The 72,089-nt window shown below is 37.3% G+C and overlaps 1 protein-coding gene and 5 pseudogenes across 1 annotated transcript; 4 read left to right on the forward strand and 2 right to left on the reverse strand.

Moving 5' to 3' along the window:
- The first annotated feature begins 14,765 nt into the window (after positions 1–14,765).
- LOC148588172 (uncharacterized) lies at positions 14,766–15,428 on the forward strand. Its single transcript, XM_088514492.1, has one exon. The coding sequence runs from the start codon at positions 14,766–14,768 to the stop codon at positions 15,426–15,428; it is 663 nt and encodes a 220-aa protein (XP_088370618.1).
- Positions 15,429–18,587: 3,159 nt separating this feature from the next.
- Positions 18,588–20,207, forward strand: LOC132172182 (tetrahydroberberine oxidase pseudogene; annotated as a pseudogene).
- A 12,177-nt stretch (positions 20,208–32,384) lies between these two features.
- On the reverse strand, positions 32,385–33,051 carry LOC148588173 (receptor-like protein EIX2; annotated as a pseudogene).
- Positions 33,052–33,898: 847 nt separating this feature from the next.
- LOC132169555 (uncharacterized) lies at positions 33,899–34,856 on the reverse strand (annotated as a pseudogene).
- Positions 34,857–34,885: 29 nt separating this feature from the next.
- On the forward strand, positions 34,886–42,861 carry LOC148588174 (tetrahydroberberine oxidase pseudogene; annotated as a pseudogene).
- Positions 42,862–59,880: 17,019 nt separating this feature from the next.
- LOC132172228 (berberine bridge enzyme-like 28) lies at positions 59,881–62,123 on the forward strand (annotated as a pseudogene).
- Positions 62,124–72,089: the final 9,966 nt, after the last annotated feature.

The raw sequence follows: 72,089 nt of genomic DNA on the forward strand, positions 1-72,089 counted from the left end.
AAAAACAACTCCACCACCATTAGTTCAAAAAACTCGATTCCAGAACCACAGTAAAGACCTATAAAAATATGAATGGTAGGCAAACATCTTCTATTATAAAGAATCCTAACAAATTCATGGAAGCATGTAATCTTGGACACCGAAGTGCTCTTGTTAGTAATGTCTACAATGATCTCAATTATTACAGAAAAGGCAGAGCTGGAAACATGTAAAATAAGGAAGCACAGCTGGAAACATGTAAATTTAGAAAGCAAAACACAATCAAGATTTATATTATATGCTCATTATTTCCAATCATATACTAGACCCATCCATGTAAGATTAATAGTTTTGCATGAAAGGATCTGATTATATCCCACCGCAAAAATGATAGTGACTATCTCCCATACAAGGTACTTAAACAAGGAATAAATGGAAGCTCTCAGGGCAAATTCTGCAGGGTCACAAAAGTTTTGACAAATCAATTGAGGTATTGAACCTCTGAAGCATCTGCTTTTTCTTAGCATTTACTGATTTAATACTAAAATTAGGAAATTCTGGCAATAATAGTTGGGAGTTGCAAAATCAAATTTTTACAGAGACTGCTTTTAGTTTAGGTAAAAATAGCACAATCAGAACTTAATTTAAGCACATTCGAACAATACATGAATTCAGAAACTTCTTAAGGATTTTATGGTAAAATAATTATATGGATCATGCACCATAGATGCACCCTGCAAATCATATAGAAGAAGTAAATAAATGCAAACGCTAGAAGTCTATTTCCACCACACATGCACCATGTAAATTATATAACTATATTAAGGAATTTAACAGATTCAACATTTTAAAGCAACACGGTTGACCATCACATAAATGTAATCAGTTGGGAATAGAATGTTGCTGCAACAATTTCCATCAGGTATGAGTAGCAGCCTAAGTTGGCCCCCCACCTCCCCAAAGATACAGCAGGCAACTATTGTAGACAAAAAAAAATAGTTTAAAAAGAGCTAAGCGTGCATTAAAAATGCATCAGGATGGTAGAAGCAGAAATACCAAGACTCAAACTGTTAATCCTTCCTTCCTTCAATGTTTGACTATGCTTCTACCAAAAACAGCAGCAGCTCAAGCTACAGAAATATGCCAGAAGCATCGATTCTACGCAATGTTTTCTCAATCAGAAATTCCAAATCCAAAATTTTTGCACATATCAGAATCAAAAACCTAAACCCCCAGTACAAAAATTGCCCAAAATCTCAATACAAAATGAAATATGCATATACAGAGAGCCAACCAAAACAAAAAAAAAAAAAAAACAAACAGAAATGCCTAAAAACGAGAGAATGAATGATTTTTTTGTTAATCAGGCGACACCCAGATTTGAACTGGGGAAAGAGGATTTGAAGTCCCCCGCCTTACCACTCGGCCATGTCGCCAAAATTTTAGAAGAAAAATCAAATTTTCATTTTTGTAAAGGAAATGAAAAAAAAAAAAAAAAAAAAAAAAAAAACGAAAATCTCTATTAGTTTGGGGGTGTAAATCATGCAAAAAAAAAAAAAAACAGAAATAAAAGAATAAATGAAAAGAAATTAAAAAGAAAAAAAAAAAAAAGAAACAGAAAAACCAAAAGAAAAAGGGGGGGAAAAAACAAAAGAAAAAAAAAAAAGAAACAAGGAAAAAGAAAAATGTAAAAAGAAACAGAAATAGAAACAAAAAGAAAAAAGAATCAAAAAGAAAAACTCAAAGGAAAAAAGAATCAAAAAGAAAAACCCAAAAGAAAGAAAGAAACAAAAAGGAAAACAAAGACAAAAACCTAAAAATGAGATGATGAATCATTGATCACCGAAACCTTATATCGGCACCACGTATCGTGGTCCATAACCAGCAATAGAATTCTTGGCCCTGCAGATCTTAAACCTTCTCACTCTTGCTTGAGCAGGCATGGGTTTATTCAGATCAAAGTATCGGGATTCAATCGGTGAAGAAGAAACCTGGATAGCTTTGAAAGGTTTTGGAAGTGGGTTTGATCTCTTTCTCCGAACGCCCCAATTAACACTGAAACAAGTGCGGCAAAATTCAAATTCAGAGAACAAAGCAGGAAGTTGGAGCAGTATGTCAGACACGTAAGCCTCATCAGCGTTGCATTCCAGAGTGCACGTTCTCCTTCTCCGGACGCCCCAGTTAACTCCGAAACAGGAGCGACCAGACTCTGATTCAGTGTCTAAACCACGAAGTTCGATCAGAGCGTGAGCTACAGTAATCTCATCCGAGCTCGACGAGAGAGTATCCCCTTCCATGCTTTATCTGATCAAATCTGGAAATTCCAATGACACTGATATATTTTAGTAATCCGCAAAAATATTGAAAACCCTAAAAATAGAGCATAAATTTCAATCAGTCTCTAAATCTAAGCCCTATATCTTTCGGAATTTCGAAATTAGGGTTTCATTGCGCTGGATTCCAATCAAACCCCAGATCTGAATTTCTTTCAAGAGTTTCCAATGTCGGATCAAACTGTTGTTGAAATTTAATCGCCCAGGAAATCGAAAAAAAAAAAAGTTGAAAAAAAAAGAAAAAAAGACGTTGAAGTTCATTCGCAGACCATTAACGGCGGACAGGGCATAAGGTTAGGGTTTTGATCCAAACCCTAAATCAAGTCAAAAATTTCCCAAATTTTTTCGCGAAAAGAAATCTCGAAGAAGAAGAAAAGCCTAAGTATAGAAAATCCCAAATAAATCTAGGAGTTGTCGGAAAAACATACCTGAGACGGAGAGAGCGGCTGAGCGCAGATCAAACACGAGGAGAGAGAGAGGCTGAGAGCAAATCAAAAACCCAGAAGAGAGAGAGGCTGAGAGCAGATCAAATCAGAGCCCCTAATCGATCGATTTCACCGAGAAGAGCGAGAGCGGGAGTGAGAGCGGGAGAGAAAGAGACTGAAAAGAGTGACAATAGTCTTTTGGACCGGGAATTTGGAATTTAGACGGATATTTGGATGGGTTGGGTGGGTTGGGCCCAGACCTGCCCGGCCCGTATGGACCGATTATAACGTTCGTCACATGAACGAAAAAATTGCAAGTATTATTTGTTTGTATTCCGATTCAATGCTTAAGGTTTGACATGTTAAAAGTGTTTTTTACTTTTGCAAATCTAAATCAAGGCCGGCTTAGTATAGATTTCTTTAATTTCTTAATTAGTTACTTTAGTAGTTTGAATTAACAATATATTATGAAATATGAACATTGTTTCTCATTTAAATTAAAAAATTTGAAGTTTTATATTAAAGAAAAAAAAATGATGAAATTATTTATGAAAAATGTTAATAACTGGTTTATAACCGGTTTTCAATAACTACATAACTGCCAGTTGCGGTTGTGGTTATTTAAAATAGAATAACCGCCTAAACCGGTTGTCATTATGGTTATGAGGAAATAACCACTATCGCAGTTATTTCTACTACCTTACTCAGGGACAGCGCCGATCCTACTAAGAAGATGTTAAAGGCTTAGATACACTATGTGGAAGATAGGTATAATTTGCTATCTACTTATATAATATGATTATTCTAAATCAAATGATTGTTACTGGAACTGTCCCCTTCTTTAAAATAAACTACATTTCTATAGCAAAATAATGGAGACTATACACGTTATATTTGTGAAAACCCACATTTATCATTTCAAGATACAAATTGTCCCTTATCAGCTCATTACATATTCAATTGGTAATATTTTCTAATTAAGTCATGTGCTTGCTGTAGTGACTCAAATAATTAACTAAGCTTAGATAGCTTAGTTATAGGGTTAATTTGGGCTTTGGGTCACTAGGAACAGTTAGGACAGCATTTTGAGAATTTTAGATTTTCTGACCATACGTACGCATGGGGGAGCACGCGGACGTACGCCTGCAAATAGTACACAGACGTATGCATGGAAGACCACTCAAACGTACGCTGACTTTTGGTTGACCACTTGATAATGCCTATACGTACGATGTAACCTTTGATCCATTGGGTAAACAATACGCAAACGTAGCATCATCAAACATTTTCTAAGCACATACGATTTTCTCACATTTTGCAAACATGTCAACCATGAAGTTTGCCATTAAAAAACAATAAAAGCATATCATTTCACAAAACATATGGTGTTTAACGATTGACCAAAAATGTTTTTCAAGTTGAACAAGTTTTTGAAACACAATCAAACACCCAAAGATATTGAAAATGTTTTACGTCAAAACAAACAAATATTAAGTTTCATCAATCTTCCCTTTTTTTTCCTAATAAATGTTCGCTCTTTGTCATGGCAGCAAAAATTAATATCGAATGAAATAATAAATGAAATTATTTAATGAAAATTTTTACTGATGCATCAAGAAGTGCACACTTAAGAGTATGTGTTGCATTTCTCTATTATATATAAGTACTCATTCAATAATAAGTTAGACAAGCTGGATTAGAATTGGCTTAAATTCCCAAGCCTAAGCTTGAAGCAAAAACTAGGACATGCAAACAAACAGGCTTGAAAAATCCCAGGCTTGGTGCTAGGGCTGTTAAGTGAGCGAAGCGTCTCGCGAGCAAGTTCAGGCTCGGCTCGTGCTCGACTCGAATATTAAATGAAATGCCTTATGAACACAAATCCTAATTCGAATATTAAACGAAGCAAGTTCGGCTCGACTTGGCTAAGCTCGTGAGCAAGCTCGTATAAGCTCGTCTGTGTGTATATATATAAACTAAGTAATACATAGTTAATTATAAATCTCATAATTATTAAAATCTTAAAATTGCATTTATATTTAAGCGTTAGAGAATGAAAAATTCTAAACCCTTCGTAATCAAAGAGAGAAAGAGAGCAATCATTAAAAGGACCTCGATTCAATTAGAGTAGACACAAACGAAAGGAAGAAGAATCAAGCAGAAACTATTGAGGGAGATTGCAAAAGGCATAAATTATTGAAGAATCATACAGACCCAAACACTATCACTACCTGTTTGATGAGCGAGAGTGAGAGAGTGAAAAATGAGAGTTCAGGTGTAAGATGCGTTGTGACTAGTGAGGGGGATTGAGAGAGAGATGTTGAAAAAATAGTTTTTTGTAGGGGGCGTTGTCCCAATGCAGTCTGAATGCAACCTGTTAACTTGTCCCACATTGTTAAGAAAACATTAATCTCCAAATTTGCTTATCTATAAAAGGATGCATATCCTCTCTCTTTGAAACCAAATGCCTTGCTGTATTGACTCAGGCTCCATACTCGTCTAGCCAGGTTAAGCAAATACTCATATGCAAACTAACTTCTTAAGCCTTTTAAAAGTACTTGAAGTTAAATTTTTTTTTTTTTAAACAAAAAATTAAATATAAGAGCTAGCTCGCGAGCTGGCTCGGCTCGACTTATTATTAGCTCGAGCTCGATTTTTTTGGCTCACTCTTGAACTCGACTCAAGCTCGAGCTCGAGTAAAATTTAAATGAGTCAAGCCTGAACAAGGGAAGCTCGCTCAAGCTCAGCTCGTTGACACCCCTAGTTGGTGCAAAACATTGAAGGACAAGTTATGTAATACATGCTAGAGGCCTTTTTTGCCTCCCAATTTCTTTATGTATCAAACTCATAACTTTAAACAAACTTATGTTTCTACAATCTGCAAAACGGAATACAAGTGTTTTATACTTCTTTTCATCCCCTCTTGGTGATAAAAGCTCACAAGCAATCTAATGACAAAACGTCAAATTCGTTAAATTAATTCAATGACCAAGTGAAAATGTATATTTCACTTCTTCCCACCCCCAGAAACATTAAACTTGAAAAATATAATGTCTCCATCTTGAACCACATAAGTTTTCCCCTCCTGTCTATACTTTCCGGCTGCCTGTGAAAAAAGATAAAGAAAAAGAAAAAAGCATTAGGAGTTTAATTCCAAACTAGAAACAAACAAGGAATTCAGACAATCCTGAAAAAGTTTGGACCAATTGAACAATAAGACAAATAAGAACAATTGTAGAAAAATTAACTTCTGGTTGAAAACAACGGCATTTCAGTTGCAATTGGGAGGTAAACGCCATGCGATTAAGGATCATTCCGAGATAACACTAAGTGAAAACCAGTAAGATATTTATAGTTCTACCATCTCATGAATGGTCTTCTTTGTTGTCCATTCTACATAATCGCAAGATTATCATATGTTACTGTTTGCCACACTCCAGTGAAATCTCTAGCTCCAGGGATGCTAGGCCACAATCACTCTCACACCACACTTAATCTAGAGTTGCTTAGCCCATTGAAACCCCTAGAACCCTAAATCTGTAGTATGAGGTCCAAACTTTCAATTATAATAACCAATTTTGTTAAAAGAAAAAGAGGGGGATGCTCTTAAATATCTATCTGTGCTTTAAGGGATTGGAAAAAGCTAAACTCCTATTTATGTTGCGCATAGAACGAATAGACCTACAATGGACCCCCCATCCCCACCCAAAGAAACAAAGGAAAGAAAAAAGGAGCTGCATATTCACTTGTGTAGCACTGCAAGGTAGAAATACTCGTTCACAACCATATAAGATATCTACCTTTACAGCCGATTCACTACCAAGTTCCTTTAGATCTTCAAATTTCATTACCTAAACATCATCAGAAAACCAAGTCAGTAAATTTGAAGGACTTACCGGATACATCAATAACATAGAAAACAATTAGAATCAAATGTCTACCAGAACTATTGGGCGACGTTTGGACCATGATAAGAAGTTTCTCCTCCTGGTTATGCTTTTTGAAGTATTTTGACAACTTGAAAACCAGTGCATTTGCTTTTTGCAATTATCCGCATGGTAACATTAAATAACTTGTTTGATGAAACTCCAACATCAACATTTTACTGAAAATATGGTAACATCTCATGGTGGTAAAAACCATGCTGATTCTAGGAATAGGTCAGATTCTGACCTATTCCTAGAAGCGGTTGTACTCGTCTAAAGGGGGTAGGATCACCTCAATCAAAAGCAGTTTGTCTAACTTGCCAACCTACTTCTTCTTGTTTCCTCTCCAGGCTAGCATTGCCAATATTTAATTTCATTATCGACTGCGAACAACTCAATATTTAAGACTACTAGCTTAGAACCCGCGCTACGCGCCGGGTTTTTTATTTTTTTATAATTAAGTCAAAAAGTCTTTAAAAGATTATCAACAACAAATTTTATTTTCTTCTCTTAATTAACAAATTCGCTACAAAAAATGACAAATGTTCATAAGATCATTTCAAACCACAGTTTTATTTAATAGCATAAACCCACGTATCTAATAAATTTAAAAATTCATAAATTTTAGTTCTTATAAATTGAAACGTGTTAAATATTTGTTCCCATATATGCAGTTTAAAATGAAATATAAAGGAAAAAAAATTCATAATAAAAACCTAGATTAATCAATTATAGAAAATGATTGATTAATCATTATATTCCAACAAAGATACCACTTCTCAAAAAAATTGTTTGTGAAGAGAAAGTTCAACTCCTGAAAGTTCATTATATTCCAACAATGATATGACTGACAAAAATAAAAAAGTGTTCTAAAATAAATGAGCATGTTGATATATGATTACAATTATGTTTACTAATTTTGTAAACAAAAGAATGTTGGTAGTTTTATTTTTCTTTTAAAAAAGAAAAAGATAAAAAAACAGTGGCAAGAATATTGAAACACCCAAAAACAAAAATGAACAACAAAAGTCAATTAAATTTTCAAAAGAAAATTTGTAACTTGTATTAAATAAATTAATAAAATTTGAATGAAAAATAATATATAAATTAGAATAGAAATTAAGGACAAAAAAAAAAAATGTAAACAAATGAAAAATACTAATATAATAAAAAAGAACTCTTTTTTCTATATTTTTCTCAAGTCCAATGAAATCCACAAATATTAGAAAGGTTTTGTCAAATAGATTTTTTTTTTTTTCAACCATCCTTCACTTATATAAAAGTAAATGAAACTAATTTTAAGACATAGGAAAACAAAGACAAAAAAAATCTAGGATCGGAAAATTGAGTGTGAAATATATTGAAAAATTTGAGTTTCTATGAAAAGAAACTCTCTCACTATTATTTCCTGAATTCAATGTAAAATTTACAAAAGAAAGTAATCATTTGAATAAAAAATAATATATAAATTAGAAAAAAAAATAAGGGTAAAAAAAAAAGAAGGAAGAACATAAGCACCGGAAATAAAGATAAAAAGGACGAAAAATATTAATATAATTGAAAATAGCTATTCTAGCAAAAAAAAAAAAAAACTGTCGTATAATTTTTCATTGAGAAACAATGAATAGAAATTCTCATAGAATCTCTCTCTCTCCCTCTCTCTTCTTTTTCTGGAATTGATCGATATAAATAGAAAGTAAAAGAAGAAAAAAAATAGAAAAAAAAAATATAAGGGACGAAAACAAAATGGAAGAACATAAGCATGAAAATAAAGATAAATATATATATATATATATATATATATATATATATATATATATATATATTTATCTTTATTTTCATGCTTATGTTCTTCCATTTTGTTTATATGTTTATATATATATATTGGAAAATTTGAGTTTATACAAAAAGAAAATCTCTCACTATTAATATTTCCAGAATTCAATTAAAATTTACAAAAGAAAAGTAATCATTTGAATAAAAATAATATATAAATTAGAAAAAAAAAATAAGGATCAAAAACAAAAAATGGAAGAACATAAGCACCGGAAATAAAGATAAAAAAAAAGGAAAATATAAAAATATTAATATTTTTGATAATAACTATTCTAGCAAAACAAAACAAAAAAACAAAGAAAAAAGTATAATTTTTCATTAAGAAATAACGATTGGAAAATTGAAAAAAACTTTTATAGGAAAAAAAAAAATAAAGAAAGAAAATATATGTAGTATAATTTTTCATTAAGAAAAAAATAATAGAAATTCTCTCTCTCTCTCTTGTCTTTTTCCGAAATTGATTGATATAAATAGAAAGTAAAAGCAGGAAAAATAGAAAATATATATATATATATATATATATATATATATATATAGGGGACAAAAACAAAAATGGAAGAACATAAGCACCGAAAATAAACATATAAAATGGCAATACTAATGTAATGGAAAATAAATGTTCTAGCCAAAAAAATTAATAATAATAAAGAAATAAAAGAACTGTAGTATAATTTTTCATTGAGAAACAACTATTGGAAACTCTCACTCTCCCTCCCTCTCGTCTTTTTTATGAATTGAGTGTGAAATTTACAAAGGAACATTAGGATATAAATAGAAAGCTAGAGAAGAAAAGAGAAAAATAAACAGAGAGAAAGACAGAATTTGAGAACTTTTTTGTTTTCTCCATTAAGATATCAATTAAATGCATTCAAAATAAAACTCTTACATTTTAATTGTCTCACATTGAGATATAAAGAGAAAGTAAGAGAAGATAAAAATAAAAATAGAGAGAGAGAATTTGTGAACCTTTTGTTTTATTTATTAAGATAATTAAATATATTACAAATAAAACCTATACATTTTAATTGTCTCACATTGAGATATAAACATAAAGTAAGAGAAGTCTTTTTGTTTTTATGAGTTATGTAGAAAGTCTCTCTCTAGGCTTCTCTCCTCTGAGTGAACTCTAGGAGAGAGGACCCAGTCCCTTCGTGGTCAGTAGGGGTGTTGAACTGTTCTGTGAAACTATTTCTCTTTTGGTCCTTTTCGGCACATGGCTGACGAATTGGAGAAACTCTGTGGGAAGATCTCCCTCATTGCAGGGGAGAAACAAGGTCTAAAAATCACGGAAGGAGAAGTTGCTGTTACTCGTGAAAAGGGCAGACGATGCTTAATTGGTCGGCTCTGGGCTGGAAAACGAACAAACAAAGAAGCCTTCACGTCAGTTTTGTCAAAGATCTGGAGAACACGTGGGGGAGTGGTCTTTAAGGAGTTACAGGAACACCTCTGGCTCTTTGAATTCGAAGAAGAGGATGATATGCGGAGGGTGAAAGAAGGAAGGCCATGGTCATTTGATCGGCAAATTTTAGTCCTCAATGATTTCGACGGGAGTATTCCACCGTCAAAAATGGATTTCTCGAAATCTCCATTTTGGATTCAGATTCATGACATGCCGTTATTATGCATGACAAAAGGAGTGGGGGAGCGGATCGGGGAATCACTGGGAGAACTGGAGGATGTAGATATTGCTGGAGACGGGGCAGGATGGGGAAGGTGCCTCCGTATAAGAGTGGTGCTCAATGTCATGAAGCCACTAGAACGAGGGAGAGTTCTGAAGGTGGAGGGGAAATCGTCTTGGGTCTTGTTTAGATATGAAAAGCTACCCCAATTCTGTTTCAACTGTGGTCGCCTGGTGCACGATGAGAAGGGATGCCCGGTAGCTAGACCAATCAAACCCCACTCGGTGGGGGAACCGAAGCAATGGAGATCGTGGTTACGTGCGGATGAGCCAAAACGAAAGGTACCTGGTGATTGGTCCCAGCGATCGTGGGATAACGACGGGCAGTACCGAGAGGAAAGCCAAGCTCAGGCCGACGACGGCTGGCATAACGCACAACCTCCCTGGAAGGAAAACAGCGCGAATCCCGGAAACCCTAACCCAAGTCCCGCGTGTGGATCAGCGTCTTTCTCGAAAGGGGCTTTTAATGCCCCAAATCGATTGATGAGGGGAGTTACACAAAACGAGAAAGAAATTAATAAGGAAACAGCAGGCGATTCTATCCAGGAAAGGGAAGTAGGAAGCCAGGAGATGGTAGGGGAAAATCAGGTCCACGAATCTGGGAGTGATTGGCATCTACTAATAAATGCTGGTGCGGGAAACAGGGGAAAGCAATCTACAGGGACAGAGTTTCTAGATGTGGGAGTGGAGAACGGAGGTGGGCCATTAAACTATGGGCCAATGCAGGATGAGGAAGATATTCAGATGGGCTGGGGTCACAAGGAGCAAACTGGGCCTCAAAGCCCTTTGAATTGCAACCCAACACCACAACAGCTTTCCATGGAGAAAGACAGGCCCCTTCGGGAACCTCTCACGGGGGAGGCCCGCTCTGCTACCTTTATTAATTCACCTGAGGAGTTTATACCCAGGACGTTGAAGGGTACTAACTTACGTACCTGGAAAAGAAGAGCTAGAGAAGACGCTGAGGTATACCGAATGGAAGAGGGATCCCACGTACGAACAACAAAGCGCAAGCTCCCCTCTGATGATAAGGAAATGGAGGATTCTATCCTCGTTTAAAAACCGCGAAATAAGGAGGAAGTGAAACAACACTCAGAAAGCATATTGGCGGCGGCTGTCTCACAGCCCCGCCATGCACAATGAAAATTCTAAGTTGGAACTGCCGGGGGCTTGGGAACCCCCGGACAGTTCGGAGCCTTTGCCGAATGGTAAAGGAGAAGCGTCCCGGAGTTGTGTTTCTCATGGAAACTAAATGTGGGAATAAAAAGATGGAGCAGGTCAGAATAAAACTTGGTTTTGAGGGGCTGTTGGTGGTGGAACCTGTTGGTAGGAGTGGTGGTTTAGCTTTGATCTGGAAGGAAGAAAACATGCTGGAGATCCAAAATTATACAAAGTGGCACATTAATGCGGTCATGAAGATGCCTGAAGCGGATGTGTTCTGGAAACTAACCGGTTTCTATGGTCATCCAGACTATACAAAGCGGAAGGAATCCTGGGCATTATTGCGGCATCTACATGACTTTCAGCCTGATCCCTGGCTGTGCTGCGGGGACTTCAACGAGATTGTGGCTCTCCATGAAAAGGTGGGAGGTGCTAGGCGAAAGGAGGAACAGATGGCAGATTTCAGATTAGCATTAGAACTTTGCACTCTCAGTGATATAGGCTTCAAAGGTGGAAAATTTACGTGGAACAACCGGCAAAATGATGGGAGCTTCATAAAGGAGAGGTTGGATAGGGCTGTCTGCAATAATGAATGGCGAGGCCTCTATCCTAATACTGTGGTGCAGGTGTTATCAACAACTGTATCAGACCATAAACCCCTCCTGGTCATGGCCTGCAACGATAAGCCAGCTGGTTGTTTATTGCCTAGAAGTTTCAAGTTCGAAGCATCCTGGCTCCTTGACGATGACTACAACGATGTGGTGCATGGGGCGTGGAACGCTAAAGCTGAAGGGTCTACGGCAGCCGAGATAGCTCAGGGGAAGCTCACAACGTGCCAAACACGACTTAAGCAGTGGAGTAAACGAAAGTTTGGTCAGACTGAAAAGGTTCTCAAAGAAAAGACGAAGGAGTTGGAATTTTTGCAGAGAAATGAAGGACCCGATAATGCTGACACTATCAAAAATCTGCAGGGAGAGATTGAATATATTTTGGAGCAGGAGGATGTGAAGTGGAAGCAAAGGGGGAAGCAGAACTGGTTTAGAGAAGGTGATCGGAACACAGCCTTTTTCCATGCTTGGGCATCCCACCGACGGAAAATAAATACAATCACAAAAGTCACAGATGAAGAGGGGCGAGTATGGAAACAGAATGACCTTGGCACTGTCTTCACCAATTTCTACCAGGATTTGTTCACGGCAGGCGGGGTAGAAGGGGTCGAGCACTGTTTGGAGGGTATGACTACACGGGTGACCGACGATATGAATGCCATGTTGCTGGCAAAATTTACTGAAGCAGAGGTGGAAGCAGCTTTAGGTCAAATGCATCCCCTCAAATCCCCAGGTCCGGATGGGTTCTCAGCATGTTTTTACCAAGCTTCTTGGTTGACGGTACGGGTGGAGGTATGTAGAGTAGTGCTGGATTTTTTGAATCATGATTGTTTTGACGATTCTATTAATATGACGAACATTGTTCTTATTCCTAAAAAGAAAAAATCGACTAGGATCACTGATTATCGGCCTATAAGCCTCTGCAATGTAATTTACAAATTAATTGCTAAAGTTTTAGCTAACAGATTGAAGCAGGTGTTAGTGCATATTATCTCTCTTACGCAGAGTGCATTTGTGCCTGGGAGGCTTATTTCCAACAATGTTTTGGTGGCTTTTGAGGCGCAACATACAATGGATGCCCGGATGCAAGGCCGACAAGGTTTTATGGCTCTGAAACTGGATATGAGCAAAGCCTACGACAGAGTGGAATGGGACTTTTTGGAGGAAATAATGAGGAAGATGGGCTTTGGCAATCGATGGGTTAGTTTATTGATGCGTTGTGTTAAATCGGTCTCTTATTCCATTTTGATCAACGGGCAACCTCATGGAAGAATCTTACCATCCAGGGGTATCCGACAGGGTGACCCTCTATCCCCATACCTATTCATTTTATGTGCCGAAGGTCTCAGTCACATGCTGAACAAGGCGGAAAAGGAACAGAAGACTACCGGTCTCCCAGTTGTCCGGGGTGGAATAAGGATCAACCATCTTTTCTTTGCAGATGACAGCCTGTTATTTTGTAAGGCAAACGTGGACGAGTGGACTCGCATTCAAGAGATCCTGGGCGTTTACGAGAAGGCCTCGGGACAAAAATTGAATCGGGAAAAGACTTCTATTTTCTTCAGCCGGAACACAAAGCCAGAAACCAAGGCATTCATACTATCTACAGCAGGGGTTCGATCTTCCACTAGTTATGAGAGGTACCTGGGGCTTCCCCCTCTTGTTGGGCACTCTAAGGTGAGCACTTTCTCAAGTATTCAAGGGAAAATATGGGAGCGTATAAATGGATGGACGGAAAAATTTCTGACCCAAGCCGGAAAAGAAGTTCTTTTGAAGGCGATCATTCAAGCGATTCCAACTTACACCATGAGTGTGTTCCTTCTCCCTAAGAAACTTTGTCATGATATCACTTCGATGATGGCCAGGTTTTGGTGGGGCCATAAACAAAATCAAAGTCGAATGGCGTGGATGAGTTGGAAAAAGATGGGGAGATCGAAGGATAAATGAGGTTTGGGGTTCCGGGACCTTGAGTTATTCAATTTAGCAATGCTTGCCAAGCAAGGGTGGCGGCTGATCCAGAATCCTGAGACACTAGTGGCAAGAGTCATGAGGGACAAATATTTCCCTAATGGCAATTTCCTAGAGGCTGGACTTGGTAGGAATCCCTAATACGCTTGGAGAAGTATTTGGAGTTCAAAGAAACTCTTACAAGAGGGGCTGATCTGGAGAGTAGGAGATGGAGAAATGATCAAAATTTGGGAGGATCCATGGCTGCCTAGGCCAAGGCCCCATCTAGCAAGGTCGCCGGTAAACATCCTAGACAGCCAAGCTAGAGTCTCGGAACTTATAGACACGGATTCTAACTGGTGGAACCCCACCCTTATTAATGAAATTTTCTCGGAGGAGGAGGCCCGCATGATTCTAAATTTGGGAGTTTGCCCCTACCAAGGATCGGACTTACTCGCATGGGAGTTTACAAAAAATGGCAATTTCACTGTTAGGAGTGCTTATCACTGGGCTGTGGAGAAGCTGGAGGCTGGGGAAGCTAGCAGTTCGAATACCCAACCCTCCCGTGAACTATGGAAGGGTATATGGGCACTCAAGGGCTCTCGCGTGGTCAAGTTCTTTCTCTGGAAAGCATGTAACGATATCTTACCAACAAAGGAAAAGCTACATAAGAGGAGGGTGGTCCAGGATCCTCTATGCCCTATCTGTCTAGCAGAACCGGAAACAATAGGCCACATAATATGGTCATGCCCATCTGCTCAGGATGTATGGGCAGAATGCAAAGGGAAACTTCAGAAAAGTGCATGGTTGGAGGGAGATTTCACGGAACTCCTGTTCAAAATTGGTCAGGGCTGGGGGAAGAAGAAAGACATCTTATGATCATTGTGGCTAGAGGAATATGGCTGCGGCGGAACAAGTTTGTCTTTGAGGGCGATTTTCAAGCTCCAAAAACTGTGTTGCGCATTGCAAAAGAGCAGGTGGCGGCTTTTGATGAGGCAGCTCGCCGACAAGCACAGCCCAGGGACGGGCTTACTCCAGGGAAAATTGATATTTGGCGAAAACCCCCTCATGGTATGGTGAAGATTAACTGGGATGCAGCTGTTGCAAAAGAGCCAGACAGAATCGGGGTGGGAGTCATAATCCGGGATTCTGGTGGTGAGCCTATTGCCATGCACTGCGATTCCAAAATATCCATCACGGACCCCTCGTTGGCAGAAGCAATAGCGGCGCGTACAGCTATAGAGTTCGGGATATCTTTTGGTCTCCGGCACGGGCTTCTGGAGGGAGATGCTTTAGAAGTGGCGAATGCTATTAACCAACCTGAGCCTTGTAGGGGGATTCATGGACCGATAATCAATGATATAAAACGTTTGCTGATGCAGAGCGGAAGTTGGCAAGTGAAGCATGTCCGAAGAGTGGCCAACGGAGCAGCACACCTGCTGGCTAAAATGGCTTTGCGTACTCCTGGTCCTAGTAGCTGGAATAGCGAGTTTCCTGTTTGTATGGAAGAGATTGTAAAGAAGGACAAAAGCAGTTGATTTTATAATGAAATCCCACTTAAAAAAAAAAAAAAAAAAAAAACATAAAGTAAGAGAAGATGAAAAGAGAGAATTTGAAAAGCTTTTGTTTTCTTCATTTAAACCATTCAATGCATTACAAATAAAACCCTTATGTTTTAATTGTTTCACTAAAATGCTAACATCTAAAACGCCACATGTCTCAATTCTAGGCAAGAGAATTTGTGAACTTTTTGTTTTCTTCATTAACACAATTAAATATATTACAAATAAAATCTATACGTTTTAATTGTCTCATATTAAGATATAAACATAAAGCAAGAGAAGATGAAAATAAAATTAGATAAAGAGAGAGAAAGAGAGAATTTGAAAACCTTTTGTTTTCTTCATTTAGACAATTCAATGCATTACAAATAAAACCCATATATTTTAATTGTCTCACTAAAAAGCTAACATCTAAAACGCCACATGTCGCAATTTTTGGTACTTTCTAATAAGACCGGTTGAGGACATGTGTCACAATTCTACGCACTCTTTAAGCCAAAACTTGGCTTTTATATATAGAGAATTTATGAACCTTTTGTTTTCTTCATTAAGACAATTAAATATATTACAAATAAAACCTATACGTTTTAATTGTCTCAAATTGAGATATAAACATAAAGTAAGAAAATATGAAAATAAAATTAGATAAAGAGAGAGAAAGAGAGAATTTGAAAACCTTTTGTTTTCTTAATTTAGACAATTCAATGCATTACAAATAAAACCTCCATGTTTTAATTGTCTCACTAAAAGGCTAACATCTAAAACGCACGTGTCGCAATTCTAGATCCTTTCTAATAGGACCGGTTGATGACACGTGTCACAATTCTACGCACTCTCTAAACCAAAACTTGACTTTTATATTCGATTGAAGAGAATTTGTGAACCTTTTGTTTTTTTCATTAAGACAACTATGTCTCATATTAAGATATAAACATAAAGCAAGAGAAGATAAAAATAAAATTAGATAAAGAGAGAGAAAAAGTGAATTTGAAAACCTTTTGTTTAATTTTCTTCATTTAGACAATTCAATGCATTACAAATAAAACCCATATGTTTTAATTGTCTTACTAAAAAGCTAACATCTAAAACGCCACATGTCGCAATTTTAGGTACTTTCTAATAAGACCGGTTGAGGACACGTGTCGCAATTCTACGCACTCTTTAAGCCAAAACTCGGCTTTTATATATATAGAGAATTTGTGAACCTTTTGTTTTTTTTCATTAAGACAATTAAATATATTACAAATAAAACCTATACGTTTTAATTGTCTCAAATTGAGATATAAACATAAAGTAAGAAAAGATGAAAATAAAATTAGATACAGAGAGAGAAATAGAGAATTTGAAAACCTTTCGTTTTCTTAATTTAGACAATTCAATGCATTACAAATAAAACCTCCATGTTTTAATTGTCTCACTCAAGGGCTAACATCTAAAACGCACGTGTTGCAATTCTAGATCCTTTCTAATAGGACCGGTTGAGGACACGTGTCACAATTCTACGCACTCTCTAAGCCAAAACTTGGCTTTTATATTCGATTGAAGATAATTTGTGAACCTTTTGTTTTTTTCATTAAGACAATTATGTCTCATATTGAGATATAAACATAAAGCAAAAGAAGATAAAAATAAAATTAGATAAAGAGAGAGAAAAAGAGGATTTAAAAACCTTTTGTTTAATTTTCTTCATTTAGACAATTCAATGCATTACAAATAAAACTCATATGTTTTAATTGTCTCACTAAAAGGCTAACATCTAAAACGCCACGTGTCGCAATTTTAGGTACTTTCTAATAGGACCAGTTGAGAACACGTGTCGCAATTCTACGTACTCTCTAAGCCAAAACTTGGCTTTTATATATATATATATGATGACAAGGTTTATGGACTAAGACTTTGTTTGATAACCCCATTACTCACATATAGATCATATTCTTTGTAGTCTAAAGATCTTTCATATGCACAATATATATAATCGCAATTATACTTAAGCATGTAAAAAATCATATGTCATATGATCAAATAATTTAATTAATGAGTAACAACTTCTATTAATTATATACTATTTAATGTCAACATAAATCATTCAAATCTAGGATATAATCCCCAACAGTTTCATGCTCGGAGTTAGCACATTGGATATGATTGTGTTGTTGCTAAAATCCTTAATTGTCAAGTTCGTGTCCCGTAAGGAACATCTAGCTGATATTCTAACAAAACCACTGGTGTATAATCGATTTCAGCAGATAATCGTCGCATGCAGCTGAAGCTGATCCTCGTCCAAAAGACAAATTCAAAGTAATCAAAGCTCATGGGACAAGAACGATTCAAATGGAAGATAATATACGTTGGCATTTGAAATACTCTCTGTTATAGCAATGCCGTGTATATTGATAACTTTCCTGATGTAAATTCAAAATAATTATTAACATGCATTGTCAAAAACAGATCACACAAGGAGAATATATAGCCGCATTGATTGAATAGCAAACAGGAGACATTTCAACACAGTGACACGACTAGAGAAAAATTTTCCTTTGGGGCTTTTTAAGGAAGCTACAAACACAAAAAGTCCAACAACTTAAAATTAGTAAATATGTAGATTGATAAAATTATGCATTACTATTATGAAAACTGAGAGTTTCATCAACAGGATAATCTGAACGTTGGTTTAAGTCTGGCTTTCTCCTTGTTTCTTTAAGCAAATTAGGATTCTTGAATTTTTTTTTTTAAACAATTCTAAGATGAAGTTCTTGAAATTCTAACGTTTATTTGGAAAACCCAATAGGTTTTTAATTGGTAGATTGAAATCTGACTACGAGGCCCTTCTTTTTTATTTATTTATTTAAATCACAATGTAAATAAATGTTTGAGAAAAAAAAAAAAAATGTACTGTCATCAAAGTTCTAATGTCAATTGCCACCCAAATTGGGTTGTTGAATTTTCTGTGTATACTTGCTAATCCTTTTCCTCCTTCCTTATTCCTTTCTACCCAAAAAAGTCAAAAACTTCCTTTTTCCTTTCCCACAAACAAGTAGAATCTTTTACCACCCCCAACGTTCAATTTTTCGGTCTATTTAACAAGCTATCTCCAAAACATTACAAACAAGGAAACTCTCATAAACACAAACGAAAATGAAGCATGTTGGCTCATCTGTGTTTCCATTTGCCTTGGCTCTCCTTCTCTCATTTTCATGGGCAACTTCTGCTCACACTCACGAAAACTTTCTTCAGTGCATGACCCTTCGTTCTGAAAACTCGAGCTCAACTTCTAAAGTCATTTACACCCCATCCAACTCCTCATATTCATCCATCTTACAATTCTCCATACAAAACTCCAGATTCTCAACACCCGCAACCCCAAAACCTCTTGTCATTGTTACACCAACGCATGTCTCCCACATCCAAGCAGCCATCAATTGTTCACAAACACATGGCATGCAAATAAGAGTTCGAAGTGGTGGTCACGATTATGAGGGTCTTTCTTATGTTTCAGATGTGCCCTTTGTCTTAATTGATCTGATTGATTTTCGATCAATTAGTGTTGATGCAGAGAATAGCACGGCGTGGGTTGAAGCTGGTGCAACAACCGGTGAAGTTTATTACAGGATCGCCGAGAAAAGTAGAACTCTCAGCTTTCCGGGAGGACTTGCCACAACTCTGGGCGTTGGTGGACACTTCAGCGGCGGAGGGTACGGCGCATTGATGCGCAAATATGGGCTTGCTGCTGACAATATTATCGACGCACAATTGATTGATGCTAAGGGTAGAATCCTTGACAGAGAATCTATGGGAGAGGATCTGTTTTGGGCGATTCGAGGAGGAGGAGGGGCGAGCTTTGGAATCATTGTTGCCTGGAAAATCAAGCTAGTTCCTGTTCCATCAACTGTGACAGTTTTCACAGTTAATCGGAACTTGGAACAAAATGCCACCATGCTTGTTCATCGTTGGCAATATGTTGCAGCCAAGCTTCATGAAGACTTGTTCATCCGCATCAGCTTAACAAGTGTCAATTCCAGCCAAGAAGGGAAGAGGACCATCCAAGCTTCATTCATTTCCTTGTATCTTGGAGTGATTGACAAACTCCTTCCAATGATGCAAGAGAGCTTCCCTGAGCTGGGTTTGATGAGAGAAGATTGCATTGAAAAAAGTTGGATTGAATCTATCCTCTACTTGGCAGGATTCCCAAGTGACGAATCCTTGGATGTTTTGCTCAACAGAACTTCTCCCACAAGATCCCGTTTCAAAGCAAAATCTGACTATGTCCAGGAACCAATTCCAGAACTTGGGTTGGAAGGCATCTGGCAAAGGTTTTACGAGAAAGAGGGAGAAACAGCTTTAATGATCCTGACTCCGTATGGGGGCAGAATGAGTGAAATTTCAGAATCCGAAATTCCTTTCCCACATAGAGCTGGTAATATCTACAAAATCTTTTATGTGGTGTTTTGGGAAGAAGAGGGAACAGCGGCATCAGAAAGGCATATAAGTTGGATGAGAAGGCTTTACAGCTACATGGCTCCCTACGTTTCGAAATCTCCAAGAGGTGCATATGTGAATTACAGGGACCTTGACATTGGAACAAATGGTAAAGGCAACACAAGCTATGAACGGGCGAGAATATGGGGTAATAAATATTTCAAGAGCAACTTTGACAGGCTAGTGCAGGTGAAGACTACAGTTGATCCTGCTAATTTCTTCAAAAATGAACAAAGCATCCCCCTCTTTTCTTCCGGGTGGAAGAAGGGCGGTGATTAGCGGTATTTAGATAGAACAAATTATAAGGAATAAAGGCCTCGTTGTTTTTTTGTTTTTCCTTTTCCTCGTTTCTGTATAAGTAAGCATAAATAAATATATTGGGTTTCATACGCGTGAATCTTCATGCATATTATAAAGTTTCCCGGTAATCTTCATGCTTATAACCAATATGAACGATGCATCCAAACAGCTAGACATTTCTATAATGTTTACAACTATCATCTATCTAAGCAAACCGAACAATTTGAGCCATTCGCTTGACATCTTCATCCTACCGAATTTCTCACTTCACAAGCTAGCAAACTGCAAGATCTGCAAAACACCGAGGTATTTTACCCTAGAAAAGAAATAAGTGTGTAAGTCCACAACTTATTAAGTAAATTGTTATGAAACTAATTTATGTAATGTGCCTTGAGAAAGAATTTGTATCCTACAACTATTAAACGGTGAATTTTCACGAAAGAATTTGTAACCTACAACTATTAAACAGTGAATTTTCACGAAAATGATAGGTGTTGTCTCCATTATTTTACCATATGAAGATGTGTTTTAATTGAAAAGGGTTTAATCAATTTGTTAAAATAATCATCGCTAATTTAAAGCAAATCTTACTATGTTTAATCATTAGGCTCATAACATAAATCAATAGGTTTAATCAAGTAACAAACATTTGGGGAATATCACATTTACATAATTTATAGAATTTACTCATACCGTAAGTAACACTCCAAATCACATGCTAACATTAGTTACGTAATACTCTACAAAGTCTAATCCTATGCGCTAAACCCTAATCAAATAGCTAGAATCGTAATTAAACCATTACGGTCTCTATCAATCGTTTCTGTTTTCGAAGACCGAACGTTCAACCCTCGATAAAACATAGGTCAAACTATAAAATCCTAATCTCATGCAATAATCTAACTCTTAATCGGTACAAAATCTTAAAACAAATCATCTAACATACATGCATATTTAAACAAAGGATATTCAATCATATAACTCCGATTCGTATCTTTAAAACGTTCAAATATGATAGATCTATATTTCCAATATAAATTCCATTGTAAATCAATTATGTAATGGAAATCAAGTTACTGCAATAGAGATATTTATATGTTGTTTTGATTCTAAAAAACAAGATGCATAATTTAAAGCTTGTGCGAAAAAATAATAACTTTTGAAAGATAACTATAACTTAACTCATAGTTATGGAAATAGATAAACATAGTTGGATATGGTATTAAACAACATATGATCATGGAAAACAGAAAGTAATTAAGGGTCTAGATTTAAATGATTACCTAGAGGTAGAAGCTTTGAGGTTTGAGGATCAATTCCTCCAAGTACATGTCCTCTCTCACTCCTCTTTTCTTTTTTCTCTCTCACTCTACGATTTCTAGAGGTTAGAGACGACCAACATGAAGGTTGTGGGCGAAATGATGGTTATATGGTCATACCATGCATGAGCAACAGAGTAGAAAGGTCTAATTTTAATTACTTGTAACTACCTATCAATAGTAAATTACTCAAATCGAACATTCGTCTCTAGAAACATTGCCTCACTACAAAAATTAGGATGTTTAGTGACATGGCAACTGTTCACAACTTTTTGCCAAGTCATCATATTGTGACGTGTTAGTTTCCAACACGTTACTATAATCTTTAGTAACGTGTCAGTTTCAACACGTCACCGTTTGGTGACGTGTTGAAACTACCACGTTACAAAAAGATGACGTGTTAAATTGTTTGGTGACGTGTTGAAACTGACACGTTACAAAAAGATGACGTGTTAAATTGACATGTCATCTTTTGGTAATATGTCAGTTGCACACATTACCATTCTATAACGTGTCATCTTGACACATTATAATGTGTTAACATGTCAAGTTGACACGTTAACATTTTGGTAACATGTTAAGTTCACACGTTACTAAATTGTAACGTTAACTTGATGCGTTACAAATGGTAACGTGTTAAGTTCACTCGTTACTAAATTGTAACGTTAACTTGACACGTTACAATTTTGTAACGCGTCAAGAAAACACGTTACCAAATGGTAACATGTCAATTTGAAACGTTACCAAAAATTTTATTCACAGCGCTTGCGCTCAATCGCAGTAACAGAGACTCGACTTGCGCTCGGTCGCAATACCGGAGACTCAATCGCAATACTACCAATATAGTAACGTGCCACTGTGGCACGTTACAAAATTAGTAACGTGCCACTATGGCACGTTACCAAATTAATAGCGTACCATTGTGGCATGTTACCAAATTAGTAACATGCCACACACTACAAAAATTATGGTCATAATGAGCAAAAAGTTGCCATTATTTACAAATACCGGCGACACGCAGCCGTTATTTGGTGGTTGGTAGTAAGCCGACGGTAATGCTAAATACTGGCGACTTTCAAGGTGGCCACTAATGACAACTCATTAGCGGCCACTCTAGGTTGCCGCTAATATTTTTTTTTTTGCCAGAACAAAAGGTTCAAAATGGTTCAACGGTCGCCGCTATTAGTATATCATAATCCAATCTCCACTGTTCATAATGTAGATTCATGTGTTATGAACGTCCCTGAAAAATTTCAGCTCAATCGGACCACAAACGCCCATCGATCGGAGCTGTTGATCAAGGCTAGACAGCATTTCCAGAATGTTGTTTCACCCATTGCATGCCCTGTCCGGACAGGCCTTCCCCGGGTCCGGACCGCATTTCCAGAAACTTTGTTTCTGCTCCGCAAAGCCCTGTCCGGACAACCCATTAACCTGTCCGGACACCCCGTAAGTTTTAGGCTCAAAAACGTGATTTTAAGTGGGTTAGGTCTAGGGTTTTGTCAGGAGTATAAATACATCATTATAGAAGAGAGATGAACGGATTTTTCACCCCTAGAGAGTTCGTCGGAAGCTGTGCTAAGAGAGATCATATGTGGTGAGCGTTAAATTGAATCTCTTAGAGTTTTAGTCATTCCTTTGATAAATCTGCGGTTGATAAGTCTATCGGAGTTTCGATAAAAGGAAATCATATAGAAGAATTGTGCCAGATGTTCAGGAAAGGGCTACTGCGGTAGAAGTCAAGTGGGTCGCTTGTCGTGTGCAAGGACGTGTCAATTGCAAAGGTTTTGTAATCTTTCTTGTATTCCTTATTCTTCTTATAGTGGATTGATTTCCTGGGTTTGGCTACCCCGGAGAGGTTTTACATTTAGAGAGTTCTCAAAATGGTTTCCTCTTCGTAACCAAATATCTGTGTACTTGAATGTTCATTACATATCTGTATTTGGTTCAATATTAACTATTAGGTTAGATCTTATTCCGCATAATCTTTGTGAAACACCTAAACATTTGAATAGGTGCCTTTTGGAGTCGTATTTAGGTTTTTCAATTGGTATCAGAGCGGGTTCACTCTGTTAAAGGATTAAATTCCTGAATTTGATCCTATATACTTTCTAGATGTCCCGAACTCTTGATTGTTTCGAAACTGTTGATAATACTTTTTGTGAAACTATTATGTCTTCTGATAAACAATATTATTCTGCTTATGATTCTGATAATGAAATTGATCTTCAGGAGACTTATAATTTGTTGTTTGTGAAATTTTCTGAGCTACAAGTTATTAATTCTAAGAATCTAAAAAAACTCAGAGAGGCTGAACATGATAAAGATGAACTAATTGATGAATTGAGTGATTCTCTTGATTTGTGTAAAACATTGAAATCTGAAAATCATGATCTTGCTAATAAAGTTGAGTCATTAGAGAATGAATTAAAGGAGTCCAAAACTCTATTGGAAAAATTCTCTAATGATAATCTTGACAAAATTTTGCATACCAAAAAATCTACCTGTGATAAACTTGGGATTGATTTTGACAAGATTATTGCTCCTTCCTCTAACCTTGCTTCTTCTTCCAAGAAAGTTTTTGTTGAAACAGAAAACTTGGAAGAGCCATTAGATAAAGATAAGCTAGTTGATGTTCACTCCTCAAGAAGAAGAGGAAAAGAAACAGAAAACTTGGAAGAGCCATTAGATAAAGATAAGCTAGTTGATGTTCACTCCTCAAGAAGAAGAGGAAAAGAAGTCTTAAAGAAAAAGAAGAAAACAGCTACTACGACCTCAAGAGGTAAGAAACGTAAGAAACGTAAGTACTCTCGTGTTGAGCACTTTTTACCTAGAAGCAACTCCAACTTTGTTTACCTTGCAAAGAACAAACCTTCTCAAAGGTTCATTCCTACATGTCATCACTGTGGTAAGATTGGGCATATTCGCCCTAATTGTTTTCAGTTGAATAATCATGAGTCAAAAAGAGATTATTTTCGTTCTAGGAATAGTCATAAGGAATTATTCAACATGCTAAGGGGTGTTATCACCCAATTAAATGATTTGGACAAGAGTCGCACATTTGTCCCCAATATGAAGAAAGTTTGGATTAAGAAGGTTGATACCATTCACCCATTGAGGGAGAGTGGTAATGATCTCACCTAAATTTAGATGAGTAAATAACATGTCTAGGAATTGTTGTTTTGCTTATTTTTGAAAATCCTAGAGCATGTTGTTTTTCTTTGCTTTGCATTTTTTTTTTTTTTTTTTGCTTTCTAGTTTATGCATTGCAATTTTTTTTTTTTGTTACACTTTTTGTGTGAAGAGTGTATACATGTTTGTTTGGAGATTCTTGTTATGAGACATATTCATAAAGGACTCTTCAAGAAATTCATATGTTATGATCTTTGAAAGGCTTATAGATGAGATGTTACATGCGGACCACCAAGATTTTTGTCTACTTGCTAATCAAGTGTTCATGAATGTGTAATGTCTTGTGAAGACCTAGAAGTAGTTATTAAACCAAATCATTATTTTGTAGTGGGACTTATAAGATGTGATGAAAGTTTAATGCTAAAAGACATTCATGTATTGCCTGTTGTAATCTCAATTCAAGCATGTTGTTTTTTTCTTTTTGCATTGCATTTTTGTTTGTTTTGCATTTGTTTTTCGTTTGCGTGCATTTCTTTTGTGAAAATTTTCAAAAAGACAAAAATATGTTACTTTGATTGTTTTTCTTTTCTTTCTTTTGTCTTATGCACCTAGATAGTCCATTAATTTCTCATGTTACTTTTATGGATTTAATTCCTTGCGTCTTGGAATGTTCTTAATATGCATAAGATGAAAATTTGTATCAATGGACTTGTTTTGGTGGTTACCTAAAGCCTGAGCTTATGCGATACATTTTGCCTATGCTTTACCCCTTGTGCACATTTAAGCTTAAATTGAGGTTTTGTTTCACTTTATTTGTGGGGTCTGTTAGGTAACCATATGAGCTTTTTGACTAGTCATATTTTTCAAATTGACCATATGCTAGTTGAACCTAGGGCTTAAAAATTCATGCTTTCTCTTTTGTGATAAGCACCAAAAGTTTAAGGACATTTTCTCAAAGAGAAAAATAAACAAAATAGTGAAACAAATAAAATCAAAAGATCATATTCCAAAAGGAATTTATTTCACTGTGTTAAACTTGTGCAAAATGTTTTACAAAGAGAAATGTATATGATGAGAGTAGCTAGGCCCTAGTATGATAAGGTTTGACTTTTGATTTGATATACTTGTCAAAACCTCATGGTGGTGAAACTTTCTCCTCATTTTGTAAGTTGAAAATTTTTCTCTTTGGATGGCTTACACACACACACCATACAAGCATGGGTTGAATGAAACATTTTTCTTTGCTTGGGTTAAGCAATATGAGTTTCTTGCCATTTCTAGTCTCATGTATATTTTGCATATTTGAAGCATGTTTGAGATATTCATTGTGCAATACATGAGTCATTGATGTGTATATCATGTGTGTTCATTTGACTTTTGAGGGGGAGAAACATGGTTTGAATTTCCAGTTTCTTGTTGTTAATTGAGTCATACATTGAGGGGGAGTTTTGCTGATGTTTCTTTATGATCTTGCATTCTACGTCATTTTTTTTTTTTTTTTTTTTTGAGTTTTATTTATGTATTCTTGTTCCACATATACCTTAATGTATTTTGTGAAGTGTTTCAGAAAACATGAAGACCTTTTGCCATTCTGTGACAAAAAAGGGGAGTAAATATGGGGAGATGATGGGATTGGCTCAGCATTTTGGTTTTGTCACCTAATTGCCAAAGGGGGAGTTTGTTAGTTCTTGTGTTGGCTTAATTCAGTTCTAAAATGCATAGGTTACTGTTCACGGGCTCAAACACTGATATAAAATGCTTAGAATCCAATCTCCACCGTTATAATGTAGATTCATGTGTTATGAACGTTTCTGCAAAATTTCAGCTCAATCGGACCACAAACGCCCATCGATCGGAGCTATTGATCAAGGCTGGACAGCATTTCCAGAATGCTGTTTCACCCATTGCATGCCATGTCTGGACAGGCCTTCCCCAGGTCTGGACCGCATTTCCAAAAACTCTGTTTCTGCTCCGCAAAGTCCTATCCGAACAGCCCATTAACTTGTCCGGACATCCCATAAGTTTTTGGCCCAAAAACGTGATTTTAAGTGGGTTAGGTCTAGGGTTTTGTCAGGGTATATATACGTCATTATAGAAGAGAGAAGGACGAATTTTTCACCCCCAGAGAGTTCGTCAGAGGCGGTGCTAAGAAAGATCATATGTGGTGAGCATTAAATTGAATCTCTTAGAGTTTTAGTTATTCCTTTGATAAATCTACGGTTGAAAAGTCTATCAGAGTTCCGGTAAAAGGAAATCATATAGAAGAATTGTGCCAGATGTTCTGGAAAGGGCTACTGCAGTAGAAGTCAAGTGGGTTGCTTGTCGTGTGCAAGGAAGTGTCAATTGCTAAGGTTTTGTAATCCTTCTTGTATTCCTGATTCTTCTTATAGTGGATTGATTTCCTGGGTTTGGTTGCCCCGGAGAGGTTTTACATTTAGAGAGTTCTCTAAATGGTTTCCTCTTCATAACCAAATATTTGTGTTCTTGAATGTTCATTACATATTTGTATTTGGTTGAATATTAACTGTCAGGTTAGATCTTATTCCGCATAATCTTTGTGAAACACTTAGACATTTGAATAGGTGTCTTTTGGAGTCATATTTAGGTTTTTCAACAACAACATGAAAAACTTACAAAACATAAATAATGCATATTAAGAAAAGCACCAACGCCCATAGCCTCAACTTCTCTCCAACTTGACCTTCTTTCGCAAGCGAACAATTTTGACGTTAACGAACACAACAATCGTGTCTTTCAAATTATCAAAGCTTCGAAAGTAAGCTTGTCTACATGATGTTTTGGCGTTACCCTAGATTTAGTTTTATCCTCTGAACACTTGGTTGAAAGAGGAGGCCCGCAGAGTAAAGAGTTACCTTCGTAGATAGAAGAGTCATTAAGTGTTTGAAGTTGATTCCCGCTTGGAATTTTTCCAGACAAGTTGTTGAATGACAAATTCAAGTGACTTAAGAAGGTCAACGAAGACATGCTTTTAGTGATATGACCATAAAGCTCATTCATTGAGAGGTCAAGTGATTCTAACATGTGTAAATTCCCAATTTTTTCATGAATACTTCCAGACAAATGATTCATTGATAAATTCATGTTGATCAATTTTGAGATGGTTGTAATATTATTAGGTATTTCTTCTGATAAATTGTTACTCGAAAGGTCTGAAGAATAGACTAGACCAATAATAGAACCACCATATAGATTTTCTCTTCCTTTAAGTAGCAATTGTTCTTCATAGTCCGCTTCGCCATTGTCATCTCTGCTCAAGTTCCCTAAACATTGAGGGATTGCTCCTAAAAAATGATTGTGTACAAGGTCTAGGATCTGAAGTTGTGAAATGAGACATAATTGTTGAGGTATGTTCCCGTGAAACAAGTTGGACCTTAGGCTTAACCTCAATAAATATGGTAGGCTTTCTCCTATTTGTGCTGGAAGTTTTCTAGAGAATTTGTTTCGTCCAAGATCAAGGTTTTGCAAGTTTCTATAGTTTCTAAAGAAAGGGGAAAGCTCTCCCTCAAGTTGATTTTGGCGCAATGATAATACCTTTAATGAACAAAGATGCCACATTGAACTTGGAACATTGTCTGATATATTGTTATCTGCTAAGTCCAATATCTTTAACTGCTGTAAATCCTTCCAATGAAGGGATAGTTTCCCGGATAGAGAATTGTTTCCCAACACAAGAACTCCCAATTCCTTTAGCATTCCAATAGAATGGGGAATCCTACCAGTAATTGAATTTGAAGAGAGGTCCAACCAAGATAACTTGGGCAATAACTCACCTATGTTTTTTTGGAATAGGTCCAGAAAACATATTATTCTTGAGATGTATATTGATTAGATTGCTAGGAAAAAATGGGAGTGGACCCTTTAAGTTGTTGGAACTCAAATCAAAATAATATGTCATGTGTTGTTGTCACAGCTAACACCTATCCAAGTGCAGCAATCATCACCAACCCAAGAAGAGACACGACTCGATGGACCTGTAAGACTTTCTGTGAAGCTAATTAAGAAGTGATTTTCTCTCCATCTCTGAGCATCTGGAAATAGGGCTTTTGGTGTATAAAACAAGTTTAATAACTTGTAGGTAGGATGCAGTTCCAAGCAGAGAGAAGAAAAAAATCAGATGGAGAGGAATAACAGACATAAAGAAGTGGGTTCTACCCATTTTGCTAGTAAAATAGTTAGATATCTAAATGCATGTGATTGGGGTTGGGGTTCGACTATTTATTCTTGTCAATAATTATGTGGCATTAAATAAATAATAAACACAGGGGCGGACCTACAGATAGTGTTGGGGGGACGAATGTCCCCCCAAAATCTTTCAAAATTTTCTTAATTGCCTTAAAAATCTACCCATTTTATAAATTTGTCCCTCCAAAATGATATTTTGTCCCCCCAAAATAATATTTGTATCTCCTTTTAATTTTTTCTCTTACTTTTGCTCCCCCAAAATAATATATGTGTCCATTTTAATTATTTTTTATAGTTTTGCTCCCCCCCAAAAAATAATATTTGTTTTCCCTTCATTTCTTTTTTTTTTTTATTATTTATTTTTTAAAAAACCTTGCACCCTCCTTCAATATAAAAAACCTAAAATACCCAATTCATTTAGTTTCCCTCTATATTCTAGTTCGCTTCTAATTAAAAACTCAATTGGATTTAGGACTTTGATTGAATATGTGAATGAAAAAAGTTAAATGATTTGGGATCTTTGAGTAGCTTCTAACCAACAATCAAAAAAAAAAATAATAAAAAAAAAATAAAAACCCAACAATCAGTTTTTTGAATAGTTATTTTGACATCATTTAGGTTTATAATATTTGTTTTGACATCACAAATTAAATGGTTTAATCATTTATGATTGCACTATTGTTTGACTCAACTTTTAGCATTTCTCTTCTTGTTATTTGGGGCTTGTGGGGATTGTTACGAAAAATAGTTAACGCTCAAAGGTACTTTTTTTCTTAGACCCTATAAATCGTGTTTGATTTATTTTGCTAATTTTTTTTTTTAAAAAATTTATTTTTTATTCTACGCTATTTTGCTAGTTTTTTATATTATTATGTATTTGTGATGCCATGAGATTAGATGTAACACTTTTATACTTTTATTTTATACAAACATACATATAAAGAGATTATGTGTATCTATATGCTTTTGTATTTATACGAGTCCGTCCATTTTCTCAACCCAAAAAAAAAAAAAAATTCCGTCCCCCCATACCTCAAATCCTAGTTCCGCCCCTGAATAAACACAACATTTATTCAATTCAAAACCATTAACTTCAGCTTTCAATACATAATTGTATCTCAACTTGTTAAGTGGTTGTAAGAGTCCACATATTTTATTTAACATTTTGATGTGATGAAACTAGGGCTGTTAAGTGAGCGAAGCGTCTCGTGAGCAAGCTCGGGCTCGGCTCGCATAAGCTCGGCTCGTGCTCGACTCGAATATTAAATGAAGCACTTCATGAACACAAATCCTAGCTCGAATATTAAACGAAGCAAGCTCGGCTCGACTCGGCTAAGCTCGTGAACAGCTCGTATAAGCTCGAGTGTGTGTATATATATATATATATATATATATATATATATATAAACTAACTAATACATAATTAATTATAAATCTCATAATTATTAAAACCTTAAAATTGCATTTATATTTTAAGCGTTAGAGAATGGAAAATTCTACACCCTTCGTGATCAAAGAGAGAGAGAGCAATCATTAAAAAGACCTCGATTCAATTAGAGCATATCCAAACGAAAGGAAGAATAATCAAGCAGAAACTATTGAGGGAGATTGCGAAAGGCATAAACTATTGAAGAATCAAACAGACCCAAATACTATCACTACCTGGCTGGTGAGTGAGAGTGAGAGAGTGAGAAATGAGAATTTAGGTGGAAGATCCGTTGTGACTGGTGAGGGGGATTGAGAGAGAAACGTTAAAAAAATATTTTTTTGTAGGGGGCGTTGTCCCAATGCAATTTGAATGCAACATGTTAACTTGTCCCACATTGTTAAGAAAACATCAATCTTCAACTTTGCTTATTTATAAAATGATGCATATCCTCTCTCTTTGAAACCAAATGCCTTGCTGTATTGACTCAGGCTCCATACTTGACTAGTCAGGCTAAGCAAATGTTCAAAAACATTAAATATAAGAGCCAGCTCGCGAGCTGGCTCGGCTCGACTTATTATTAGCTCGAGCTCGATTTTTTTGGCTCGCCTTTAAGCTCGACTCGAGCTCGAGCTCGAGTAAAATTTAAACGAGCCAAGCCTGAACAAGGGAAGCTCGCTCAAGCTCGGCTCGTTTACACCCCTAGATGAAACCACTAAGGACTTTCTAAGTATCCAGTAACTTGACTTATAAGTCCACTCTCTTGATTCTCTGAGAATAAAGCCAAAAATAAAAAATAAAAAATAAAAAATTGAAAAATAAGATGTAATTGCCGTCCTCTTTGAGTTTAAAAGTTAATATCAGGACAAAGACTCTGCGCTTGGGTCTTCTATAATGCAAAAAATAAATAATAAAAAGTAAATTATAATTATGGTACATTTAAGCTTATGAATTTAAGTTATTCAATTAAACTAAGATTTTGGGCCCAACATTTTTAATTTCATCATACATCATGAATAGACTATTTTATATCTAAATTGGTTGCGTGTTTGTGGCTATTCTTTGATACTCTTTTTTGGTACAACTTGTGAAAGGGGGAATATTCATATACTCATTGCGATTTTGACCAACTTCTCTCAATAAAATCATTTTAATTATTTTTTTTTACTGTTAAAATATTAATTGAATAATTAAATCCATCGATCATTTTCTATCACTTAAACTTTTATGAGAATTAGAGATTTAATGCATACGCCCTTCACTAACTAAAAATAAATCCAAAGAAACATCCTCCTCTTTGGGTTGTGAAGTTTTCCTGATTGTGCAAATTAAGACCATAGACCATCAGAAATAAAAAGAAATAGTTCCATATGGGCCCGTGATGTTTGCAAGTGATAATCAATGAAATAGACATATATATGGCTTTCTGTATTCATTTGTTGAGCGTAAAATCCTCCAATAATATATAGTGGATGGAGTCAATTATATATTTCTACTTAAATTTGTAAACTATGTGAACTATTTATTAAGTTTTTGAGAAATATTCCCAACTAAAAACCTTTGTGGGTTTAATTAATTATGTGAGTTTTTTTCTCAAAATTGGGACTCCCTATAATTTTAGAAACTCCCAATCCCATGGACTTGTTTTGCTCCATTTCTGTTTAAAATTAGAGCAAAACGTCAATTAAAAAGATGATATTTTTACTATAGAAGAATCATTTGAATGATTGAAAAAGAAGGAAATGAAACGATTTTTTACAAATGTTCATGCATTCATAGATTTCATTTCGTTTTTTGAAAGACAATATTAATTAGCGTCGGTAATGCAATATCAAGAATGATGGTTAAAATTGTAAATTAAGGCCTTGTCTTTTCTTTAGCCAACCGTTCGCTCACCATTTTATTGCAGCACCATTAAATAAAGAATGAAAATATAATAGTAAGTGATGAGAAATAGATTTTGGAAAATGAGATACAATAAAAGAAATAATGACTTTGACAAGTGAAGATTGAAGCATTTTGGATCACACATTATTCCAACAACCTGAAAAACTTACAATACATAAATTATACATATTAAGAAAAGCTCCTAAGCCCACAGACCTTCCTTAGTAAGCAAACAATTTTGACCATAACGAAAACAGCAATCTTGTCTTTCAAATTATCAAAGCTACGAAAGTAAGCTTGTCTCCATGATGTTTTGATAATCAATGTACCACAAACTCCCCAAAATGCAACAATAAACCCAACTACCATGCTAATCTAGAACGAGAATGACTCAACTCCCATTCCCTTTTGGTTACCACCATTTGGTGTTACTTTAGAATTAGTTTCATCCTTGGAACACTTGGTCGAAAGAGGAGGTCCGCAGAGTAAGGAGTTACCTCCGTAAATAGATGAGTCATCAAGAGTTTGAAGTTGATTCCCAGTTGAAATTTTCCTAGACAAGTTGTTGAACGACAAATTCAAGTAACTTAAGAAGGTCAAATTAGACAAGCTCTCAGGGATAGGACCATAAAGCTCATTCATTGAGAGATCAAGTGATTGTAACTTGTGTAAATTTCAAATTTTTTTAGGAATTCTTCCAGTGAGATGATTCATTGATAAATTCATGATGACCAATTATGAGATGCCTGTTATATTATCAGGTATTTCTCCTGATAAATTGTTACTCGAAAGGTCTATAGAATATACAAGATCAAAAAAAGTATAACCATATCCATATTCTATTCCTTTGGTAACCAAAAAGATTTGGTAATTATAGTCTAAAAAAAGAAGTCCATTCTCATTACTACGCAAGCTTCCTGAACATTGAGGGATTACTCCTAAAAAATCATTGTGTGCAAGGCCTAGGATTTGGAGATTTGAAAGAAGACATAATTGTTGAGGTATCACTACCAAAAAATAGATGTTTTTTGACGTGACAAACAGTAACTTATGTTTGCCACGTCAAAAGCACGTCAAAAAAAAAAAATTGTTGACGTGTTGTATTTTAACACGTCAAAAGTTTTTGACATGTTATCCTAACACGTCAAAAACTTTTGACGTGTTAATTAGACACGTCAAAAACTTTTGACGTGTCAAATTAACACGTCAAAAAAAATAAATTGTTTAGTTGTAAATAATTTGGTAATAATTGATATAAAAAATATGTATTAAAAAACAATTAATTTTAATTGGCATAAAAAATTAAATTTGATTGGATAGGAAAATTAAATTTATCATATTAATTAGTATAAATTACTTGGTATATATGTATACGTACGTATATATATATCACATGCATGCCAATTAATATCACATGTATATATATATATATATATATATATATATATGTGTGTGTGTGTGTGTGTGTGTGTGTGTGTGTGTTTTTGTTGTATATATGCATGCTCATTTTATATATTGTATGCCAATTAATATAATTATCACATGCATGCATCTAATTCAATCATTTCATTAATATTAATTTGAACATAATATTATCATGCATATATCAGTCTAGTTATAATATTAATATGATAGCTGGCCATATTAATTTCTTAAAAATATATATTAAAACTACTCAATACATTTATTTTATATATGTCCCCCTAAAACAAGTTGGGCCTTAGTCTCAACCTCAATAAAGATGGTAGACTTTCTCCTAACCATGTTGGAGGTTTTCCAGAGAATTTGTTCCTTCCAAGATCAAGGCTTTGCAAGTTTTTATAGTTTCTAAAGAAAGAAGGAAACTCTCCATCAAGATGATTTTGGCTCAATGATAATACCTCAAGTGATCTCAAATATCGCATTGAACTTGGAACATTGCCAGATATATTGTTCTCTGCTAAGTCCAATATCTTTAACTTCTATAAATCCTTCGAAAGAGGTGGGAGTTTCCCAGACAGGAAATTATTTCTCAAAATAAGAAAGCCTCATTCGTTTAGCATTCCAATAGAATGGGGAATTCTGCCAATAATTGAATTTGAAGAGAGGTCCAACCATTGCAAGTTGGGCAATAACTCACCTAGATTTTTTGAAATAGGTCCAGAAAACATATTATTACCAAGGAATATATCGCTTAGATTAAATTTGAAAAAGTGGAAGTGGACCCTCTAACTTGTTGGACCTCAAATCAACACTAGAAACGAAAGGTTGAAATTTAAAGTACGGTACCTGCCCGCGTAGTTTGTTATGAGATAGATTCCAATCGGTGACATTTGGGTAAGACTTCCAAAGGCCCTGTGGAATGGTGTCAGAAATGCCAGCATTCTCGAGCGCAAGAACATTGAGTTCTTTTTGGGTTTTAAGCCAAGTTGGAAAGGTTGGGCCGATCCGCACGTTTGTTAATTGAAGGTCTATCAGCTTAAAAGGAGGAACCCAGTCCTGTTTGACTTTTAAAACCAACGTTGAATTTGTAGAAACTTCCGTAGACAACCAAAGAGATTTTAATCGGGTGAGGTTTTGAAAATGAGCTTCAGTTAGGACACCTTCCCAAGAATTCCAATCAAGGTCCAGTGAAACAAGCATTGCCAGCTTCCCGATGCTTTCTGGAATGGTTCCGTTCATTTGATTACCAAAGAGGACAAGTTCTAGCAATGACGATTAGTTCCTACTATCTTCAGAGCTACTGTTGGAACATTGAAGTTTATTATAGGATCGCCGAGAAAAGTAGAACTCTTGGCTTTCCGGCAGGAATTTCCTCAACTGTGGGAGTTGGTGGACACTTCAGCGCGATGGAGGGTACGGCACATTGTTGCGCAAATATGGCCTTGCTGCTGACAATATTATCGACGCCCAATTGGGAGAGGATCTGTTTTGGGCGATTCGAGGAGAGGAGGGGTGAACTTTTGAATCGTTCTTTCATGGAAAATCAAGTTAGTTCACGTTCCGTCAACTGTGACTGTTTTCACTGTTAATCGGAACTTGGAACAAAATGCAACGAAGCTTGTCCACCGGTGGCAATATGTTACAGCCAAGCTTCACGAAGACTTGTTAGTTCGCGTTAGCTTAACAAGTGTCAATTCCAGCCAAGAAGGGAAGAGGACCATCCAAGCTTCATTCGAGTCCTTGTATCTTGGAGGGATTGATAAGCTCCTTCCAATGATGAAACAGAGCTTTCCTGAGCTGGGTTTGGTGAGAGAAGATTGCATTGAAATGAGTTGGATTGAATCTATCCTCTACTTTGCTGATTTCAGAAGTGGCGAATCCTTGGATGTTTTGCTCAACAGGACTCCACCCACAAGATACCATTTTAAAGCAAAATCTGACTATGTCCAGGAACCAATTCCAGAACTTGGGTTGGAAGGCATCTGGCAAAGGTTTTACGAGAAAGAGGGGGGAGAAACAGGTTTAATGGTTCTGACTCCGTATGGGGGCAGAATGAGTGAAATTTCGGAATCTGCAACTCCTTTCCCACATAGAGCTGGTAATATCAACTAAATCTTTTACGCAGTGTTCTGGTAAGAAGAAGAAACTGCGGCATCCGAAAGGTATATAAGTTGGATAAGAAGGCTTTACAGCTACATGGCTCCCTACGTTTCGAAATCTCCAAGAGCTGCATATGTTAATTACAGGGACCTTGACATTGGAACAAATGGTAAAGGCAACACAAGCTATAGACGGGCGAGCATATGGGGTAATAAATATTTCAAGAACAACTTTAACAGGTTGGTACATGTGAAGACTAAAGTTGATCCTGCTAATGGCTTTCAAAATGAACAAAGCTTCCCTCCCTTTTCATCAGGGTGGAAGGAGCGAGGTGATTGGAGGTACTTAGATAGAAAAAATTATAGTAAGGAATAAAACCCTTTCTCTTTTTTCCTTTTTCTACTCCTACTTTAAGAATAGATAAATGGATTTGGTTTCATAGGCGTGAATCTTCTGTAGTATTTATTAAACTGAAACTTAGTTGTGTAATTTTTCTTTGTTCTTTTTTTTTTTCACTTTGTCTAAGCTTATAACCAATATGAATGCATCTAAACTATCAATGACTACAAAATTGTTGTCACTAATATGGTATCTAAAATAAGTATACAACACATGTCATCAATATGTTGACGACAACATAGTGGTCACTGGTAATAGTTTTAGTAAAGTAATATATATATTACTATTTTTTACGGAACAACAAATACAAGATCTTTAATACAAATTAATAAGTCATTGAAACTAATTTTTAAGTTCAAAAATTGTTTTGTAATGTTCTGAACAATCATTTTAAAACCTTGCAAATTACTTGTAATGTCCCAGAAAATTAACTAACTAAATTAACTTATTGGTTCGCCTCGCAGCCCTATTTCTTATGGAATAAGGCTCGAGAATCTCACACTCTCTGAAAAAAGTCTACAACGAAATACTTAGCACTATTACCAACAGTTTTTAGAGCATAATGCACATATAACATATTTGTAATGTCTCCAAATTAAAGTAATTAATTTTGATTAACTTAGATTGTTATTGAAAATTTTCTAAGACCAATTAACTGATAATTGACTTGTGCAACTACTTTAAAATCATTTAACTTATTAGAATATGAACATGTAGAAAGCAAAAATAAATGACCTGAGGCAACAAAAATAAATCATTTATGTAACGCCCTCAAAATTGGCCTTGATCATTTTAGTAGGGTTACTAACAATCACTCAAGTTCAGTTCACTGCTAACTGTCCGAAGGTATCCTCCATCAAGCATACTTAGAGTAATTGTAACGGAAAGTGAAAATGACAGATCTGAGATATCTAAATTAAGTCACTAGGCATGCATATACTATCACTAATCACAAATCGGGAGTTACTAATTGAATTATCATTATTCTAACCAAACCTAATATAAATACAATAGTCTTCAGGCTTCTTTTCTTTAAAAGTCTTCTTAAAACAAATTATCTGACAAGCCACAAATACTGTGTTAGTCTAAGACTTAATAAATCTTACAGTCGAGTATGATATGAGCTCTTGATATGTATTTGTTGTAATCCCAGTCGAGTATAATATGAGTAAATCTTACTAAGACTTAGTAAGTAAACATGTATTTGTTGTAGCAAGCAAATGAGATGTTGCCTTTGTTATTGCACCAGAAAATATAGTTTTGGTTTTTGAGATGTATAGGTGCAATCCTAGCGACAATTTCCTACAAGTTTTAATGCAGAAAACTAATGTGCTAATAAGTCATAACTATCATGTATGGTCTATCCGAGATATTACCCATTCTTAACAGGGTTGGCGCTTTCCCGAAGAACCTGTAATACAATACAAATATGATGCCCCAAAATATCCAAAAAAGATTTATTAAAAACAACCATTCACTTTAACTTATAAAACACCCCTTAAACCTTTTAAAGAAGTGTCAATCCTTTTGACTAAGCTCTCACTACAATATAGCCCTAAAAATCCAACTTCAGCTCTCTAGCCGAACATTCAACAAGGACCACCGACCATTAGATCATGACCTTAGTGCGAACGTTCGACAGGGGACCATCCCGAACGTTCGTTTACCCAATTGAAACCATTGAGTATTGACCAAAGGTTCGACCTGCAACCCTAAAACTACTGTGTAATAGAACACTAAATGCTCGCACCTTAGTATTGAATGTTCGGTGACAGTCTGAAAAGCAATTTTAACCCATTCTCCACATTTTCAGACACCAGCATGCCTCCCACTCCTATAAATACCCCCTCCCTCTCGCCCCTAAACCCACCCCTACACCAGAAACACTAATCTTAGAGTGAAAGGATATTTTTGGGAGAGAATGAAAAGATTTTGGGTTGGTTTGCCACTTTCAAGGTAAACTCCTATGCATTAACTTAGTTTTCATGTTATTCTTGTTATTTTCATGTTCCTTGCAAGTTTTAAAGATACCATGATGAGTTTGTGTATCATTTTTCTTAAAAGAGAAGGATTTTCAAATGTTTTAAAAACACTTCTTGTTTTCCCCAACTTTTATAATATCATGGTTTACTATGCATGCATGCACTCATTTAGAGCCTATGATATGGTTTATTACGTAGTGATTTGAGGATGAGAGCTTAACATCCATTTTGGCCTCTGACCGAAAGTTTTCTATATCCTGTCCGAACATTCGTCATCGAGCTCGAAAGTTCGGTTCATTGGCAGAACGTTCGACTAGTGTTCAAAATGTGTAGAATTAGGGTTTTGTGATCTTCTAACTAGTTGTTCTCGATTAGGACCTTATGTGTCTCTAGTAAGTTCTTTATTACTACGTATAACGATGAATCATGTTTCGTTATAACAGTGATTCAAAATGTCAAAGGATTCAAGCTAGTGTATGAGGTAAGTAAATACTTATGACTGCTTTCCTTAAAAACGTGCGATATATCAGCTGACTGAGCACGTGTATGTTATGAGCATGTTTACCATTATGCAACTTAGTAATTGTCTTAATAATTGATAATGAGATGCAGTGTATGACATGGTACACCGGTACACGTGGTATAATGATCATGGGCTTACTATATATATATATATATATATATATATATATATATATATATAATTTCATTCTACGGTCAAATGTGTGTGTGTGTGTGTGTTATATTGGCCTTGGAGTCAATGGTTGTTTGGTGACCGGCGTAGCCATGTTTGATTAGTAAGTCACTACAGGACTGTCAAGACGTACACATGCGATCAGACTTGGTCAGGCGGCTAGTTATGAACAGTAGAGTACAATGGTCGGGGCACTCACATTGTATTACAGGTTTCTCGGGACAGCGCTAACCCTGCTAAGAATGGGTAATATCTCAGGTAGACCATACATGATAGTTATGAACTATTGAAGCACTAGTTTTTCTGCATTAAATTTATAGGCGGTTGTTGCTGGGATTACACCTATGTCTTGCCAAAACAAAACTATGCTTCTTTTACTTACTAAGTATTAGATGTATGCAGTATTTGCGGCTTATTAGGTTGTTTAAAAGGACCTTAAGAAGAGAAGACAATGTCCATTTTGCTTGATCCATGTTAGATTAGGATAAGTGTACTTCAATTAATAGCTCTCAGTCTTGATTGATGATAGTATATGCACACTTGCTGACTTATTTTAGTTAACTCGGATTTGTCATTGTCACCTTCCATTATAATTACTCTGAGTACAAACATGGGAAACACCTTCAGACAGTTACTAGTTAATTGGATTGGATGGGTTACCAGTGTCCCTACCAAAATGGTCAAGGGCAGTTTTGGGGTCATAACAATTGGTGCCCCAAATATTGCATACGGCTGTCCATAACTAGTAGTCCGACCGAATTCGACCTCGGGTGGCTCACGCTACTAATAATATACTTCCTATAGTAACCCGCCAATTAAACATGGCTGCGCCTGTCACGAAACAATCATTAGATCTAAGGCCCATATAACACGCACACATTTGATCATAAAATCACGGGAAATTACCTTTTGCCCCCATGAACTACAACGCCTTGGCACTTTCGCCCCATGAACTACCAACTGTACTACTTTGCCCCCATGAACTCCAACGCCTTGGCACTTTCCCCCAATGAGTTGCCAACTGTACTACTTTGCTCCCATGAACTACCATTTTGTGCCCAAAACCCCATTCCGTTAGTCAAAGCCGTTAACTCAGATGGTCGAAGTGACAATGCATTGTAGTTCATGGGGGCAATGTGACGCAAAGTGACGGGCTAACCATCTGAGTTAACGGCTTTGACTGACGGAAATGGGTTTTGGGCACAAACTAGTAGTTCATGGGGGCAAAGTAGTACAATTGACAGTCCATGGGGGGAAAGTGCCAAGGCGTTATAGTTCATGGGGCAAAAGGTAGTTTCCCCTAAAATAAAGTATATATAGTAAACCCATATCCGTTATACCGCACGTACCGGTATAAAATGTCATACAATGCATCTCATTAATCAGTTATTAAGACAATTACCAAATTGCATAAAAATTAATTATGCTTATAACATATGTGTGCTCAATCAACTAACATATCACACGTTTTTAAAGAAAGCAGTCGTAAGTATTTACTTACCTCGTACGCTCGCTAGTTTCCTCAAACATTCGAACCACTGCTATAACGAAACATAGCATATCGTTAAGAAAAATTTTGTTTTTATAGTGATTTTTTTATTGGAATAATAGTAAAAAGTAAATGATGTGATATAAAAAGGAGGAAAAACTTCACCTTAGATCCCTAAACTACCATGTGATTTGACATACCCCCCCCCCCTGGGAACTTTGAAACCTCTCAATTTGGACCCCTAAAATTTCAATTGCAGTCAATTTGAACCCCTCTGTCAGATTTAAAACGTTAAAAACGAGATAATGACGTTTATACCCCTGACTTTTTAAAAAAAGGAAAATCCAAATTTACCCTTTCTTCCAAATTAAAAAAAAAAAAAAATCTAGCTATCACCCACGGTGCGTCTCTGGCCGAGACCCAGCATGGGTCAGGCAAGACCCACGCGGGTCTTGCCATGACCCAAGTTGGGTGGCTAGACTTGCATGGGTCTCGGCCAGAGACCCACGGCTGGGTCTCCCGAGACCCAGCATGGTTAGGCAAGATCCACACGGGTCTTGCCATGACCCGGGTTGGGTGGCCAGACTCGTATGGGTCTTTGGCCGAGAGCTACACGGGTCTCTGGCTAGACCTGCGTGGGTCACTGCCAGACCCACGGGTTTTTTTTTCTTTTTTCTTTTTCTTTTTTTTTTTTTAAAAAAAATGAAAATCAGGGGTATTTTTTGTCTTTTTAGGTATTGTCGTTAGAAGTTAACGGTTACATCTGACAAAGGGGTTTAAATTGACTTCATTTGAAAGTTTAGGGTCCAAATGGAGAGGTTTCAAAGTTCGGGAGGATGGAGGGATATGTCAAATCACGTGGTACTTTACGGGTCTAAAGTGAAGTTTCCCCTAAAGAATGTTTTGATGTTAATTTTTTTGAAAAAAAGAAGTGAATAATATTGAGGCGAGCGGAGGGAAGATTGTTAACAAACAACCCCTCAAACCATTTTCAAAATCTGATTTCTCCTTAACAGATCACGCAAGGAGAATATGGCTTAGTTTGGCAAGCTTTTCTTTTCCTTTGTTATTATTCATGCACAATTTTTCAAAAAAATCATCAAAATATTTTAACTTTTTTCACTTTTTATATCACATCATTCACTTTTTTATTACTATTCAATTAAAAAAATCACTATAAAACAAAATTTTTTTACTTTTCCATACCACTTTTTTATTTTTTATACCAAACATGCTTACTCTTTTTTTTTTTTTTTTTTTTTTTTTTTTTTTTCACTTCAATCTACATCAACTACGGTGCGTAAAAGAAAAGGCTTGCCAATCAAAGCCTATATAGCCACCTTGATTAAACAACAGACATAAAATTTACATATATGTAATGAAATTTCAAAACAGTGACCGTTGACTAAAGAAAAATTTCCACAAGCTTCTTAAAGAAGCTTCAAAGACAAAAAGGAAATACGTAGATTTATAAAATTATGCATTATTATAAGGGTACATAAATTATAAATCCCTGAGCCAACTCGTCAAAATTGTAAAATCCATAAGGTTTTTTTTTTTTTTTTTTTTATATGTTTTTTTACTCCCTAGGTTAATCGAAATGCCAAATAAATCCCTATCGTTAAATTTTCTCAAATTTGTGTAACGCCCATTAGTCCCAATCAAAACGCACTGTTTTGCCATGTCAGCATAATAATTTTTTATTAATTTAATTTAAAAATTAAATCTAAAAAGAAAATTTGAAAAGGTGGCTAGAAAGCCACCCCTAACCCCCTCGGGGTGGCTGGAAGCCACCCCCAAACCGCAAGCAACCCCATAGGGGTTGCGGGTGGCTTACGACCACCCCCAGGGGGGGTAGTTGGGCTAGTGTTTGGACCGGTGATGGCTTGGATGGTAGAGATAGACGATGATGAAGAGGCCAAGGTGTAGAGATGATGTTCAATGAAAGGCTTCAAAGAGAAAATCTAAAAAAAAAAGGCATTTTATTAATCCCAAGTAATAACAGCAACATGTTAATATATATTTTGGGCTTTGGCCAACAGCCATGTCTAGTTGTGGTGTGATTGTGTCTTGAATTCTACCCTTTTAGAAAATTGATCCATCAAATCAATTAAACTATGATTAAAGTACTTTTTCTTATTCCTTATTCTTGCCCCAAAAGGAGACTAGATTTTTCAGATCATATCATGGTAAAGGCTGAACCATTGGAGTTGCTTTGTGTTTGCTTGTGATTGCTTTTTTGTGTATGATATGTCATTGCCCTTGAAACCCTAGATCTGGGGCCTTGTTGCAATGCATTGGTAACTCTTTTAGTCTTATGTAGTCAAACCATGCATTGGCGCCTAGACCATTAATCAGGACAAGGTAGTTAGTGCAATGGTAGTATTTATTTAGGCTGTGTTTAGGGTTGTGTGTAGGGTGACTACCAACCTTGGGAAATATTTGTATATGGTGATGAATTGGTTTTTCTTGCTGGTGACTCCAGGAGCAATTGCTTTGATCCAGCTGCAGGATGATATGAAAAAGCAACTCAGTGCAGAAGAAAACTATACTGAGGTAGGGCTCGAAGGATACCTGTAATCACACAAAAAATTGATGGTCGATTCCCTATGGAAGCTTAACGTATTACAAGTCCCTTGGGACAGCGCCAACCTTGCTAAGAATGGGTAATATCTCGGGTAGACTATACAATTTGAACTATAACTTGATTCTCATAATTACAGTATATATATATATATATATATATATATACATGATAAACTGTCACCTCACAACAACTGTGTTCATCATTCAAATGACATGTACATCGTGTGCATTTCTATTTTCTAACTCGTCGGCCTTACCCTTGTATTATTTCCCCTCCATTATGTATAATTATGTTGTTTAGCTAGCTTAGTTGAGGATGGATCCAGGAAGCCACCTAGTCATTGTGAATGATTTGCTCATGATCATTTTTGATGACTTGGACCCTATATGGCTCAAGTCGATGTGGGATGCTGACGGATCTATTCGGCTGGAAATGCTCGAGATCATCTTTATGCTTTGTTTAGTTAAACAGTTTATTCAGAACAGTAGGTAGCGATATGTATATATTTTGATAACCGGTCTCTAGTCGATACATTTGGAGATCTATCTATATTGTGATGCTTTTAGTTTTACTCTCGTTATTATGATTGTGGTTTTAAATTATTGTTATCTCTATCTCTTAGTCATATTCTTTCACTGTAGTCTCTCTTCAGAGACAATGAGATCCCTGAGTCTTGTTCTTTGAGTAAAAAAGGCTAGAAAGTGAACCATGGAGTCAATTACCAGTTAATTGATTTCAATACGGTGTTACAATTACTATCAGGGCCTTTTGCTTTGAAAACTATGGGATGTAGGAGAGATAGCCTAGGTAATGATCATACTAGAAGATAAGCTAATTAGTTAGAAGGATCAAGTCTTTAAGTTTGGTTGCTTGATTATATCTGAGTTGGTTCTAACTTTGCTGCCTTTACAAAGAATGCCTTCCCAACGGAATCCGGCCATTGGACCTAATCCGCTTGAGTTAGGAAATGCTGAGAAGAACATCCACCTTGACCCCATGGATATCCCAATCCATGAGGCGATTAACCTAGGAATGACTCATTTGATGGATATGTGTAATACCCCAACTTTTTAAATCGTTTTAAAAAGAGTTTTAATTCCTCACTCAACAAATTATTAGCCTTCTAAACCAGCCCTAAACAAAAAACCCTAAGCCACCTCAGCACAATTAAGCCCTAAGCAACTTTTAGAAGCAAAAAGCCCAAAACACCCTCACTGGGCGACCGCTCGCCCTGGGGACCACACGATCGCTCGCCTGACATCACGCCACCCTCGTGAGATCATACTTCTGAGCATTTTTTTACATTTTGTGAACAGTACACAAGTGCTCGCATGAACAGTACACGAGTGCTCACATCTTTTCAGAACTTTTTTTGCTAGGCCTGAAAAGCATTTTTAACTCGTAGTGAACAGTACACGAGTACTCGCCTAGAAAGCGGGATTTTCCTAAAACAACCCCAGGTTCTTTTCCCCTATAAATACCCCCACATCCTATTCGACCCAGCCCTCAATTTTGCCCATGAAGCCTTAAGAAAACCCTGCTACTTTGTTGATTGAGTGTGTGTGAGTTTTGTGAGTAACCTTGGAGAAGGGAGAAGCACACTTGGGAGACCTACTTCTTAAGGTAATCACTACACCCACTTTCTGTCTTGCTGTTAAGCTTCTTGATTTACAATGGCATAGATATTAATACCTAGGAGTAATACGTTTTCTTAAAGTTATGATCACCCATTTCAATGTTTCAAGCCTTTAAACATTATAGCAAGCCTTTGCACTATTTCCTCGTTTAACAAGACTTATTTCGAAAAATGTTTTCAAAACCACCATTAAAGACACTTGTAATATGCTTTGTGCTTAGAACGAACCTATTTCTTATAAGCAAAGAAGTGTTTTCAAAAGCTTTTAACGCCTCTTGAATTCTTGTGTTCTACTTGCAGAGCTTAGGAAGTAGGAACTAACTCATAGCTTTAGATAGGAGCCTAGAATGCATTTTTGGGGCTCCTGGCCAAACCCTAGGTCAGTAGCCGAACACTCGCCCTAAGGAACGAGCGCTCGACCAAAGAGCGGGTTACATGTCCCTTAGCCTCGTAAATGAGTACAGTGGTCCTAGCAGCCCTTTTTAGTTAGATGGAGCATTGTAAAGTTCTATAGTACTGCTTATAACGATGAGTCGTGTTTCGTTATAGCAGGGATTCGTGATGTCGGAGGACCTAAGCGAGCATACGAGGTAAGTAAACACTTACACGCACTTTACTTAAAAACGTGGGATATGTCAGCTGACTAACCACGCGTATAATATGAGCATGTCTATTTTTTTTGTAATAACTTAGTAACTGCTTTAATAATTAGTTGATAAGATGCATCGTATAACATGGTACACCGGTATGTGCAATATAATGGCCATGGGCTTACTATATATACTTGATTCTATATTTAAATGTGTGTGTGTTAAAGGGGCCTTGGATCCAATGGTTGTTTTGTGATCGACGCAGCCTTAACGGGCGGTCACTACAGGACGTACACCATTCGTAGCGTGTACCACCCAAGGTCAAACTTGGTCGGGCTGCTAGTGTTATGGACGGTGGCGTACAATGATCGGGGGCACCGGCATTGTATTACAGGTCCCTTGGGACAGCGACAACCCTACTGAGAATGGGTAATATCTCGGGTAGACCATTCATGATTGTTACGACCTATAAAGTACTAGTTTTTCTGCATTAAAATACTTAGGCGATTGCCGCCAGAAATACACCACTCTCTTCTTAACTAAACAATACTTTTATGGTGTATTAACGGAGACAACACCTCTTTTAAATGTTTATCAAAATTGCACGTTTATTTCTGCTTGATAGCAATGAGCTCATGTCATACCCAATTGTGAGGTTTACTTACTAAGTCGTTAGACATACGCGGTTATTATTCTTATAGGAAGCTTGTTTATAGAACCCAAGAGTGGTATGTCTGCCACTGCAGACTTTGCTTTAAGATCTTCATACTATTATCATGTTTGTCTTATGATATTAGTTGCTCCATGTCTTTAATTTCGAGGATTGTACTTGTACCATGATGACTTATAGATTACTCAGATTTATTTCACCTTCCTATGCATTAACTTTGATAATGCTTAGCGGGGCAGTTCCCCATATAGCCACTAGTTGGTTAAGCTGGAGTAATTGCCAGTAACCCTGTCAGGCTAGCCAAGGCTAGTTTTGGGGGCGTTACAATGCGATCGCTCAGTTGGTCTCAAACTTAACTCACAATCGAGAATCAAGGCAGCCAGCAGTGGAACCCAGCAGCTCTATTAAGAATTTTTGCAGTCATAGCTTCGATAGCTTTGATAGGATGGGTGATCATGTCAGCGCCGAGAACTAGCTTAATGACATGGAGGAGTTGTTGGATACCATTGGATGCACTGAAAAGCAGAAGGTGGCTTACACTATTTTCAAGTTCTAGGAGGCCAAGCATTGGCGCGTGGACCATTAATCAGGACAGGGTAGTTGGTGCAAGGTAGTATTTATTTAGGCTGTGTGCCTGTGCTCTCTCAAGGTTATGTGTAGGGTGACTACCAACCTTGGGAAATATTTGTATATGGTGATGAATTGGTTTTTCTTGCTGGTGACTCTAGGCACAATTGCTTTCATCCAGCTGCAGGAGGATATGAAAAAGCAACTTAGTGCATAAGGAAACTATACTGAGGTAGAGCTCGAAGGATACCTGCAATCACACACAAAATTGATGGTCGATTCCCTGTGGAAGGTTAACGTAGCTCATATTGAGGCTACTCTATCCCAAGTTTGTCAAATGGTAGACAATGATGAAGAGGCCAAGGGTGTCGCAGGGGTGGCTTTTCGGCCTACTTTGCCACCCAACACCCACTACCATCCCTTTCTTTTTCTCGATGAAGCCTTTCATCGAACATCATCTCTGCACCCTTGACCTCTTCATCATCGTCCACCTTTACCATCCAAGCCATCATCGATCCAAACACCTGCCCAACTACCCCCCGAGGGTGGTCGCAAGCCACCCCCAGCCCTTATGGGGTGGCTTGCGGCCACCCATTGAATTTTTTGTTTTGTTTTTTTAGATTTAATTTTTAAATTAAATTAATAAAAAATTATTATGCTAACGTGGCAAAACGGTGCGTTTTGGGAAAATTTAATGATAGGGATTTATTTGGCATTTCAATTAACCTAGGGAGTAAATTTTTTTTTTTTTTTTTTTTTTTTAAAAAAAAAGCTTAGGGATTTTACAATTTTGACGGGTTGACTCAGGAATTTATAATACATGTACCCTTATTATAATGAAAACTGAGAGCCACTTCATCAACGGACTAATCCAGTAACTGAGAGTTAATATGAATGTTGGTTTATTTCTCCTTGTTTCTTTAACCAAATTAGGATTATTGAAATTTTTTAAAACAATTATAGGATGGAGTTCTTGAAATCCTAACGTTTATTTTTAAAAACGGGCATTGAAATTTAACTACGAGGTCCTTTTTTATTTAGAAATCACAATCTAAATTACTGTTGAGGAAAATAATGAAATATATGAAGGCTTGAGAAAAAAAAAAATTGTTATCATTATTGACTTTTTAGTAGTTTAGCAGGTGAGTATTATTTTCCCTTTCTTTCGACCAGTATAGTAGTTTAGGCTTTGTCTGTTTCGACGTAAAATGTTCTTTGTCAAAAAATATTTTCATGAAAACAATTTTTAGTGTTTGGCGAGTACCATTTTATATATATATATATGTTGAAGTATGACTTGAATTGTCAAGGCACTTTTGAGTGGGCCTAACAATATTCCTTTTGTCTCTTGGATAATTTGTTGTGCTTTAGTCCAACTTGGTTTGGAATACCCAATGGGTTTGGAGTTCTTGTTTTAGTAGACTTATGTTTCACTCCCACAAGGTTTTGTTTTTCCTCCTATTGTTGGGAAACTTTTTGGCCGACTATAGCATCTATAAAAGGGACATAGCTTCAGCCTTTGTAGAGCAGCACAATAACGAAGAGCTGGTAATATCTACCAAATCTATTACCGGGTGTACTGGTTAGAAGAAGGAACTGCGGCATCAGAGAGGCATATAAGTTGGATGAGAAGGCTTTACAGCTACATGGCTCCCTACGTTTCGAAATCTCCAAGAGCTGCATATGTGAATTACAGGGACCTTGACATTGGAACAAATAGTAAAGGCAACGCAAGCTATAGACGGGAGAGGATATGGGGTAATAAATATTTCAAGAGCAACTTTGACAGGTTAGTGCATGTGAAGACTGTAGTTGATCCTGTTAATTTCTTTAAAAATGAACAAAGCATCCCTCCTTTTTCATTCGGGCGGAAGAAGGGAGGTGATTAGAGGTATTTAGATAGAAAAAAATTGGATTCAGGAATAAGGCCTTTATGTTTTTACCTTTTCCTCCTTATACTATAAATTAAGCATAGATAAATGGTAGGCCCTCGCTGTTTTTCATTCGTCTTCTTCCTCACTCCCATTCCCATTTCGTGGTTCTGATACTTTCAATCAGATATGGGTCTTCCAAATCCAGCATTCACTTTAAAAGCCAGCCAACATTGATTTTGGTTTGTGTTTGGAGTTGTGAAACTCTGACTATGAAAGCAGACCAGAAGGATTGGAGAAAGGGATTTCGGATCAAATGAGAAGCCCCTTTGTAGGTACTAGGTATACCCATGGCCGGGTCAGGACAGTAGAATCGGGTCTTGCCGAAGATCCTGGTCTGGCTCATCATCTCCGCCTGCGACGTCAAGTCCTTCTCCAATCCCCGCCACCGACTCTCTTCTTCTTTGTCCTCGGCGCTGAACATCACCGAATCATCATCGCCATCGTTGAAGGGCCACCGGAGAACAAATTAAGATCCAGAACAGGGTGTTTGGAATCGTGGCCTCGACGAAGCTATGGGGAGAAGAGGAAGAACTATATCAAGCTTTGCTTCAAGTGATAGATGGTTTTTTTTTTTTTTTTTTTTTTTTATGGGAAAATTATATTTTACCCCTAAGTTTGAGACGATTTGCAATTCGACCTCCAAAGTTTCAATTTTGGCAATCTACCCCCAAAGTTCCAAATTTTTGTAATTTCACAATTATATCCAAAACTTTTCATATTGCCCATAATTTTTAATTTTTTTAGTTTTTATAAAAAAAATTTTAAAAAAAAATCAGGGTGGCCATAGCCACCACCCCTTTGGCCATCTAGTCATTTTTTCACCCCCAAATTTGTTTTTTTTTTATAAAAAATAAAAAATTAGGGGCAAACCCGAACCAGACAGACTACTAGCACCTCAGTGAACTGGAAGAATATCAGAACGGTTGAAGTCACTTGTGAATGCAACTGATGAAAGCTGTGGCGCATTAGGATCGATAAAACCATTTAGAGTATGAAATCCCCTAAAAACATTAATATATACAAGTTGCCAAGGAAACTGTACAGATTCAGTACAAAGAACAAGAAAAAAATGGTTCCCTTTACAAACACAAAGTCTGAAGCCCAATTGGTTCAGGTTATTTTTAAAAACCTAATCCAGACAGACCACTAGCACCTCAATGAAATAGAAGGAGACTAGAAAATTGGAAAAAAAGATTCCTACATAGACAGAGTCTAAAGCCCAACCGGTTCAGGTAAAATAGAAAGCAACACATACACACACACACACACACACACACACCAATAAAACATAAAAGAAATACTTAATTAAAAGCAGAATAAAATCTCCAAATCCAAAAATCAGCAACACTAGAGGCAGAGATGACGGAGACGTGGAGACTTGTGAGTTCCACGCTCCAGCGCGTGAGATCCACGCACTGGCACGTGATAGCCGAAAGGATGAGCGGGTGGCAACGGCGGGAGGAGATGATGCCAGAGACAACGGTGGAGAGGCGCATTAGATGTCGGGGCTGCCGGGGGATGACAAATCGAGCATCAAAGAAGCCGGATCGAAGACCCATGACAAATTTGAACGAATAGGCCGTCAGCGTGTCTTGGAGGAGGCAGTGGAGCATCAAAGAAGGGGTTGGAGTTGTGAATTCTGGAGAAGATTGGATACATTGCGCAAGGCGATGGATAATGCCTCATAAGAGGTGAAAAGAGCTTGAGAAAAGATATATCGGTGAGAAGAAACATAGTGAAAGAGGAAGAGGGATAGATGAGGGGAGCAGGAGGAGTGGCCCCCTCACGCTTTTTCTCTTCTTGACGGCTAGAGAGAAAAGGTTGAAACCCTAATCGAGAGAGCCTTCATCACTAGTTACTGGCTGGCTTGCAATTGATAGATGGGTTGTTTTCTAGTGTTTTCATCTCAATTCTATATATTGGTTTATGCTAATGTGTTAAATTTTTATTAGAAGCGGTAAAAGTGGTGTTTTACAGCTTGACCGGGTATTTATATATGTAGTATCTAAAATAACTATAAACGAATTAATTCTACATTAGCGACAACATACTTCATCCCTCATAGAAATTTATTGGCAACAATTTTTTTTGACATGTCTGTTGTGACAAATGCAAATTCCAAGATCACCAAAGAAGTAGAAAAGTGCAGAATAAAAAAAATAACACAACCACACAAGACACCAAGATCTAAGTGGTTCGGCTTAACAAGCCTACATCCACTGGCGGAGACGATCCAGGAGAAATTCACTAACAAAATAGTGGAGTACAAAGAGTAGTACAAACAAAATCACTCAAACCCAAAAGCCCCAATACACCCCAATCTCACTCAAAAGAGAATTAGATACAAAAGAGAAAATATTCTCTAAAATTCTCTAAGTATTTCAGAACTCCAAAAGTGAGATCAAAATGAAGAAAAATGGTGTATCTCTTCTTCTCTTTGCAACACAAGTCTCTCTCTCTCGGCAACTCTTTCTTTTCTTCTTTCTCTCTTTTTCTTGCTAAAGTTGCTGCCTCTCCTTGTGACATCCCACATCACCTGGGTATGGAGATGGGAATGCGCTTAAATGTATACTACACCCTTAATGACAACAACGCGTTTTAAAACCGTGATGGTCATGATCCCATCAGAACTCCGCAGTTAAGCGTGCTTCTGCTGGAGTAGTACCAGGATGGGTGACCTCCTGGGAAGTCTGGTTTGAGGGGAGCCAAAAGCGGACAATATTGTGTGTCATTGGGGTGGGATGTTACATATGGTATCAGAGCCATTGCCTAGCCTGAGATGGGGGGAACGTGCACAAGCCCATGAAGGTCGCTAGCGGGCACCCGCTGGGACGGACGCCAAGAATGGGTTAATCCCATGAGGGTCGCCAGCGGGGACGTTGGGTCCTAAGAGGGGGTGATTGTGACGTCCCACATCGCCTGGGTATGGAGATGAGGATGTGTTTAAATATATACTACACCCTTAATGACAACAACGCGTTTTAAAGCCGTGATGGTGATGATCCCATCAGAACTCCGCAGTTAAGCGTGCTTCTGCTGAAGTAGTACTAGGATGGGTGACCTCTTGGGAAGTCTGGTTCGAGGGGAGCCAAAAGCAGACAATATTGTGTGTCATTGGGGTGGGATGTTACAAATGGTATCAGAGCCATAGCCCAGCCTGAGATGGGGGGAGTGTGCACAAGCCCATGAAGGTCGCTAGCGGGCGCTCGCTGGGGCAAACGCTAAGAATGGGCTAATCCCATGAGGGTCGCCAGCGAGGACGCTGGGTCCTAAGAGGGGGTGATTGTGACATCCCACATCACTTGGGTATGGAGATGGGAATGTGCTTAAATGTATACTACACCCTTAATGACAACAACGCGTTTTAAAGCCGTGATGGTGATGATCCCATCAGAACTCCGCAGTTAAGCGTGCTTCTGCTAGAGTAGTACTTGGATGGGTGACCTCCTGGGAAGTCTGGTTCGAGGGGAGCCAAAAGTGGACAATATTGTGTGTCATTGGGATGGGATGTTACAAATGGTATCAGAGCCATTGCCTAGCCTGAGATGGGGGGAGTGTGCACAAGCCCATGAAGGTCGCTAGCGGGCGCTCGCTGGGACAGACGCCAAGAATGGGCTAATCCCATGAGGGTCGCTAGCGAGGACGATGGGTCCTAAGAGAGGGTGATTGTGACATCCCACATCACCTGGGTATGGAGATGGGAATGTGCTTAAATGTATACTACACCCTTAATGACAACAATGCGTTTTAAAGCCGTGATGGTGATGATCCCATCAGAACTCCGCAGTTAAGCGTGCTTCTGCTGGAGTCGTACCAAGATGGGTGACCTCCTGGGATGTCTGATTCGAGGGGAACCAAAAGCGGACAATATTGTGTGTCATTGGGGTGGGATATTACATATAGCACTACTCCAGTAGAAGCACGCTTAACTACGGAGTTCTGATGGGATCATCACCATCACGGCTTTAAAACGCCTTGTTGTCATTAAGGGTGTAGTATACGTTTAAACACATCCTCATCTCCATACCCAGGCGATGTGGGACGTCACACTCCTCTCTTCTTGATGACCGAATGGCTTCAAAAAAAACAACAAAGCCTTTTCACAAAGCTTCTAGAAGAAGCTCAATGAATGGAGAAGCCAAAGTGGACGTGTGAGAGAGAAAACATAAGTCAAAAGTATGGGATGCCATACTGCTGTGGGGCCCACGGTAAGACTTGTGAAAACAAGTCACCAATTCTGACAAATCTCCACGTTGACTTGAATTTCATCAAGTCTTCAACTGAAATCTCCTCAAGATGTCTCCTCCAACACCCCTAAGGGTAATTACAAACTACAAACACCAATCAAGCCTAAGCAATGCTTGAACTTGAGGATTGGAAGTGGCTTAGTCAACATGTCTGCTGGATTTTCCGCCGTAGTAATTTTCTTTACTATGATATCACCTTGTGTCACGACCTCCCGAAGAAAATGATATCTGACAGCAATGTGTTTGGTTCTCTCATGATACATTTGATTTTTGGTCAAATGTATTGCACTCTGGCTATCACAAAATACAACAGTCTTATCCTACTGCAAACCCAGATCACTAACCAAACCTCTGAGCCAAATTGCTTCTTTCACTACCTCTGTTGCTGCCATATACTCTGCCTCCGTAGTGGACAATGCAACCGTCGACTGTAAAGTCGCTTTCCAACTAATGGCACACCCCGAGAGAGTGAAAACAAAACCTGTCAGAGATCTTCTCTTATCCAAATCACCAGCATAATCTGAATCAACATAACCAGTAACACTGGACTGATACCACTGTCTCTATCATAGACTAAACCAACATCTGTAGTGCCCTGTAAATAACGGAGTATCCATTTCATTGCTTGCCAGTGAACCTTGCCCGGATTCGCCATGTAGCGACTAACAACACTGACTGCCCGTGAATTATCTGGACGAGTGCACACCATAGCATACATGATGCTTCCAACTGCACTGGAGTAAGGAACACGTGACATGAACTGCTCCTCCTCCTCACTCTGTGGCGCTGATGTTGCTGAAAGTCTAAAATGAGCTGCAAGTGGAGTACTCACTGGTTTAGAATTATGCATGTCAAAGCGTTCAAGTACTTTCTCAATGTACTTTTTCTGCGACAAGTACAACTTTCTCGCTTTTCTATCCCTGCGAATCTCCATACCCAGGATTTTCTTCGCAGCACCCAAATCCTTTATTTCAAACTCATCACTCAACATAGATTTCAATATCTTAATCTCCAACATGCTTTTAGCAGCAATAAGCATGTCATCCACATAGAGTAACAAATAAACAGAAGAACCATCTGACAATTGCCTGTAATACACACAGCTGTCATAGCTACTTCTTGTGTAACCATGTCCGATCATAAAGCTGTCAAAGCGCTTGTACCACTGTCTTGGAGATTGTTTTAAACCATACAACGACCTCCTCAACCGACAAACATGATCTTCTTTACCTTCAACAATGAACCCCTCTGGCTGATGCATGTAAATGGTTTCCTCAAGCTCTCCATGCAGAAACGCAGTTTTCACATCAAGTTGCTCAAGTTCCAAATCATTTAGAGCAACCATGGCAAGTAAAACATGAATAGAACTATGTCTCACAACAGGAGAGAAAACTTCATTGAAGTCCATACCTTCTCTCTGACTATAGCCCTTTGGTACCAAACGTGCCTTGAACCTTGCATCTTCAACACCTGGGATTCCTTCCTTTTTCTTGAAGATCCATTTACAACCAACAGTTTTAGCGTCTTTAGGCAATTTCACCAATTCCCATGTTTGGTTCTTATGAAGAGACTCAATCTCCTCATTCATGGCAATAACCCATTGAGCAGACTCACTATTTGTGACAGCTTCTGAGTAAGTGGAAGGCTCCTGGACTGCAGTGTCCTCTGCCACAATAAGTGCATATGCTACCAAATCTGCATAGCCATATCTCTGAGGTGGCCTAATCTGCCTCCTCTGTCTACCAGCCACAATACTGGTCTCTTGCTCTTCTTGTGGATCATCATCATTAGAACTGGAATCATGAACATCTGTAACGGGCTGATCTTGAGTGTTATCTCGCACCCTCTATGAACCCTCCACCTGAAGCTCCACCTCCTTGCTAGAACCCTGCTCCTTTCCTGCAGAAACAATAGACTCCTTTCTCGGGTGAAGCATAGCAGATTCATCAAATACAACATCTCTACTGACTATAAACTTAGGTGATTTAGGATCAGAACACCACAATCTATATCCCTTCACCCCATCGGCATAGCATAGAAATATACATTTCCTTGACCTAGGCTCAAGCTTACCATCATTCACATGACAATAAGCAGGACAACCAAAAGTTTTTAAAAATGAATAATCAGCAGGTATAAGGAGTTTTACAATCAATGGCTGTTGATGGAGAACGGTTGATCAAATAGCAAGCAGTATTGACCGCCTCAGCCCAAAAATCTCTAGACAACCCGGCATTTGAAAGTAAGCAACCCGCTCTCTCCAAGAGAGTCCTGTTCATCCGCTCAACGACCCCATTTTGCTGTGGAGTATGACTAACTGTGCGATGTCTAGCGATGCCTTCACCCTTACAGAATTTATTAAATTCACCACCACAAAATTCCATGCCGTTGTATGTTCTAAGTCGCTTGATTTTCTTTCCAGTCTGATTCTCAATTAATGTCTTCCATTGCTTGAAAGTGACAAACACATCACTTTTCTTCTTCAACAAATACACCCAGACTTTTCTCAAATAATCATCAATAAATGTAACAAAGTATCGAGCACCACCCTTTGATGGAACCTGAGAGGGACCCCATAGATCTGAATGGATATAATCCAATCTACCGCTTGTTCTGTGGATGCCTATATTGAACTTGACTCTGCACTGTTTCCCGAACACACAATGCTCACAAAAGTCAAGAGATCCTGTTTTCTGGTCACAAAGCAAACCCCGTTTGCTTAGGATTGTCATACCCCTCTCACTCATATGACCCAACCGCATATGCCATAACCGGGTAGTGTCTGAATCTGGATCATCTGAAGAAGACACAGCAGCTGAACCTGTTACAGTACTACCCTAAAGAAAGTAGAGGCCATCAACCTTGTTACCTTTCATTATAACCAATGAGCCTTTGCTAACCCGAATGACTCCACCTTCACCGGAATACTTGTATCCAAGGGAGTCCAAAGTGCCCAATGAAATAAGATTTTTTTTCAAATCTGGTATATGTCGAACATTCGTCAAAGTCCTCACAATCCAATCATGCATCCTAATTCTGATTGTACCAATACCAACAATCGTGCAGGCAACATTATTTCCCATCAAGACTGAACCACCATTGACTGAATCATAGGTAGTAAACCAATCCCTTTTAGGGGACATATGAAATGTACAAGCAGTATCAAGGACCCACTTGTCGTTAGAACAATCATTAGAAACGGTAACTGCAAGGACAAGGTTTGAACCCTTAGAATTTCCTTCCACGACACTAGCCACAGAAGAGGAACTTTGCTTGTCACCTTCCTCTTTATTTTTCAACTTCGGACATCGGATTTATAATGCCCATACTTTTTACAGTAGTAACACTTTACTTTCTTCTTTGACCTGGACTGCGATCGGCCTCTTGATTTACTTTTACCCGAATCCCTCTCACTAGATCGACCTCTAAAATTAGAAGAATTTTCTGAACGACCCTTAACAAATAAACCCTCTGCCTGATTATCACTACCTTTACTATTCAATTTGTCCTCAACTCCATAGAATTTAAAGCAGATTTAACATCAGCTAAGGAGATAGTATCTCTACTGTACAACATTGAATTAACAAAATTTTCAAAGGCATCCGGTAGTGAACACAACAAAATCAAGGCTTGATCCTCATCATCTACTTTAATATCAATATTTTTCAAATCCAAAATAATTCTATTAAAGTCATCAAGATGATCACGAAGAGGCATACCTTCTTTCATCTTGAGGGTATATAACCGTTGCTTCAAATACAATCGGTTTGTGAGGGATTTCTTCATGTACAAGCTCTCCAGCTTCTTCCAAAGTCCAGCGGCTGTTTCTTCATCGGCAACTTCTCTTAAAACTCCATCTGAAAGAGACAACAAAATTGCACTGTGGGCTTGTTATTCAAGTTCCTTCATTTTCTCCGTTGATGATGTTGATGGCACCTCGCCATCCAAAATCTTCGCCAAGCCTTGTTGTCGTAAAAAAGCTCGCATCTTGATGCGCAAAAGGCTAAAACTATTCTGACCATCAAACTTCTCTACTTCAAATTTTGCAGTAGCCATCGCACAAAATAAATACCCGAGCTCTGATACCAGTTTGTTGTGACAAATGCAAATTCCAAGATCACCAAAGAAGTAGAAAAGTGCAGAATAGAAAAATGATACAACCACACAAGACACCAAGATTTAAGTGGTTCGGCTTAACAAGCCTACATCCACTGGCGGAGACGATCCAGGAGAAATTCACTAACAAAAGAGTGGAGTACAAAGAGTAGTACAAACAAAACCACTCAAACCCAAAAGCCCCAATACACCCCAATCTCACTCAAAAGAGAATTAGATACAAAAGAGAAAATATTCTCTAAGTATTTCAGAACTCCAAAAGTGAGATCAAAATGAAGAAAAATGGTGTATCTCTTCTTCTCTTTGCAACACAAGTCTCTCTCTCTCGGCATTCTTTCTTTTCTTCTTTCTCTCTTTTTCTTGCTAAAGTTGCTGCCTCTCCTCTCCTCTTGATGACCGAATGGCTTAAAAAAAACAACAACAAAGCAGCTTCTAGAAGAAGCTCAATGAATGGAGAAGCCAAAGTGGACGTGTGAGAGAGAAAACATAAGTCAAAAGTATGGGATGCCATACTGCTGTGGGGCCCACGGTAAGACTTGTGAAAACAAGTCACCAATTCTGACAATGTCCATACTAGAGGGAAATGGATCATTCGAACTAATGACCTCCGCTTCATGAGGCATGGTCCTCAGCTGATTGAGTTGCCCCTTTGGCACGCGCGCACACACACACATATATATTACTATCTTTTTTTATAGAACAACAAATACAAGATCTTTAATCCAAATAAAAAAGTCATTGAAACTATTTTTTAATTTTAAAAATTGGGGATAAATACAAAATTGGTCTCTAGGATGGGTCTAAATTACAAATTACTCTATGTGGTATACAAAATAATTTATAAGTCCTTGTAGTTGGCCTAAATTACAAATCACTCCATGTACTATAAAAAATAATTTATAGATCTTTTGGGGAGGCCAAAATAACAGTTTATTGTTTGAAATCAATTTTCATTAAGCAACTTAACAAAATTTGTTATCGTGCCACGTCATAACCAGTTAAAAACACGAAACGTGTTATTATTAATTCATGATTTTCAAAAATGACGACTAGGATTTTTCACATCTTTTTAGGATGCCAACTAAGATTATATATTAGTTATCACTCCACATCATACCACTATAGTAAATTAACATAATCTCTTCTACCGCTTCACAGAATGCAACTGTCAAATTCTTGCAAAAGGCTCTCAAATCGCGGTGAAGAAGATGAAAATGGGAGGGGCTTACGCATAGGGTAAAATTTTGGAGATAGAAGAGAATATGTTAACTTACTGTAACAGTATGATGTGGAGTGAGATCTGATTTGTAATCTTAGTTGGTGTCCTAAAATAATGTACAAAATCCTAGTTGTCATTTTTTAAAGATAGAATTCATAATAACACGTATTGCATTTTTATTGGGTATGACATAACAAAGTTGTGAATTCTGTTAAGTTACTTAACGAAATTTGATTTCAGGTGGTAAATTGTTATTTTGGCCTACTCTAAGGACCTATAAATTATTTTTTATACCACAAAAAGTGGTTTGTAATTTTGGCCAATTACAGGCACCTATAAATTATTTGTTATACCACAGGGGGTGATTTGTAATTAGGACAACCACAAGGAGCAATTTTACTTTTATCCCTAAAAATTGTTTTGTAATGTTCTGAACAATCATTTTAAAACCTTGTAAAGCCCTAAAAAAATTAATTAACTGATAACTAACTCCTTGCTCCGCCTCCGAGCCCCATTCAAAGGAATAAGACTTAGGAATCTCACACTATTACCAATAGTTTTCAGAGCATAATGCTCTAATAATGTATATGTAACGTCTCCAAAATTAAACTAACTAATTTTTATCAACTTGGAGTGTTACTAGCAATTTCCCAAGACCAATTAATTGATAATTGACTGGCAGTATTTCTCTAAAATCATTTAACTTATCAAACTTTGAACATTCGGAAACGAAAATAGATCAATTACGGCAACAAAATATAAATCCTTTTAATTGCTCCATGTATCATCAATTCTGCAATGAAATATTTCATGGTAGAATTAAAGCCAAAAGCACTGTTATTTTATTATTTACCTCTTTATTCTTTAATTACTAATTTTATTTATTATTCTCGTATTTATAAACATCCCACGTCGTGATTGTATACTTGTATGCATATATCTTTTACATGGGACACCAATCCTTTCACCTACGTGGCATGTCCCATCTTTGTATAGAACCCTAAAGTTATAGGGTGGGGGGGGGGGGGGGGGGGGTCAGCATTTTCTAGTTTAGGGGTGTCTCTGATTTTTTATGGGTACCCAAAATTGATTCACCTTTCAACATTCAATGCCAATGGTGTCTGCTTTAGGAGTTTAGGACAATAAAGATAACATTAATATGGGGTGAAGTAATGTAGAATTTATAAGAGATAAAGTTTTAAAATAAAAAGATAATTTTCTCCGGTACTACATGTAAGGCAATGGTTGGATAATCCCTTTTCCCAAAACTCGGCAGGCCTTCTCTCCCTCCTGTCACTTCTCTTCTTCTTTTCTTTTTTTTTTTTTTTTTTTTTTTGCTTTCTTTTGTTTTTACTCTAACCTTTCAATTATGAAAAAGTCATTATTATTATTATATTTATTATTTTAAATTATTTTATGCGTAATTTATTTCATTAATTAATTCAAGTTATTCTAAAATTATTAGTAATAAACTTAATTATTTGGGGTAATTACCTTTTTTTCCTATGAACTATAACGCATTTTCACTTTATCCTATGAACTACTAAACCTACTGCTCAACCCCCATAAACTATCATTTTTGTGTCAAAAACCCCACTTCCGTCAGTCAAATACCCTTTATGTTAGTCAAAGGTGTTAACTCAAACGATCTACCCGTCACTATGCTCTCATGAACTACAATTCATTATCACTTTACCCTCATGAACTACTACATATTGTTACTTTGACCGTCTGAGTTAACGTCTTTGACTGACAGGATTGGGGTTTTGGGCACAAAATGATAGTTCATGAGGGTCGAGCAGTAGGGTTAATTGGTAGTTCATGGGTATAAAGTGAAAATGCGTTGTAGTTCATGAAAAAAAAAAAAAAGTAATTACCCCTAATTATTTTCTTGAGTGTTTAATCGTCTACACCTTTGTCCAAATCTAATCACCCAAGGAGAATGTATTGGGGGGATTGATTGAATAACAATTAACAAACATAAATTTGACATACATGCGATGACATTTCAAAGCACCGATACACTCACGAAAATGAAGCCTGTTGGCTCATCTGTGTTCCATTTGCCTTCGCTCTCATTCTCTCATTTTCATGGGCAACTTCAGCTCACACTCACGAAAACTTTCTTCAGTGCCTGACACTTAATTCTGGAAACTCCAGCTCAATTTCTGAAGTCATTTACACTTCATCCAACTCCTCATATTCATCTGTCATACAATTCTCCATACAAAACCCCAGATTCTCGACACCCGCCACCCCAAAACCTCTTGTAATTGTTACACCATCGCTTGTCTCCCACATCCAAGCCGCCATCAATTGTTCCCGAACACATGGCATGCAAGTAAGAGTTCGAAGCGGCGGCCACGATTATGAGGGTCTTTCTTATGTTTCAGATGTGCCGTTTCTTTTAATTGATCTGATTGATCTTCGATCCATCAGTGTTGATGCAAAGAATATCACTGCGTGGGTTCAATCTGGTGCAACAATCGGTGAAGTTTATTATAGGATCGCCGAGAAAAGTAGAACTCTTGGCTTTCCGGGAGGAATTGCCACGACTCTGGGCGTTGGTGGACACTTTAGCGGCGGAGGGTACGGCACAATGTTGCGCAAATATTGTCTTGCTGCTGACAATATTATTGATGCGCAATTGGTTGATGTTAAGGGTAGAATCCTTGACAGAGGATCCATGGGAGAGGATCTGTTTTGGGTGATTCGAGGAGGAGGAGGGAGAAGCTTTGGAATCATTCTAGCATGGAAAATAAAATTGGTTCATGTTCCATCAACTGTGACTGTTTTCACAGTTAGCCGGAACTTAGAACAAAATGCCACCAAGCTTGTTCTTTGCTGGCAATATGTTGCAGCCAAGCTTCATGAAGACTTGTTCATCCGCGTCAACTTAACAAGTGTAAATTCCAGCCAAGAAGGGAAGAGGACCATCCAAGCTTCATTCAATTCCTTGTATCTTGGAAGGATTGATAAGCTCCTTCCAATGATGCAACAGAGCTTCCCTGAGCTGGGTTTGATGAGAGAAGATTGTATTGAAAAAAGTTGGATTGAATCTATCCTCTACTTTGAAGGATTCCCAAGTGGCGAATCCTTGAATGTTTTGCTCAATAGGACTCTTCTCATAGGAGCCCCATTTAAAGCAAAATCTGACTATGTCCAAGAACCTATTCCAGAACTTGGGTTGGAATGGATCTGGAAAAGGCTTTCCGAGAAAGAGGCAGAATCAGCTTTGTTGATACCAAATATTTCCAGCAGGCCCAAATAGAAAGCCCACTATGGCTTAAAGGCCACGACCCACTAAGCTGCCAAGCGCACGTTTCCAAACGTATGTGTCATCGCCTGGTCCGCCCCCAAATCATTCAGTTATGCGCCATCTTATGCTACCCCAATAATTAGGGAAGTATAATCACTCTCCAACAACCAAATCAGAGGATAACAAACTAAATCCTACCAAATAGAGACTAGGTACGTCTTCAGAGCACCATATAACCTCTCCAGAGATTATCATGGGATTGCCACGTAACCTCTCTGTAGATTATCATTGGATCGCCTCATAACTTCTTTGGAGATTATCGTGGGAAGATCTCTACACAACAAACTTCAGCTCGATCCTCTCAACAAACTCCATATTTTGAGGGAGTTAAGTGAGAGTCCTTCTCCAACTCACTTTCCCTACTCTATAAAAGGAGCATGCCCGCCTCCACAAAAGACACGGTGAAATCTATCCTTACTCATTCTCAATTATTATTATTTCTTTTTATCTAACTTACTCAAATTCTCACTTAGGCACTGTTGATCATTTTTCTTTTTTAGCAGGCCTTTGAATTGAGTTGCTATTAGGGTTGAAGCTTTAATACTTCTGACTCCATATGGGGGCAGAATGAGTGAAATGTCGGAATCTGCAACTCCTTTCCCACATAGAGTTGGTACTATCTACAAAATCCAATAAGTAGTGTACTGGGAAGAAGAAGAAGAAACTGCGGCATCCAAAAGGCATATAAGTTGGATCAGAAGGCTTTACAGCTGCATGGCTCCCTACGTTTCGAAATCTACAAGAGGTGCATATGTGAATTACTGGGACCTTGACATCGGAACAAATGGTAAAGGCAACACAAGCTATAGACGGGCGAGGATATGGGGTAATAAGTATTTCAAGAGCAACTTTGACAGGTTAGTGCCTGTGAAGACTGTAGTTGATCCTGCTAATTTCTTTAAAAATAAACAAAGCATCCCACCTTTTTCATCCGGGTGGAAGAAGAGAGGTGATTAGTGTTAAGGATAAAATCCCATTAGTCAAGGTGATTAAAAGGCCATGACTCAAGCTGACTGACGGCCCAACTAACAGCCAGGATTCACGCCCAAACAGCTCTCCATGCTTCCTGTGGCAAGCAACCCCTCAGCCATATATATTTTGCTTCTCTCCAGGATTTAAGCAAGCAACAACCGTATTCTACATGTGGCTTTCCTTTTTGTGCTTTGTTGTTTGTACTTCCTCCGTAATTTATCTTGTACTAAGCCTTGGCTATATATATATATATATGAATGAACTACTCTGATGTTGGGAAGTTAACCAAATCAGAGCTTCCTAAGGTTTTCTTCATTTGATTGCTGCACAGTCCCATCAGATCCCTTTTCAAAGCAAAATCTGACTATGTCCAGGAACCAATTCCAGAACTTGGGTTGGAAGGCATCTGGCAAAGGTTTTACGAGAAAGAGGGAGAAACAACTTAAATGCTCCTGAATCCGTATGGGGGCAGAATGAGTGAAATTTCAGAATCTGCAACTCATGCATATTAGGGGAAAATACATTTTACCCCCTAAACAATTCATTCATTTGCACTTTTATCTCAAATGTTTAAAATTGTGACACTTGACCCCCCAAACTTTCAAATTGTTGCAATTCGACTATTCTGAACCTTTTTTTTTTTTTTTTTTTATCCTTTTTCAAAATGCCCCAATCACATATTTTATTATTTTTTTTAAAATCCAAAATAAAAAGAAAAGAAGAATTATGCTGGGGTGGCCGAACACCCCGTTTGGCCTCACTACAAAAAATCAATTTTTTGCTGACATGAGTTTTCTGACGTGTCAGGTGGTCTGACACGTCAGAAAGCTTTCCTGACGGGGCGTTTTTGACATGTGTCAGGCGTTAAAATTTGGGGTATCAGAAATAGAAAATTTCGGACGTGTCAAATGTAACACATCAGAATTTTCTGACTTGTCAAAATTGGCACGTTAAAAAAAATTTCTTACGTGTCACTTTCAAAAGTTTTTTGACGTGCTAGAAAGTGACACGGTAGAAATTTTTCTGACGTGCCAGAAAAATGACATGTCATAAATTTTTCTGCCGTGCCAGAAAGTGACACGTAAGAAAAATTTATGCCATGTCACTTTCTGGCACGTCAGAAAATTCTAACGTGTCATTTTTCTAGCACGTCAGAATTTTTGGATGTGCCAGAATTTTCTAACGTGTCAAAACACGACAGGTCAGAAAATTTGGTGATTTTTAAAATTTTTCTCCCCCCTATATATTTTTTGAATTTTATCGGGGTTGTACCCGAATTTTGGATTACAATTAACCTGATATACAATTTGGATCCGTGCAAATAATATACAATTTATCCATCGATCCATGTAAATAACATAATTCATATCTATTAACGTCGATCACAAGTCATCAACTAAAACTAGCTTCAAGACACAAATAATGACATATATACCAAGTGCGAATGACCAACCACAAAAACTATACACCAACTACAAATAGCATAATATACACCAATAAAACTATCTCTGTGAGATGAAATATATCTAACTATGTACATCAAGATAACTATCACAAATACATTTACATTAACAAAATAGCTTATGTACAACAAGTGCGAATGACCAACCAGACGTTCAATGCTGATCATCGGTAGCATCCTCTCCATGATGTCCACTACCTGCAAATGATAAAACAAACAATCACCAAACAATATTTACCAAACAAATGAAATCCACTACCTGCAAATGATAAAACAAACAATCAGAGCAACTTCACTATGTAAACAAAGGACATCATACTCAACAAATTCAAATTTATATGGGGAAACTTCACTGAAGACCCCGAACTTCCACCCGTTTTGAAATACTCCCCCTAAACTTCAAAATCTCTCAATTTAGTCCCCTGAACTTTCAATTGCTCTCAATTTGGATCCTTCCGTCAATTTTAGCAGTTAAAAATACAAAAAAAAAAACCAAAATATCCCTGATTTTTGTTTTTTTGAAAATAAAAAAAAAGTTTTGGAAGTTGGAATTTTATACAAAAGTCAGGAGCATAAACGTCATGTAACGTTTAAAATCTGATGGAGGGGTCCAAATTGAGAGCAATTAAAAGTTTAGGGGACTAAATTGAGAAATTTTGAAGTTTATGGGGGGTTTATCAAATCGGGTGAAAGCTCAGGGGTCTTCAGTGAAGTTTCCCCAATTTATATCTACATCCTCAACATATTTTCGTGATAAAATCAAATGCACCAAACAATATTCAACAAGGACCATAGTGGTCCATCTCATAATACCAAACACTTCAAATGCAAAGCTCTAACCCACATCCACCACCAAACCAACCATGATATATAAACTAAATTCAACAAGATTTACAATATCATTAATGAGAATGACTACAAATTCAACAAGATTTACAACATCATTAATGAGAATGACTACAACATATTCAAACTCTAAATTTAGAAGTGCACATATATATAGGGACAGTTCTAAAACCACATTGACCATTAAAAAATGTCATTACCTGATCCACTATTGACCGACGAGCGCACAATCGCAAAGGGCGGGGAAGCTCTGTTTGGCGTGAAGCTCGACCGCATCATTTCCTCAGCTGGCAAAAATGGGCATCAAACATTACTGTCATTTGAGCCTCCTGTTGAGCCAACCGCGCATTGTTCGCCGCCATCTACTCTGCCACTTGCTGAGCTACCCGCGCATTGTTCTCGGTCAACAAGGCACCTATCTCTTCCTTGTGCTTTTCCCTTTCCGCCTCAAGCACTCTGTCAAGTGTTTCTTGTGAGATCGTGGAGTACCCGGTGTTTTGTGATCGTGCCTGTGACGGTGTATAGTACAAGTGTATGTGGCCCAACACAGGCAAAATATTCGGTCTAGCCTGCCGAACCCTGCCAGTGTACTCAAGCTTATTCCAAGCACCGGGGCGTACGCGTCGTTCGGCACCCACCTGACCATCCCTTCTGTCACACTAGACGAGGCTGCAGGGTCGGTGGGTATAAGCTCCTGCATCCTCTCCTATATGTTACATTAACTATTGAGTCAGTGGGTCGTACAACAGTTAATCGCAAATAAATTATCACATATATAAGCAAAACAGAGTTAAGGTGAGTAGCATACACATCTCTCCTTCACTATGTCATTCAGATATGCACCATCCTTCTTCGTGTATGTGCGGATGTAATTTTGTGCATGAGTAGGAGTGCCCAGATGTATGGCTTGCCGAAAAAATAGAACATACATATATGTTTAAATATATCTATAGATAAAATGTTTACATCTATAAGTATAGGGTAAATTACACACTGACCTCCTCATGTGTCACCCGTGTGTAGCTCTTCGACTCGGTGCAATAGGGCGTATTATTCAATGCTCACAAGCTCTTCATATACGCCGTATAATCCTACACAATTAACATTCTTAATATGTTAATACTAACACAATTACAATTACTAACACTACACAACATTATAGTATAACTCATGACCTACGTTGTTCTTCTGGCTACACCATCTCTCTAACAATATCTCCAAGTCGACGGCGTTGTACCCCGCGAGCTTATCTTGCCCCACTCTCGCCCGTACGGTGATGGGAGTATCATCTGTCGTAATGGCAAGATTTTTTTTAGCTCGTGCCTCCAAGTCCTCAACTTTTTGCCCATATCACTGAATGCGTCATTTTTATGGCTTCCAAGTTGCACTCGGGCGGGACGAAAAAATCTACCTGCACAAGTTCAAAATTGATAAATTAAAAAAACCTAAAATATATGTTGATATGTATATAGACACACACACACACACACACACACACACACACACACACACACATATATATATATATATATATATATATATGTGTGTGTGTGTGTGTGTGTGTGTGTGTGTACAACTTAGATTGTATATATACATACATTAGGATTGTTTGACACAATAAAATACACATACCATCAAGGCATCCCATATATCCTCCGTGGTACACAACGGTACCTTCGTCCAGTCGTCCGGTATTCGGACATAATTGCCGCTCCTAACGACGTGTCCGGCCATCCGTCTAAACCTTGTGGCGCTAAAGCTGACGAGCTGCCATGAAGCATTGAACTCAAGTATGATTCTTTTGCCGGCGGGGACCCTCGGCAACCTGTGCGAGTCACGAATGGTGACCACCTCAATAACAGTGTTCCCATCGGGATCGGTACGTAACAGATTAAAAATTACCGATGTAAGTTTTTTAGAATTGAATACTAACTACAAGTAATTAAGACTTATATGCATTACTTATCATCCAGACTTGCCAAGGGCCTAATCGGTCGGCGGGAGCAGGGTCATCCGTGGCACCTATCCCACCAGTCATGTCTTCCTAGGCCTCTGTCTCACTGTCCACGGAACCTGCTTTGTATTTTTTTAGAATGTTTAGAATTTTATGAATTTGTAGTTGTAGTTAAATATAATTGATATCGCAGTTTCTATAGTTAGAAACTTTCAATCTTTCAAAACAACTTTCTTCCGTACCTACGCTATGTTGGATGTCAGGCCGATACCCCATCTGGGCCATGCCTGCCTGACCGTATAGATTATGGAAAGGGATCTCCCCTTCCATATCACCTGAAAGTACTAATCGATATCCCTCCTGCATCCCCATAAGATGAGCAACGTCTTGTTGCTCGCTGTCATCAAGGTCTTGTGATGGAGACCCATGTGACATAGACTGCCGCACTAAAGACGAGACCCTCCCTCCTCTTGTCTTCCCCCGACCACTCATGGTAACTTGCAAAAAACAGCACGCACCCAATTAATTACATATACAATGTATGAAATATTCACTACCTTATGTATGCATGACTCACATATTAAAAATAAGATATATACCAGATTTTATCCAACGCACAGCTTAATTAAGAATGTTGATGTAATGTGCATGTAGTGAACAACTACAGATAAGCGCCGAATGTTGCACATTCAAGCCCCTTAATTTACGTATGTTAATTCCTTAGCATTGTTATTTGTTTGATTTTGTTTTGTTTTTATGTTTCAGGTCTTATTTGACAAACCATTGGAAATTGGGCTTAAAAGATCAAAAAGTTGAGCAGTCTGGATCTAGGATCGAGCGCATCACTCCTGGGATCGAGTGCACCTGTGCTCGAGCGTCTGCGGCCAAGGATCGAGCTCATGCCTGCGCTCGCGCGCACCAAATCTTGGATCGAGCGCACACGAGCGTACAGTGCACGGCAAGAATCCCTCTCCAGCATGGACTTGGATTTCAGTCTCCCAATTGGACTGGGAGACTGACTTCCGACTTTTTGAGGATTTCTAGGGTTTTAGGGTTTTCCAATTTCCTATAAATAGGGCTCTAAACATTGTAAATAGACACACCGCTTTTAGAGCAAAAATTCAGTAAAATAGTCTGTGGAGCTTAGAAGATCATGAGTAGCTTAGAAGATCATGAGTAGCTAAACCCAATTGTGGGGTATTGATGTAGCCCTTTCTAAGCACAATGGCTTGATTGTATTTAATTTTTAGTCTTTCAATTTATGCATGTGATTGTATAACTCTGAGGATTGCTACAGTTGATTTCTGTTCTTCATATTAAATGCAGTTGTTCTTTAAATTCCAAATCAATATTAGTAAAATTCTTATCTTGTCTTAGAAATTATTTTACTATTATTGAACTCAAATCATTCTTATTTTCTGTGATTATAAGAATGATGGTTATACAATGGTTCTTAATTAGCATGCAATCAATAGGGTTAGATAGGCCATGCCTAGGGAAGACGGATCGTACTACACCCTAGTTTAGTGTAATTTAGGTAGACGGTCCGTGCCAACCGAAGATGGGTTATGCTATTCCATTGATTGTATGAGATTATTTTTATATGTTTTCTTGTTGAAATTATAACATGCATAGAATGAATTGCTAGAATTAAATATGGTTAACCATTGATGTGCGGATTGTGGTGAAGTCAATACCCTACTTTCTCTCTCATACATTTACTTCTTTTATTTCTGTTTATTTTATGCACTTCAAATTTACACAAACAAATCATTCTCTTTTAATTAAGTTAATTTTAATCTTTTAAATTCTGATAATTAAACCCCTGCAGTCCTTGAGGTTCGACACCCTCAATATAGCCCTATCCTACGGGATTCGTTCTATTGCACGTGGTAATTTTTATAATTGATATTTTTGGTCACAAAAATACCACATCAACTACCAATCAAAACATATATATATATATATATATATATATATATATATATATATAGTCTAGTGTCTAGGAAGGACATGCTTAGGAAGTTTGCCTTGTGAGTGAGTACCTAGGATGAGATCCTTTAAGACTTTGTGCCTAGTGTGTGATTTTGAGTTTAGTTTGTGTGTCAAAATGTGGAGATCTAATTCTTCTGTCAGCTCTAATTTCAGTTTACCACCTGACGTGGTTAACTTTGAAAACTTTTCTGTCGAAAGTGATAATAATTTATGTTTTGATAAATGGAACATCCCTAAGCTGGACGCTAAGGATGTTTACACTACTTCTTGGTTTAAATCTTCTTTCAAATCTCAATTTTCTGTCAAAACTATTGAACAAACCTTTGCTCTTACCGGCAAAGATCAAACTATGACCTTGTTTAACAAGAAATTCATTAACAATTCTCTTGATAAAGGTTATAAGTTTTTGCATGTTGGTTCTGTACAAGTTGCTGTCAAGCCATTCACTCGACTTAGTATTAATGCTTCTGTTTTGTTATGCTTGCGTGACGCAAGATTTATTGATTTCAAAACCAGTATTCTTGGAATGATTCAATCTTCCTTGTTTATTGGTCCTGTCCATTTTGATGTCTTTCCCAACATTTCTCTTACTTTAAGTGATATGCATATTTTGAAAGCTTTGACGCTTAATGTTTTAACTTCTAGTTATAATATGGAAGAAGGTAGCAGACCCCTTGCTATCATCTACCGTATTTATTATAAGCTGATGAAGACAAATCTAGATCCACAAGCTGTGATCAAGAATCCAGGTGAATCTACTTTGTTAATTCAAAGTTCTACTCAGAATGCTAATATCAAAACTCCAAAAATGATTCGATGGGATGAGATTGACCTCCCCAACGAGTGGCTTTTGGAAGGTGTTGCAAAACCTTCTCGAGTAGTTAACAATGCCTCTAATCTTGATTACATCCAACAATATATGGATGGATCTGTCAAAATCAATTTTTCTGATTTAGGACTTTCAAGCAGAATCGAAAGACCTCTGTTCGAAAGACCTCTGTTGATTAACGAATGAAGGAATTCTTTTGCTGGCTCCACAACCTCAGAAGGATTTCGACGTCGTGATAAAGATGTGGATGAGTCCCTTAACGCCTCTCCTCCTCTTTGTCCAGTTAACCAGAAACTCAAAGGAATTTCTACCGATTCCCAAGTTTCTTCTGCTTTTTACTCTACTAGAAATCATCCCCTAACGGATGACGAAGGTGGATCTGTTTCTCCTTCTGCTTCTGATTTTAATGCTCCTCTTCCCACTGCTCATCATTAGTGTAACGTCATCACTGCTACTGCTCCCATCAAAGATTTCTTTTCTGTCATTGATTGGCCTGCTTTGTCCAAAGATTTCCTTTCAAAAGAAAATCGTGCTTTGCGGCATGCTTACCGTACCAAATATTCTGAAAAGGAACAAAATCTCATCAAGGTCAAATGGACTGAGATGATGATTAAGTCCCAAAAATACATTTTGTTTTTTGATTATCTTCAAAAACATTTCCCTGTCGATAATGTTTTGAATGTTGTCAAAAACAATTTTGTCAAAGAAGATAAATCTGTTGTCAAATCTTCTCATCCTCCTCTTGAAAATACTCTTCTTGATGTCAACAAAATTGTTGTCAAATGTTCCCCTTTCAAAATTCCAGATGAGAATCCTACTACTAACGATAGGAAGATTATCGAACAAAACAATTTTTGTGCCCAATCTTTGCACATTTTAGGACAACAATTGGACCGTATCGAAGAGAAACTTCCCTCTCTCTCTTCTGATCCAAAAGTTTCCTCTGCTCCTTCAAAGATTGAAAAACCTCTGATTTCTCTCCCTGATTTGAAAAAATCTTCTGGTTTGAAAACGACTTCTCAAATGAACCTTGAGAAAGTCAACAAATTGCTTTCTGAGTTAACTAATGCTCGTGCCAGTTCTTCCGGACAGAAGTTTGGCATCAAAAAAGTTTCTTCTTCTGATTCTGAAACTTCTTCTCAAGAATCCACTGATTCTGACATCAGAATTCTTGAACAAAACTTTGGTAAGATTAAAATGGAGCCAAAACTCCAAAGGATCTTTGACGGATCTAAACCTTTTAATCTTACAAAGAATTTTTATTCAAAACCTACTCCTCCTGATTTACAATTTGAGGAAAGGTTTCTCCAATCCCAATTCTCTGTCTCTACTAATAAATTGTATGAATGGAATATTGACGGTTTGTTTGAGCAAGAACTGCTCAATAAGATGAATCACATGTCCATGGTTGCTAACGCCTATCTTACTAATCACAATAAAAGCCAAGCTAATATTGTGGATTTACTTGCTACTGGTTTTTCTGGTACTCTTAGAAATTGGTGGGACAATTATCTCACTGAACAAAAAAGAGATCAGATCAGGAAAGTAGTAAAAAGTGATGAAGAAGGATTACCCATTTTTGATGAGAAAATCGGTATGGGTGAACCTGATGGTGTTAACTCCTTGATCTATACAATTATTCAACATTTAGTCGGAACTCCTTCCAATATCACTTCTTGTATTTCTGATTATTTAAACAATCTTCGATGCCCTACTATGTCTAACTATAGATGGTATCAAGATGTCTTTCTTTCCCGTGTCATGGTTAGACCTAATAGTCAAAAACCTTATTGGAAAGAAAAGTTTATTGATGGATTGCCTTCATTATTTGCTCACAAAGTGAAAGATGAATTGATTAGCACTGACACTGGTCTCATTGATTTTGAAAACTTGACTTATGGTGATTTGTTTTCAACTGTCAAAAAACTTGGTATTAAGATGTGCATCGATCAAAAGATGATCAGACAGCAGCTTCAAAACGCCAAGAAAGCTAAGTATGAAATGGGAAATTTTTGTGAACAGTTTGGATTACCTCCTATGGCTCCCTCCAAAATGCATAGGAAGAAATCTAAAGCTTTCATGAAATCACCCTCTCCATATTACAATAGTAACAAGAAAAAAAAATTTAATAAACCTAAATTTTCTAAACCTCCTCCTAAACGGAGTAAAGAATCTAAATTTGAAAAATATTTTTCAAAAAATAAATGCTTCAATTATGGAGAAACAGGACACTATGCTGACAAGTGCCCCAAACCTCCCAAAAAGATTAAAAAAGAGATTAATGTTTTAAACATCAATGACGATGAAAAGCAAAAAATCTTTAGAATTTTTCAAAACAATGCCTTCTCTGATTATTCTTCTCATAATGATTTTCTAGAATCCTCCTCTGATTCTGAATATCGTTCTGCCTCAGAAATCTCTGAAAATTGTTTTCAATTTGGTTGTACTGATGCCTGCTGCAATCCAAAAACTTGCTTTGTTTTGACCAAATCAGAAGAACAAGAAGATTTGCTTCTTACCCTGATTTCAAAAATTGAAAACCCTGATTTGAAAGAAGAGTATCTTAAAAAACTTAAGAAACTCATGACTAAAGATGTTATTGAAAAACCTGTCGGCACTATATCTCTTGAAGATACCTTGAAACGATTTTCAAAACAAAAATCCAAGGTAGCTACTATCTCAGATTTGCAGCATGAGATTAGTATCATCAAGAAAGATATTGTCAACTTGCAAATTGTCGTGCAAGATGTTAACTCTGAAAACAAATATTTACAACAAAAGCTTTTGCTTTTAAATCTTAACCAATGTTTTCCTGGAAGTGTTTCTGATAACGAAACCACTGAGCATGATAATGAGGCTGAATCC

Source organism: Corylus avellana, chromosome 1, assembly GCF_965113065.1.
Source record: "Corylus avellana chromosome 1, dhCorAvel1.hap1.2, whole genome shotgun sequence".
NCBI classification, from domain to species: Eukaryota; Viridiplantae; Streptophyta; class Magnoliopsida; order Fagales; family Betulaceae; genus Corylus; species Corylus avellana.

Excerpts from the sequence above, each read along its gene's own strand:
- LOC148588172 (XM_088514492.1), top strand. The coding sequence starts at position 14,766 with ATGATCATTGTGGCTAGAGGAATATGGCTGCGGCGGAACAAGTTTGTC.